Source organism: Apodemus sylvaticus, chromosome X (assembly GCF_947179515.1).
Source record: "Apodemus sylvaticus chromosome X, mApoSyl1.1, whole genome shotgun sequence".
Lineage (NCBI taxonomy): Eukaryota > Metazoa > Chordata > Mammalia > Rodentia > Muridae > Apodemus > Apodemus sylvaticus.
Window position 1 is genome coordinate 35,809,524 of NC_067495.1, and position 72,089 is coordinate 35,881,612.

Genomic DNA, 72,089 nt, shown 5'->3' on the forward strand with positions numbered 1-72,089 from the left:
ATACCATATGTGTTCTTTTGTGATTATGTTACATCACTCAGGATGATATTTTCTAGTTCCACTTCCATAAGAATTTCATGAATTTATTATTTTTAATTGCTGAATAGTACTCCATTGCGTATATGTACCATATTTTCTGTATCCATTCCTCTGTTGAGGGACAACTAGGTTCTTTCCAGCTTCTGGCTCTTATAAATAAGGCTGCTATGAAGATAGTGGATCATGTGTCCTTATTATATGTTGGTGCATCTTCTGGGTATATGCCCAGGAGAGGCATAGCTGGGTCCTCAGGTAGTACTATGTCCAATTTTCTGAGGAACCGCCAAACTGATTTCCGGAGTGGTTTTACCACCATGCAAACCCACCAGCAATGGAGAAGTGTTCCTCTTCTCCACATCCTTTCCAGCATCTGCTGTCCTCTGAGACAGATCTTAGCCATTCTGACTGGTGGGAGGTGGAATCTCAGATTTGTTTTGATTTGCATTTCCCTGATGATTAAGGATATTGAAAATTTCTTTCTTTCTTTTTTAATCTTTGGTCTGTTTTTTCTTTTTCCTTTTACTAGGTATTTGCTTTATTTACATTTCAAATGATATCCCCTTTCCTCTTACCCCTCCTAAAAGCCCCATCCCATCCCCCCTCCATCTGCTCACCCCCCCCCCAACTTTCCTGACTAGCATTCCCCTACTCTTGAGCATCTAGCCTTCATGGGACAAATAAATATTTCTCTAGGTTTTTCTCAGTCACCCAGTATTCCTCAATTGAGAAATCTTTGTTTAGCTCTTTACCCCATTTTTAATAGTTTTTTATGGTTCTCTGAAGTCTAACTTCTTGAGTTCTTTGTATATACTGGATATTAACCCTCTATTGGATGTAGGATTGATAAAGATCTTTTCCCAATCTGGTGGTTGCCATTTTGTCTTATTGACACTGTCCTTTGCCTTACAGAAGCTTTGCAATTTTATGAGGTCCCATTTGTCAAATCTTGATCTTAATGAACAAGTTATTTATGTTCTGTTCAGGAAACTTTCCCCTGTACCCATGTTTTCCAAATTTTTCCCCACTTTGTATTCTATTAAATTCATTGTATCTGGTTTTATGTGGAGGTCCTTGATCGACTTGGATTTGAGCTTTGTACAGGGAGATAAGAATGGATCAATTTGCATCCTTCTACATTTTGACTACTAGTTGACCAAGCACCATTTGCTGAAAATCCTGTCTTTTTTGTTCTAAAGCTCTCTTTCACTGTTGGGTCTTTGTGTGGTTTAGATACCAGAGTATTTGTGGCTTCATAGAACAAAATGGGTAGTGTTCCTTCTGTTTCTATTTTGTGGAATAATTTGAAGAGTATTGGTGTACGATCTTCTTTGAAGGTCTGATAGAACTCTGGATTAAACCCATGTGTTCCTGGGCATTTTATGGTTGGGAGACTATTAATGACTTTTTCTATTTTTTAGGGGATATGGGATTGTTAAGATCATTTATCTGATCCTGATTTAAGTTTGATACTTGGTATCTGTCAAGAAAATTGTCTAATTCATCTAGATTTTCCAGTTTTGTTGAGCTTTTGTAGTACAATCTGATGAATTTTTAATTTCCTCATTATCTGTTATGTCTCCCTTTTCATTTCTGATTTTGCTGATTTGGATACTGTCTCTGTGACCTCTGGTTAGTTTGGTAAGAGTTTAACTATCCTTTTCTTTTCTTGTTTTATTTTTTGGGTTTTTTTTTGGGGGGGGGGATTTAAAAGAACTAGCTCCTGGTTTGGTTGATACTTCTTTTTTAATTTTCTATATTCTTTGTTTACATTCCAAATGATTTCCCCATTCCTGGTTCCCCCAACCCCGTAAGTCCCATAAGCCCTCATCTGTCTGCCCGTTCCCCAATCAACTTTCTCCCACTGTTCTGTCCTGGTAATTCCCTACATTGCTGCATCAACCCTTTCCAGGACAGGAACCTCTTCTTCCTTCCTTCTTGGAAATCATTTGATATATTAATTGTGTCTTGGGTATTCAGAAATTCTGGACTAATATACATTTATCAGTGACTGTATCCCATGTGTGTTCATTTGTGATTGGGTTACCTCACCTTGGATGATATTTTCCAGTTCCAAACATTTGCCTAAAATTTTCATGAATTCATTGTTTTTAATTGCTAAGTAGTATTCCATTGTGTAAATATACCACATTTTCTGTATCCATTCTTCCATTGAGAGACATCTGGGTTCTTTTCAGCTTCTGGCTATTATAAATAAGGCTTCTATGAATATAGTGGAGCATGTGTCCTTATTGCATGCCAGGGAATCCTCTGGGTATATGCCTAGGAGTGGTATAACAGGGTCCTCCAGAACTGTTATGTCCACTTTTCTGAGGAACCACCAAATTGATTTCCAGAATGGTTGTACCAACTTGCTTTCCAACCAGCAGTGGAGGAGTATTCCTCTTTCTCCACATCTTTGCCAATACCTGCTGTCTCCTGAGTTTTTAATTTTAGCCATTCTGTCTGGTGTGAGGTGAAATCTCAGGGCTGTTTTGATTTGCATTTCCCTAATGACTAATGATGTTGAACATATCTTAAGGTGCTTCTCAGCCATTCGAAATTCTTCAGGTGAAAATTCTTTGTTTACCTCTGTACCCCATATTTTAATACTGTTATTTGGCTCTCGGGAGTCTTACTTCTTGAGTTCATTGCATATATTGGATATTAGGCCTCTGTTGGGAATTAGGGAAATGATAACCTTCACAATATCCACAAAAAATATAAAGTATATTTGTGTAACTCTAACCAAACAAGTGAAAGATCTGCATGACAAGAACTTCAGGTCTCTGAAGAAAGAAATCGAAGAAGACCTCAGAAAATGGAAAAATCTTCCATGCTTGTGGATTGGCAGGATTAATATAGTAAGAATTGCCAAAAGCAATTCAATGCAATCCCCATCAAAATCCCAACTCAGTTCTTCAAAGAGTTAGAAAGAGCAATTCTCAAATTCATCTGGAATAACAAAAAAACAAGGATAGCTAAAACTATTCTCAATAGTTAAAGAACTTCTGTGGGAATCACTATCCCAGACCTCAAGCAGTACTACAGAGCAATAGTGTTAAAAACTGTATGGTATTAGTACAGTGACAGGCAGGTAGATCAATGGAATAGAATGGAAGACCCAGAAATGAACCCACACACCTATGGTCACTTGATCTTTGACAACAGAGCTGAAACCATCCAGTGGAAAAAAGATAGCCTTTTCAACAAATGGTGCTGGCTCAACTGGAGATCAGCATGCAGAAGAATGCGAATTGATCCATTCTTATCTCCTTGTACTAAGCTCAACTCCAAGTGAATTAAGGACCTCCACATTAAACCTGACACACTGAAACTAATAGAAAAGAAGCTTGGGAAAAGGACTGAGCACATGGGCATAGGGGAAAATTTCCTGACCAAACACCAATAACTTATGCTCTAAGATCAAGAATTGACAAATGGGACCTCATAAAATTACAAAGTTTCTATAAGGCAAAGGACAATGTCAATAGGATAAAATGGCAACCAACAAATTGGTTGATTCCTTTTATAGTTCTTTTTGTTTCTACTTGGTTGATTTCAGCCCTGAGTTTGATTATTTCCTACCCTGTACTCCTCTTGGGTGTATTTGCTTCTTTTTTGTTCTAGAGACTTCAGATGTACTATCAAGCTGTTTGTGTATGCTCTTTCCAGTTTCTTTTTGGAGGCACTCAGTGCTATGAGTTTTCCTCTTAGCACTGCTTTCATTGTGTCCCATAAGTTTGAGTATGTTGTGCCTTCATTTTCATTAAATTTCAAAAAGTCTTTAATTTCTTTATTTCTTCCTTGACCACGTTACCATTGAGTACAATGTTGTTCAGTTTCCATGTTTATGTGGGCTTTCTGTGGTTTTTGTTTTTATTGAAGACAAGCTATAGTTTGTGGTGATGTGGAATTATTTCAAACTTCTTATATCTGTTGAGACCTGTTTTGTGATCAAGTATATAGTCAATTTTAGAAAAGGTTCCATGAGGTACTGGGAAGTATATTCTTTTGTTTTAGGATAAAAAATTTTGAAGAGATTTTTAATTCCATTTGGTTCACAGCTTCTGTTAGTTTCACTGTGTCTTTGTGTATTTTATGTTTCCCTCATCTGTCCATTGCTGAGAGTGGGGTGTTGAAGTCTTCCACTATTATTTTGTGAGGTGCAATGAGTGCTTTCAGCTTTAGTAAAGTTTCTTTTGTGAATGTGGGTGACCTTGTATTTGGAGCATATTTGTAGAGAATTGACAGTTCATCTTGTTAGATTTTTCCTTTGATGTGTATGAATTGTCCTTCCTTATCTTTGTTGAATGCTTTAAGTTGAAATTCAATTTTATTTGATATTAGAATGGCTATACCAGCTTGTTTCTTGGGACCATTTGCTTGGGACCAAAAATTGTTTTCCAGCCTTTTACTCTGAAGTAGTGTCTGTCTTTGTGCCTGAGCTGAGTTTTCTGTATGCAGCAAAATGTTGGGTCCTGTCTGTTAGTCTAGGTCTTTTTTATTGGAGAATTGAGTCCATTGATATTAAGAGTTATTAAACAGAATTGTTAGTTCCTGTTATTTTTGTTATTAGAGGTGGAGTTATGTTTGTGTTGCTCTCTTCTCTTTTGTTAAAAAGAGGATTATTTTCTTGCTTTTACTAGTGTGTAGTTTCCCTCCTTTTGTTGGTGTTTTCCATTCATTATCCTTTGTAGAGCTAGATTTGTGGAAAGATATTGTATAATTTTTTTTTGTCATGAAATATCTTGGTTTCTATATTCATGGTAATTGAGAGTTTTACTGGGTATAGTAAGCCTGTCTTGGCCTTTGTGTTCCCTTAGGTTCTGTATGACATCTGTCCAGGATCTTCTGGCTTTCATAGTCTCTGGAGAGAAGCCTGGTATAATTCTGATAGGTCTGCCTTTATTTGTTACTTGACCTTTTTCTCTTACTGCTTTTAATATTCTTTCATTGTTTGTACCATTTAGTGTTTTAATTATTATGTTATGGAGGAATTTCTTTTCTAGTCAGATCTATTTGCAGTTCTGTAGGCTTCTTGTATGTTCATGGGCATCTCTTTCTTTAGGTTAGGGAAGTTTTATTCTATAATTTTGTTGAAAACATTATCTGGCCCTTTAAGCTAGAAATCTCCACTCTCTTCTAAACATATAATCCTTAGGTTTGGTCTTCTCATTTTGTCCTGGATTTCTTGGATATTTTTAGTTAGGAGCTTTTTGAATTTTGCATTTTCTTTGGCTATTGTGTATGCTATCTTCTGCACCTGAAATTCTCTCTTCTATCTCTTGTATTCTGTTGTTGATCCTTGCATCTATGACTCCTGACTTTTTTTTTCTTTTTACTTTTTTAAAAATTTATTTTCTAAATTCTTTGTTTACATTCCAAATGCTTTCCCCTTTCCCGGTCCCCCCCTCCAGATATGTCCCATAGGCCCTCTTCTCTCCACACATTCTCCAATCACCCCTTTCCCTTTTCTGTTCGGGTACTCCCCTACAATGCTGGATCAAGTCTATCCAGGATCAGGGCCCTCTCCTTACTTCTTCATGGAAGTCATTTGATATGCTAACTGTGTCTTTGGTATTCAGGGCTGCTGGGCTAATTAATTCACTTATCAGTGAATGCATACCATGTGTATTCTTTTGTGATTGGGTTACCTCACTTAGGATGATATTTTCCAGCTCCAACCATTTGCTTAAAAATTTCATGAATTCATTGTTTTTAATTGCTGAGTAGTATTCCATTGTGTAGATATACCACATTTTCTGTATCCACTCCTCCATTGAGGGACATCTGGGTTCTTTCCAGCTTCTGGCTATTATAAATAAGGCTGCAGTGAACATAGTGGAGCATGTGTCCTTATTGCAAGCAGGGTAATCCTCTGGGTATATGCCCAGGAGTGGTATAGCCGAGTCCTCCGGAAGTGTCACGAACAGTTTTCTGAGGAATCACCAGACTGATTTCCAGAGTGGTTGTACCATCTTACATTCCCACAAGCAGTGGAGCAGTGTTCCTCTTTCCCCACATTCCCAACAACACCTGCTGTCTCCTGAGTTTTTAACCTTGGCCATTTGACTGGTGTGAGGTGAAATCTCAGGGTTGTTTTGATTTGCATTTCCTTAATGACTAATGATGTTGAGCATTTCTTAAAATGCTTCTCGGTCATCTGAATTTCTTCAGGTGAAAATTCTTTGTTTAGCTCTGTACCCCATTTTTAATAGGGTTATATGGTTCCTTGGGGTCTAATTTCTTGAGTTCTTTGTATATATTGGATATTATCCCTCTATATGATGTAGGGTTGGTGAATATCTTTTCCCAATTTGTTGGTTGCCATTTTGTCCTTTTGATAATGTCCTTTGCCTTACATAAACTTTGTAATTTTATGAGGTCCAATTTGTCAGTTCTTGATCTTAGAGCATAAGCTATTGGTGATCTATTCAGGAACTTTTCCCCCGTGCCCATGTTCTCAAGGGTCTACCTCAGTTCCTTTTCTGTAAGTTTCATTCAGTGTGTCTGGTTTTATGTGGAAGTCCTTGATCCACTTGGAGTTGAGCTTAGTACAAGGAGAAAAGAATGGATCAATTCGCAATCTTCTGCATGCTGACTTCCAGTTAGAAGAGCACCATTTGTTTAAAAGGCTATCTTTTTTTCCCACTGGATGTTTTCAGATACTTTGTCGAAGATCAAGTGGCCATAGGTGTGTGGATGCATTTCTTGTTCTTCAATTCTATTCCATTGGTCTACTTGCCTGTCACTGTGTCAATACCATGCAATTTTAAACACTGTTGCTCAGTAGTACTGCTTGAGGTCTGGGATGTTGAATCCTCCAGAAGTTCTTTTACTGTTGAGAATAGTTTTAGCTATCCTGGGTTTTTTGTTATGCCAGAAGAATTTGAGAATTGCTTTTTCTAACTCTATGAAGAACTGAGTTGGGATTTTGATGGGGATTGCATTGAATCTGTAGATTGCTTTTGGGAAGATGGCCATTTTAACTATCTTAATCCTGCCGATCCACGAGCATGGAAGATTTTTACATTTTCTGAGGTCTTCTTTGATGTCTTTCAGAGACCTGAAGTTCTTCTCATACAGATCTTTTATTTGTTTGGTTAGAGTCACACCAAGATACTTTATATTGTTTGTCACTATTGTGAAGGGTATCATTTCCCTAACTTCTTTCTCAGCATGTTATCCTTTGAATATTGGAAGTCAAATGATTTGCTTGAGTTGATTTTATAACCAGCCACTTTGCTGAAGTTGTTTATCAGCTGTAGGAGTTCTCTGGTGGAGTTTTTTGGGTCACTTAAGTAGACTATCATATCATCTGCAAATAGTGATAACTTGACTTCTTCCTTTCCAATTTGTATCCCTTTGACCTCCTTCTTTTTTGTAATTGCTCTAGCTAGAACTTCAAGTACTATATTGAAAAGATGGAGAGAGAGGGCAAACCTGTCCCTGATTTTAGTGGGATTGCTTCAAGTTTCTCTCCATTTAGTTTGACGTTGGCTACCGGTTTGCTGTATATTGCTTTAACTATGTTTAGGTATGGGCCTTGAATTCCTGTTCATTCCAAGTCTCTTATGAAAGGATGTTGAATTTCGTCAAATGCTCTTTCAGCATACATTGAAATGATCATGTGGTTTTTTTTTTCATTGAGTTTATGTAGTAGAGTGCATTGATGGATTTCCTTATATTAAACCATTCCTGCATCCCTGGGATGAAGCCTACTTGATCATGGTGGATAATCATTTTGATGTGTTCTTGGATTCGGTTAGCAAGAATTTTTTTTTTTAATTTTTTTTATTCGATATAATTTATTTACATTTCAAATGATTTCCCCTTTTCTAGCCCCCCCCCACTCCTCGAAAGTCCCGTAAGCCCCCTTCTCTTCCCCTGTCCTCCCTCCCACCCCTTCCCAGTTCCCCGTACTGGTTTTGCCGAATACTGTTTCACTGAGTCTTTCCAGAACCAGGGACCACTCCTCCTTTCTTCTTGTATCTCATTTGATGTGTGGATTATGTTTTGGGCATTCCAGTTTTCTAGGTTAATAACCACTTATTATTGAGTGCATACCATGATTCACCTTTTGAGTCTGGGTTACCTCACTTAGTATGATGTTCTCTAGCTCCATCCATTTGCCTAAGAATTTCATGAATTCATTCTTTCTAATGGCTGAATAGTACTCCATTGTGTAGATATACCACATTTTTTGCATCCACTCTTCTGTTGAGGGATACCTGGGTTCTTTCCAGCATCTGGCAATTATAAATAGGGCTGCTATGAACATAGTAGAGCATGTATCCTTATTACATGGTGGGGAATCCTCTGGGTATATGCCCAGGAGTGGTATAACAGGATCTTCCGGAAGTGAGGTGCCCAGTTTTCGGGGGAACCGCCAGACTGCTTTCCAGAGTGGTTGTACCAATCCAAATGGATCAAGGACCTCCACATAAAGCCAGACACTCTGAAGCTAATAGAAAAGAAACTGGGGAAGACCCTTGAGGACATCGGTACAGGGAGAAAGTTTCTGAACAGAACACCAATAGCGTATGCTCTAAGAGCAAGAATTGACAAATGGGACCTCATAAGGTTACAGAGTTTCTGTAAGGCAAAGGACACCATCAAGAGGACAGATCGGCAACCAACAAATTGGGAAAAGATCTTCACCAATCCTACATCAGATAGAGGGCTAATATCCAATATATATAAAGAACTCAAGAAGTTAGACTCCAGAAAACCGAACAACCCTATTAAAAAATGGGGTACAGAGTTAAACAAAGAATTCTCACCTGAAGAACTTCGGATGGCGGAGAAGCATCTTAAAAAATGCTCAACTTCATTAGTCATTAGGGAAATGCAAATCAAAACAATCCTGAGATTTCATCTTAGCAAGAATTTTATTTAGTATGTTTGCATCGACTATTCATAAGGGAAATTGGCCTGAAATTCTCTTTCTTTGTTGGATCTTTTTGGTATCAGCATAATTGTGGCTTCATAGAACAAGTTGGGTAGTGTTCCTTCTGTTTCTATTTTGTGGAATAGTTTGAAAAATATTGGTGTTAAGTCTTCTTTGAAGATCTGATAGAATTCTGCACTAAAGCCATCTGGTCCCGTGTTTTTTTTGATTGGGAGACTTTCTATGACCCCCTTTTTTTCTATAGGTGTTATGGGATTATTTAGATGATCTATTTGATCCTGATTTAATTTTGGTGTTTGGTATCTGTCTAGGAAACTGTCCATTTCCTCGAGATTCTCTAGTTGTGTTGAGTATAGGCTTTTGTAGTAGGATCTGATGATTTTATGAATTTCCTCAGTTTCTATTGTTATATCTCCCTTTTCCTTTCTAATTTTGTTAATATGGATACTGTCTCTGTGCACTTTGGTTATTCTGGCTAAGGGCTTATCTATCTTGTTGATTTTTTCAAAGAACCAGCTCCTGGTTTTGTTGATTCTTTATATGGTTCTCTTTGTTTCTCCTTGATTGATTTCAGCCCTGAGTTTGATGATTTCCTGTCTTCTACTCCTCCTGGGTGAATTAGTTTCTTTTTGCTCTAGGGCTATCAGGTACATTGTTAAGCTGCTAGTGTATGGTCTCTCCCGTTTCTTTTTGGAGGCACTCAGGGTGATGAGTTTTCCTCCTAGCACTGCTCTCATTGTGTCCCATAGATTTGGGTATGCTGTGACTTCATTTTCATTAAATTCTAAAAAGTCTTTGATTTCTTATTTCTTCCTTGACCAAGGTGTCATTGATTAGAGTATTGTTCAGTTTCCATGTGTATGTGGGCTTTCTCTTGTTTTTTTTTTTGCTATTGAAGACCACTTTTACTCCATAGTGATCTGATAGGAGGCATGGGATTATTTAATCTTCTTATATTTATTGAAGTCTGTCTTGTGACGAATTATATGATCGATTTTGGAGAAGGTACCATGTGGTGCTGAGAAAAAGGTATATTTTTTTTGCTTTAGGATGAAATGTTTTATTTATATATATATATATATATATAGATAGATAGATAGATAGATATAGATATAGATATAGATATAGATATAGATATAGATATAGATATAGATATAGATATAGATATAGATATAGATATAGATATAGATATAGATATAGATATGTGTGTGTGTGTATGCACATACTAAAAGATCCAAAGCTTCAATTAGTTTCACTGTGTCCATGTTTAGTTTCTGTTTTCCTGATTGACCCATTGAGGAGAATGGAGTGTTGATGTCACCCACAATTATTGTGTTAGGTGCAATGTGTGCTTTGAGCTTTAGTAAAGTTTCTTTTATGAATGAGGGTGCCTACATTTGGAGCAAAGATGTTCAGGATTGAGAGTTTTCTTAGTATATTTTTCTTTGACCAGCAAGAAGTGTCCCTCTGTGGCTCTTTTTGATGCCTTTAGGTTGAAAGTCAATTTTATCTGATATTAGCGTGGCTTTTCCAGCTTATTTCCTGAGACCATTTCCTTGTAACATTGTTTTCCAGCCTTTTACTCTAAGGTAGTATTTGTCCTTGACACTGAGGTGTGTTTCCTGTATGCAGCAAAATATAGGGAAACTATTCCACAAAATAGAAACAGAAGGAACACTACCCAATTTCTTCTACGAAGCCACAATTACGTTGATACCAAAACCACACAAAGATCCAACAAAGAGAGAGAACTTCAGACCAATTTTCCTTATGAACATCGATGCAAAAATATTCTATAAAATTCTTGTTAACCGAATCCAAGAACACATCAAAAGGATCATCCACCATGATCAAGTAGGCTTTATCCCGGGAATGCTGGGTTGGTTCAATATGCAGAAATCCATCAATGCAATCCACTACATAAACAAATTCAAAGAACAAAACCACACGGTCATTTCATTGGATGCTGAAAAAGCATTTGACAAAATTCAGCATCCTTTCATACTTAAAGTCTTGGAGAGAACAGGAATTCAAGGCCCATACCTAAACATAGTAAAAGCAATATACAGCAAACCGGTAGCCAGCATCAAACTAAATGGAGAGAAACTTGAAGCAATCCTACTGAAATCAGGGACCAGACAAGGCTTCCCCCTTTCTCCTTATCTTTTCAATATTGTACTTGAGGCACTAGCTCGGGCAATTAGACAACATAAGGAGGTCAAAGGGATACAAATTGGAAAGGAAGAAGTCAAACTATCATTATTTGCAGATGACATGATAGTCTACCTAAGTGACCCAATAAACTCCACTAGAGAACTCCTACAGCTGATAAACAACTTCAGCAATGTGGCAGGTTAGAAAATCAACTCAAGCAAATCAGTGGCCTTCCTATACTCAAAGGATAAGCAGGCTGAGAAAGAAATTAGGGAAATGACCCCCTTCACAATAGCCACAAACAGTATAAAGTATCTCGGGGTGACTCTTACCAAACATGTGAAAGATCTTTACAAGAACTTCAAGACTCTGAAGAAGGAAATGGAAGAAGACCTCAAAAAATGGGAAAACCTCCCATGCTCATGGATCGCCAGAATCAATATAGTTAAAATGGCCATTTTGCCAAAAGCAATATACAGATTCAATGCAATACCCATCAAAGTCCCAACTCAATTCTTCACAGAGTTAGAAAAATCAATTAACAAATTCATCTGGAATAACAAAAAACCCAGGATAGCTAAAACTATTCTCAGCAACAAAAGTTTGGTGTAATTCTAATAGGTCTCCCTTTATATGTTACTTGGCCTTTTTCTCTTACTGCCTCTAATATTGTTTCTTTGTTTAGCACATTTGGAGTTTTGATTATTATGTGACAGGAGATATTTCTGTTCTGGTCCAGTCTGTTTGGAGTTCTATAGGCTTCTTGTATATTCATGGGCATCTCTCTCTTTAGGTGAGAGAAGTTTACTTCCATAATTTTGTTGAAGATATTTGCTGGCCCTTTAAGTTGTAAATCTTCACTCTCATCTATGCCTATAATCCTTAAATTTGGCTTTCTCATTATGTCCTGGATTTCCTGAATGTTTTGGGTTACAAGCTTTTACATTTTGCATTTTCTTTGACTGTTTAATCCATGGTTTCTATGGTATCTTCAGCCGGCATCTGAGATTCTTTCTTTTATCTCTTGTATTCTGTTGTTGATATTTGCATCCATGGCCCCTGATTTCTTCCCAAGATTTTCTATCTCCAAAGTTTTCTCCCTTTGCGATTTCCTAGTTGTTTCTACTTCTGTTTTTACATCCTGGATGGTTTTGCTCAGTTCCTTCACTTGCTTGTTTGTGTTTTCCTGTAATTCTTTAAGAGATTTTTGTGTTTCCTCTTTCATGACTTCTGCCTATTGACCTAAGTTCTCCAGTATTTCTTTAGGTGATTGTTGCATTTCCTCCTTATTGGCTTCTATCTTTTGACCCATATTCTCTTGCATTTCTTTCAATGATTTTTGTGTTTCCCTTGTAAATGCTTCTAACTTTTGATCCATTTTCTTTAAGAGATTTATTTATACCCTTCATGTGTTCCTCTAACAGCATCATGACCAGTGATTTTACATCCAAATCTTGTTTTTCCAGTGTGTTGAGGTATCCCAGACTTGCTGATGCTGGAGAATTGGGTTTGATGTTGCCATATTGCCTTGATTTCTGTTGGTAAGATTCCTACATTTGCCTTTTGCCATTTAGTTATTTCTGGTGTTAGTATGTCTTGTTGTCACTGGCTAGTGCTTGAACCTCCTGTTAAGCCTATTTCTGCACAGCTGGATGACTGGGTTTCCCCTGGCACAGATTGCTGTTTTGCTGCCCTCCTCTTGGGTGCTGTTGGAGCCCTGGTATGTTCTGCCCCAAGCAATGTTATACTTGGGTTGTCTCTGTGGACCGAACCTGGTGCTGCCTCTCTGCTCTGTCAGGGCAAGAAGATTGTGGCGGGGATCCCGAAGGGCAGAGGACCCACACCTGGCTGGCTCACAGATGATTTGCTGCTCAGCACAGGACCTGGGTGCAGGAAGCAGTCTGCAGCTTGGTGGTCTTAGCCCCCAGAGGTCTTATACCCGGGATATCTCTGTACCTAGGGTCACCTGTCCCGTCAGTCTGAGAACAAAGATGGCAGCTGACTCCTGACTTCTTTCCTAGGTTTTCTATGTCCAGAGTTGTTTCCGTTTGTGATTTCTTTATTTTTCCTACCTCCATTTTTAGATGCTGGATGCTTTTGTTCAATTCCTTCATGTGTTTGGTTGTGCTTTCCTATAATTTTTTAATTACAAACAGGCTTCTACCTGTTTGTTTACCTGTGTTCTCCTGTGTTTCTTTAAGGTTGTTATTTATGTCCCTCTTGAAGTCTTCTATCAGCATCATGAGCTGTGATTTTAAATCAAAATCTTGCTTTTCCAGTGTGTTGGGGTAACCAGGACTTGCTGTTTCATGAGAACTGGGTTTGGATGGTGCCATTTAGGCTTGGTTTCTGTTGGTAACGTTCTTGCATTTTCCTTTTGCCAGGTGTTACTTGGTCCTACTGTCTCTGTCTGGAGCTTGTCCCTCCTGTTGGCCTACAAGACCATCTCAGCACCCCAGGGAGATCAGCTCTCCCCTGACACAGAGTGCTGTGAATCAGCGCAACTCCTGAGTGCAGATGGAGCCTGGAATACCCTGTCCCAGCTGCTCTGCCACTCTTGTATTCCCTGTGTTCCTGGTTATACCAGCCTTGCAGAGTCACCAAAGAGAAAATGGTGGTCTCACCTCCAAACACAGGAGTCAAAGCACTTCCTGCAGACTATTTCTCCCCTGGCAGGATCAGTGCACAGACAGCTGTGGAGCATCCCAGCTCCTAGATGCAGGTGGAGCCCAGAAAGTCCCTGTCTCAGCTGCACTGCCATTACTGGGTTCCCTGTCCTCCTGGCAGTACCCGTCTGCACATTCGCAGGAGAGAAATTCTAGAATATATCGTAGTTTCCCAACAGTACCACCACTTCTAATGACTATTATTTGTCACATGAAGGGCAATGTGGTTTTTCAAAAATCTTATCTATGAAAATTATCATACCAGCACATATTTAATTGCTTTCATACTGGGATGAGGCCTGAATTTATTTGATTCATTTTGTCTTAGTTTCCATATTGCTATCTTAGTTATTATAACTGGATATCTGCTCCCCTCCCTGTCTTTACAATCATACTCATAGCCTGGGACCTCCAGGAGTTTCTCCTACTAACATTCACTCTACTTAAAAAGAAAATAAAATTTAACCAAGTGATGGAAGCATGTATTCTATTTGGACTTTATCTGAATGTTTGGATAGTCTATTGTAATATTTTTGTGTACTTGCTTTTCAAAAACTTTGTATTTTCTTGCCACTCTATATCACATTCTTGTTCTTAAAAATGACAGTCCATGCTTGATCACAATCCAATATATAACCACTCAGGAGATATCTGCTAGTAACCTTGATAGCATTTATTCTATACCCTAATCAAAGAAACTGACTAGTCACCCACAAAATCAATTGGCAACTGACACAGGCAAGTATGTGTGACACACCATTTTTAGAGTGTCATTTATAAGTATACTGAAACTAGATCTAAAAAGGAAAAGTGCATTTGCCAGGTGGCCTGCAGAGCAGTCTGCTCAGCAAGAATAGATAAGAAGTGTAGTGACCTTTTAGTTCCAGGAAATGATACTTTGGCCTCCATGGTGGGAGTCTGTCTGACTAGCTTTGGTAGAGGCATTTTTCTATTCCATGTGCAATGATCTCAGTGAAGATCTCTATAGTATATGGCAAATAGTAATGAACAACTACTTTGGTTTCAGTAAAAATGATGACAAAGAGCTTAAAGAAGATGAAAGGAAATCCTAGATAACTTTTACATGTCCTGCAACCTACTAAACCCTGAGCAGCAAGTTAGTTTCACTTGACCTTTCCCTTTTCTGGATGCTCAAAATGCACTGAAGAATAAGATATCTCTGCAGATCTTATTATTCTCTGTATATAGAACAAACAATGATAATTTCTCATTCTAAAACACATAATCTAATGAATAAATGGATTTCCTGTGCCTTAAGAAAAGTACTCAATAGAGCCATTGTAAAAGATAAACATGATAACCAATACCTAAATTTCTAAATCAATTAGACATCTAATAAGTATTATGACTTAAAATTCATGATTCAATTTCTATGCTATTTATTCAGTGAAAATGATAGATGTAAAAATAAGTGAGTTTTATTGCCCATATAATTCACAAGTGGACTTATATTTTTCACAAATTTATAAAACAAAGCTGATATCAGCAATATATTAAGATTCCAGTATAAAATACTGAAGAATAAGGAAAATACACTATTCTTTAGCTGTATTTTTGGCAGTTTAACATAGTCCACAGTATTCTGGTATATGGGTGTGTAAATATATTTCTACTTCATATTTAAAAGAAAAAAGTCAATGTCTACAGTGAGAAGACATTGTGTTAGATAATAGTGATTTGCAAAATTACATGTTTTTATATTGAATCAAATCACTGAAATATTGCTAATGAAAATGGAAAGCATTAAAAATATATTTGTATGTTTGTTAGTAACTTGTCTTGTCCCTCAACATCATTTTTGTAAGTATATGTCAATTCAGAAACATGTTTATTTTTTTTAATATGGTCTCACCATGTATCTCTCACTGGCTTGGAACTGTCTATGTAAGACTAGTCTAACCATGACACTTGATCTTAGCCAAAAGGCCGAGAAGCGATAGTCTAACCATGACATCAGAGAGATCCACCTGCTTTTGCCTTCTTAGTGGTTTGATTAAAATACAACAATATGTCTGACTTCCGAGAACGTATTAATATGTACTTTTTTTTGTGCACCTCACCTGGTCCTACCAGCTAATACTAAAAATGACTTGGTATTTTAAAACTTGTTTGCAAAAATCATTAAATATACTAACCTAGTCTCTCTGTGTATATTTTATAGTTGTGTAGCTTGGTGCTTTTGTAGGACTCCTAACTTGTCTTCATACTGGGTTGCCTCATTCAGCCTTAAAATGAGAGGAGGTGCCTAAACTTACTGTAACTTGATATGTAGTGTTTTGTTGACATTGTCAGCAGGCTTTCCCTTTTCTGAAGATAAAAAGAGGAGGAGTGGATGGGGATGGGGACAGAGGAGGTTGGAGGGACATGGAGGAAGTAGAGTGTGAATGGAGTGGGGGGGGGACTATGGTCAGGATGCAATATATGACAGAATAAATTTTAAAAAGATCAGAGAAAATCATTATTAGTTGAGCATGAACCAGAGGTCAGCCCATGGCTCCTGACTTCAGATTTCTACCTTGATATCTTGTCCTGCCTTCCGTCAGTGATAGACTCTTACCTCCAAATGTAAGCCAAATAAATACTGTTTCCCATGCCCTTAAAAAGAAATCACTACATAGAGTTTTATAAGTTGTACATTACATAAATATAGGGCACAAATTCACATAGTTGAGAACATTAATAACCTTCAGAGTCATGAATTTCTGCATCTTTGGAAGATAACAGAGGTAAATTGAACTCAAACATGAAAATGCTATCTATCAGAATTCCTGATAATTTTCTTCATACACATCTGAGAAACGGATCATCCAACTAGCATAACTTCCTATTTTAATCACAATATCTTCCCTGAAACATCATAGGCTTTTGTTTTCTTTTTGTTTTTGTTTGTTTGTTTACCTTCCAAGAGCTGCCATACCATCATCACACAGGGTAGCAAGGATAGCATCTTAAGACTCCATGTAATGAATGCCTTTTTCATCTCTCTTACTAAAGAGAATGGATCTTTGACAATTTATTGAAACCAGATAAGCAGCTTGTAGCTTCGTTTCATTTCATTCTTGGAAAGGAGCTTCCATGCAGAAACAGCATCTCATATTCCAAGAAACCATAAAAGTATGCTCTAGAATCTTATGAGGAAAGATACAAATTATGTCACATATATGTTAAAGGTGACATAAAAAATTCTGAAAAATTTAAAGGTGACATAAAAGTTCTGAAAAAATTACTTTTATTGATTCATTCTTTCCCTATGTTTTCCAGCTTGCAATCTTGTCTTCTTGTAAGAGTTGAATTCTAATTGCTAATGACAGAAACTTGCACAAAGATGCAAAAACATCTTTTCTCTATGTTCTTCTCATTTTTTGAGTCCCTTTCAATGCCAGTATTCTAAATAAATTTGTTAAGAAAGTCAAAAGATATTTTTGCATGCCTTAAGATTTTAATTTTACTTTTAAGGTTTAGTAGAATACTAATCCAATAGTTTTATAGTTTTATATTCTTCTTGTGAAGCCAAAACATCAATCTACTAGCCTAATACAAGCTGTTAAGACTTGATCCTACTCCATGTCAAAACAAAAAAGGAAAGAAAGAAATTGTGAAAGGGAGAGAGGGGGGAAGAAATAGACAAATAATATCCCTGAGCACATATAACATCAGGCATTTTGCAGAAGTTTTAATTTATAGCCACTGCTTACCCTATGCCCTGCCCTTATTAATTTATGAATATGTATAAATGGTGAATTATTAAAGTTCTCAAAGTAACATTTAGCAACCTGATTTTATGCTCAAAATCCATGTTAAGACATGGATGACCACAGTATTCGGTTGGGTCACAAAAGGAGAGAAAACAATATAGACTCTGAAGAAACAAGAAGAGATGGTAAATACGAAGCTGCTCCTGTTAGTGGCTATAAAAGGACATGAGACATTTGAACTTCCATGTGTATAGTTGCAGTATTCAGAATAGCAAAGAAATTGAATTATTCTAAATGCCTATTACTTATCAGCAGATGTTAAGTTAATGACTTATTGCTATATCCATATATCAGATGACAATCAAATTTCTCTTTTGAGTAGATGACAATTAACACAAAGACAGGTCTGGTCCACATGTAGAGAGGAAGAGAGTGTAGATTGCTCAATTTTAAACAGGATAGACATCACAGTCCTTCCTTCAAGGCTCTGATGTATATCCTCATGGATGGTGGGTGCAGAAACATTGGAAGAGTAAGAGGTGGTGGATGACATCAAGGAAGCACATAATTCTTCCAGACACAACTCACAAAGTTGATACACATGAACTCACCAAATGTGACAGCATATCCAGTACTTGTACAGCACTAGATAAAGCACAGTACTGAAAAAGATGAACACAAAGTTCCACCCTCAACCAAGAAGCTATTTGCAACTGATTCCTGATGAGAAAGTTAAAATCATAATTCTCTAATGAATGTTTATCACCTGCACTCCACAGCTATCCAGTAGTACTTGACCAACACAAACAAGCTCAATTTTTTATTGGGGTGAGGTTTTCAATTTTTTGTGTGTTTGTTTTGAGAAAGAACATACCATTGGGTGGGTACAGAAGTAGGCAGGATCTGAGAGAAACTGGGATAGAGGAGAAAGTATGGTCAAAATGTATTGTATGAAAAATTAAAATATAAAAAAGGGGCAAATGTTGTCAGATTACATCAAGAAAACTGTTTTCTGAATGTAGCAAGGAAGTTGTTCATATGAACTCACAGTGATTATGAGCATATTCACAAGGCCTGCACAAGTTCAAGCTAAAAAGACATCTAAGACTTACAAAGGGGGAGTTGGCATGAAATCTCACTACAAGTCGAGGAACTATTAGTAGCTGATAAGTGCTAGGAGAAAACTTAGTTTTCTTCAATGATGTAACCCCTGGTAGGTCAACCACACACCAATGACTAGCTAGACAATACAAAGTGAATTCAGCGGGGATAGAGAAAAAATGAATAAATCTCAATGTTGGGTGGTAATGAGGAGAGGAAGGGAATGATGGAAGAATATGTTCAAAATACATTGTATGAAATTCTCAAAGAATAAAAATACTGTTCAAAAAGTACACAATGGAATTTTACTCAGCTGTAAAGAAAAATGAAGATATGAGGTATTTGCAAGAAAATGGATGGTACTGTAAACTGTATTATAAGAAATCTAGGAAACTGAGAGTCAGAAAGATGTACACATATTGCCATTCATATACAAATACTATTTTAATGTTTATATGTATAATATGCATAATTATTTTTGAATATTTATGGGATATATGACCTAGAAGTAGAAAGAGGGCATATGAAGACACAAAAGCATTAAGGATACTGAGAAGGGAAGTGTCATTTAATAATTAGAATATGAATATGAGGAGTAGGGCAGAGAAAGACTACTGAAAATAGACACAAAGGGATGGGTAGAGGAACAAAGAAGATAGGAAACATCACCATGAAAGATCAACAAAAAACAAAGTATACTTGAAAATTCCTTTGTGAAACCTAATACTTTTTATAGTAAAAACAAGAGGGCTCCTTAAAAAATCAACTATTTTAAAGAGAATGCGGAACAACAATAGAAAACCACAAGACTATTAGAAGACATAAAGACAGGTAATAGCATACATTAAAAGGCCAAAATAGACTGGAAACTTCTAGAAAAACCAAGTCATGTGGCTTCCCCATGAGGGGAGCAGAAGCAGAAGACTGCCCTAAAAGGTTAGCCTGGTTGCTCTCATGAAGAGAACCTGGGAGTTCTGTATACAGGACAAAGTCATAGATCTTACAAGTTTCAGAAACAGTTAAGAATGCTAGTAACAGAACAATTCTTCTGGCAGATGAACCAGCAATGCTAAGGGACCACATTTTCTAATTTTGTAACATGAATGGCAGAGGCTAGACACCACCTTGAGAGAGACACTATTCCATAAACCTTAGCTACCCTAAACTGAAGAGAAGTGGGAGCAGGGGGGGGGGAGACATCAAAAAATAGGGATTATAAATTTAATATTTTAAAGACCCAGAGCCAGAGATGGCCTTGTGAAGCAGTTGTGGAAGACCAAAATTCATCAAGACAAAATAATGCAGATTATAGAGTTTTGGCTCAGAAAGTGAAGTATATCAGAAGTAACTCCTCTACTGCTGAGAATAAACTTAATCAAAGTGAGAATAAATGTGCAGTTGGTATAACCTTCATCCTGAGCTCAGCAGGTATGTTCACATCTTGAGATCCAGATCTGCCATTCACAGATGTAGAAAATGAAATCACTGAGATCCAGATCTGCCATTCACAGATGTAGAAAATGAAATCCTCAACAATTGATATATTTCAACTTTGTTTTTCTTTTTCCTTTTCATTTTATTATATACTTCTGGGAGTGTTTTTACTCCATGCTATTTTATTATTTCTTTCTAGTGCACACACTCCTTCAATTTTGTTTAAATACATTTTCATAATTTGGCAGTCTTTTATCCCTTCATTTGTGCTGACCCTTTTTCTCTACTATATTTCAGTAGGGTTTTTTATGTTAGTGGCTTTTTACACGTTGTTTATTTGTATATTCTTTCTGACATTTATCTAATTTATTTTAAAGTTATTCCTTCTGTAGTGATGTTTCTTTTATTCTTTCCTAGTTTATTATTCTTTTTTTCTCCCTTATAACACCCTTCTCTACTCCTCTACTTTTCCTTTGTATTTGTTTAGCCTTTATTCTCTTATGATATTAGTCTTTATTATCTTGTTTAAATCTGTAATTATTTCATTGTTTTATCATTACCACATTTATCAAAAATAGTTTTCAACGTCATTGTTTATTATAAACTTATTTCTCCATTTTCTAGATCATGGTCATTGGTAACATTAGTAGGTTTTAATGAATTTTAAAAGTACTTGTATATTTTCTACACTGTGATATTGTTCCTATTACTATATTTGTTATTTCCACAATGGGTGGTACTAGGAATTGAACCCTCAAATGTAGACATCCCTGAGTGTGTGGTCCCCAATGGAGGAGCTGGAGGGTGTTCTGGAGGAGCTGAAGTGGTTTACAGCCCCATGGGAAGAACAATGACTTCGGCCACCCAGATGCCCCAAGACTCCCAGGGACTGAACTATCAACCAGGGGATACAAATGGTTCCAGCCAAAAATGTGGCAGAGGAAGGCCTTGTTGGGTATCAGTGGGAGGAGAGGTCCTTGGTCAGGTAAAGGCTCAATAGAGTCCCCAACAAAGGGAAACCAAGTGGAGGGAGGTAGAAGTGTGTTGGGTGGAGGGGCATAGACATGGAGGCAGGGGGTGGGAGGAGGGGTTCGGGGTCTTTGGAGATGGAGGAAAATGGGAAAGGTTTTACCACTGGCAATGTAAATGAAGACAATATTCAATAAATAAAAAAGAAAAAATCAAAACAAAATGGAAGATGTTTTCAAAGATTGTCATATTACACATACTTTGTGTCAAAGAAACACATAAAGTATGAAAAACAAGGACATGTGCCTATTACAAAAAACATATCTCTTTCACTGAAGTCAAAGATAATGATATATGTAAAATGCTGAATGAAAATTTCAAAGTCCATTAGTAAAAAGGTCAGTGATTTCAGTGGTGATAGACACAAGCCAAATGAGTTGAATCCAGGCTATATAGAGAATCAAAAGGCAAACAGAAAAAATATATCTTTTGTTTTAACTTTTAAACCACTATTTAATAGGAATTAGGGTGCTTTGCTCATGTGCATATGTACATCTGGATAAAAATAGATCTTCAAAATGAATGATAAAATCATCAGCATTGATAAAAGAAAAAACAAACAACAAAAAAGAAAAATTAAGATCGAAACAAAGATTGTAGAAAAACATAAGAACAATATTTGGAAATAAATATTTAAATGAAGAAAGAACGAACAAAAACACAAGACAACCAAGAAGAAAGTATATATGCAATAGGGAATTCAGTGAATAAACTACTATATTCAAACATCAATAAGTAAAACTCAAAGAATGATTATAACCACCATATTTAAAACTCTGTTGTCCAATCAAGAGACAAAATCTAAGAATTCTATGGGATAGAAGGAAGTAAGATAAAACTAAAAGATTATGAATCTATTACATGAGCTTTAACACAAAATTTTCTAAATCTAGAAAAAAAGAGAAATAAATCCAAAGGGGAAAAAGAGAATCTAGAAATCCAAATTAACATGAGTGAGAAGAAACTTTCCAATATATATCATAGTTAAATTTTTTCAAAAATATGAACCAAAAATATAATAAAAGCTATAAGGCAAAATTGTCAACTAACCTACAAAATCAAATATTGGAATAATCTTATTCACCAGGACCCTTAAAATTCAGAAAAGCACAGAACTGTGTTTTCTGCCCTAGAAGGAGATAGCTGTTAATGAAGAATATTATATAAAATAACCCTCATTCTTAGAGTGGGTGCCAAAATAAAATCTTTCAAGAAAAACATAAACTAAACAATTCATGACTATTAAAATAAACAGGCACATCTGTTTCCTAGTATCCAATAAAATAGAATTAAACAAAAAAATAAAAAAATATATTAGTAAATGAAAGTTTATCAGGTGATATACTAATTTGAAAATATTACTACTCTCACTTTCATGAGAAAACCTCTAACGAGCACAAAAGATCTGAAAGATCTTTGATAGCGAAACAACTACACCATAAAATATTCAAGTCAATTGAATACTAGTCATGATAGCATATACCTGTAATACTCAAAGCTAGAAAGAGAGAGAGAGAGAGAGAGAGAGAGAGAGAGAGAGAGAGAGAGAGAGAGAGAGAGACTTCAGGTGGAAATATACTATAGATCAAATGGATTTACAGAATTCCCAACAGGTGGTGAGTGACTTTAATCCTAGCACTCAGAAGTGGATCTCTGTGAGTTCCAGCCCAGCCTATTCTATAAAGTGAGTTCCAGGATAACCAAAGCTGTAACAGAAAAACCGTGTTTCAGAAAATAACACAACAGAAAATTAAATAAAAACAAACAAATGAATACACATTCCTCTCAGTCACTCATGGTATCTTCCATAAAATAAACCAATTTGTAAGTCACAAATCAAGTCGTAACTAATAGAAAATAATGTAAAATGTCTGCAATAAAAATAGAAATCAATAGCAAAGGAACTTATAGAAACTACAAATAATTGGAGATTGGTAAATTTTTGAAGGACTAGGGAAGCATTAAGCAAACTGGGAAATTTGTATAATCCCATGAAATCAAAGCACAAACCTTCTAGAATATAGCTGAGTTCAAATACTAAAAGGAAATTTTATAGCAATGAGAGCTTACATTAAAAAAAAAAAACCTCACAAAGCTCTTACATAACCTAATTATGCAACTCACTGTCCTATAAAAATGAGAACAAGCAAAATCTAACAGAAATAGTTGTCAAAAATGATCGAAATCAGGGCAGAAAAGGAAGATGTCAAATCTTCTCATTTGCAGATGACAACCTTATACTTAAAAGACCCCACTAACTCCACTTAAAAACTTTCTATTTCTAATAAATAGTTTCATCAAAGTAGCAGGAAGCAAAATTAACATACAGAAGCTGGAAAGTTTTCTGTGCACCAATAATAAACAAGACAAGAGAGAAATTCAGGGCAAAACCCAATTTACAATACCTTCAAAATAATAAATTAAATGCCTAGGAATAAACATGACCAAAAATGTGAAAGACCTTTGCAATGAAAACGTTCAGACACCTAAGAAAACACAGGAAGATGGAGATATTCCCAAGGGTAATGAATTGGTAGAATCAATATTGTGTAACTGACTGTATCACCAAATCAACATTCCTCGTAAACATCGCAATGACATTCTTCACAGAACAAGAAAAAAAACCCAACACATTTTTATATAGAAACACAAAATATACCAAGTATCCAAAGCAAGATGAATGTATCATAATACATGACTTCAAAGTATACTATACAACCATAATAACGAAAAATAGCATGATTCTGAGCAAAACCAGGTAAGCTTATGGAACACAATATTTGAAATGTAAATAAAAAATATATCGAATTAAAAAAAAATTCACGGGTGCCACAGAAAACATAAAGAACAAACAAACAAACAAACAAAAAAACAAAAAAAAAAAACAAAACCAAAACCAATGCAATAATTACATGGGTTCATGAGTTCAAAGCCTGTTGTCTGAAGTTGGGTAAGTCCCTGACTGCTTGGTTGACATGGTTTGGCCCTGACCAACAGTAGATGAGGGTCAAGTGGCACCCCAACACAGAGAGAAAGTTGGGGCTGTCAGCAAACATCTAAGTGCTCCATTGTCCTCCACTTCTCTTTAAGTTCTACTCTTTGGCAGTTTCTATTGATGCCATGCCAAAAGGCCAGGTCCTCCAGTTAATCAGAGAAACGCAAGGTTGAAGCTGCTTATCACTGACTTTTCTACACTCTTTGTTTACATTCACAATGCTTTCCCCTTTCCCGGTCCCTCTCTTCCCCCCACCACCAAAAAAAAAAAAAAAAAAAAAAGAAAGAAAGAAAGAAAGAAAGAAAGAAAGAAAGAAAGAAAGTCACATAACTATGACCATTTACTTTTTTACAAAAGTTTTAAAAACATATTTTGGAAAAAGGAGTCTCTTTACCAAATTATGTTGTAAAAACTAAATATCTGCCTTAATGTGGTTTATATACTCTTTTAAAATACTGTCCATAAGCAATGAGGAGAAAAAAAGGCTTTATTAGGCTTTATTACATGGCACAGAGAAGTCATAGAAATCAAACAGATACCGGAGAGGAAAAGATGCTTACCGACTTGCTTCTCTTGACTTGATCAGTTTCTTTATACATTTTAAACCCACTTGCCTAGTAGGCTGAGCCTTCTTACATCCAGTCAGCAACTTTCTCCCACCCCCCAAAATAGCATCTTACAGACCAATATAAGGAGATGATTCCTCAGTGAGGTTCACTCTTGCAAGGCGTGTCATGTTAACAGTTGAAGATAATGATGACAACACCCTGATGTGGAAAAATAAAATTCAATCCTTTATCTCTTGTCCTGCACACACACACACACACACACACATACACACACACCATCAACTAAAAGAAAATAAAGATATGAAACCATGAAACTTCTAAAAGAAAATCAAGGTATAAACACTTAAAGATATATAAGTATAGATTAAAACTTTCTGAAGAAGAGTAGACTCCAATACCATGGGAAATAATCCCATGAATTTAAAAAAAATGAGATTAAATTGTATCATTGCACATGAAATCAAAAAGTATCTAAATAATAGTGTAAATACTACAATGAAGAAACAACTAATATAATGAGAAGTAAATATTTGCATACTCTATAAGGCAGTTAATTAGTATCAAGACTATATGCAGACCTCTAAATTGTAAACACTAAAGAAGAAAAATAAATAAAGACTCCAAATCACCCAGTCACTAAAGAAGATAATAAATTGAGCAGCTATTGAAAAAAGAAATGTAAACTGCTAATAAATGATTCACAAGATTACAAAAAAGCCCTTAGTCACTGAAAAAAATGTTCAACAGCCATAGCCACCAGGGAAATGAAGACTAGTGCTACTATTGAAATTCTTCTCTACCATAATCAAAATAACAACCATCAGGAAAACAAAGAACAACAAATGCTGGCAAGGATGTAAAGAATATTAACTGGTGCAACCACAATGAAAATGAGTCTGGAAGGTCCTCAAAAAATGAAAATGGAACCACTGCATATGTAAAATGGTTCAATGCATAAACCATTAACAGTAGTCAGGAAATGGAACCAGCCTATATACACATCAGCAGATGAATGTAGAACATGCACATAATGTGACCTTATTCAACCATGAAGAAAAGTGAAATCACTACTCTTACAGAAAACAGGATGTAACTAGAGATCATTATATGAAACCAAATAAGTCAGACCCAGAAAAACAAATATATTTTCTCTCATATGAAGACTCTCACATGCATTTGTATGTGTATATGTGTGGTCATGAAAATATAAAAGCAACTGTGAGAGGAGAAGATGTCTTTAAGTAGGGATTGATTATAAAGAGAATAGGTGACATGACTGCATGGGAACTGTTTAGGAACTGAAGATCTTCAAAAAGGGGAAGGGATACCTAGCAGCAGCTTGTCCAGCTGAAGGACCATCAGCAGTGGAACCAAGGCGACAGGTCCCTGGCAGGCCCTGCACCCGCTACCACTGACCATCGCTGACCAGCCGGGCTGCAAGCAGTGGTGAATTTACAGTGCCTTTCATCACTCTGAAGCCACATCAGAACTCTGCCTCCCGCCAGTCAGTTACAAGAGACTCTCCACCATCTTGGCTCTCGGACTACAGAGAGAACCAACAGCCCGAGGTACACAGACTTAGCCCGAGGCCAACATTGCAGGGGGTCTAAGCCCACTAGGCGTTGGAGTGCACCCAGGACCTGGGTTGTCCAGTGGGACATCTGTGTGCCAACCTGGCCAGGAGGTTGTTTGCAGGGCAGACTCTCCCAGCACTTTCAGAGAACACATGCACACTGCCATCTTGGTTACCAGACAGAACCAATTTACAGTCATAGCCCAAGGTGAACATTGCTCAGGCCTAAGCCTGCCTGGCTTTTGCCTAGACTCAGGGCATGAGCAGCTAGGCTAGCCTTGTGTGTACCAATCCTATTGGGGGAGCGGCAGCCCGACAGTGATCAGCACTCTGCTGATTCCCACAGAAAAGGTGCCCGCAGCATACACCACCAGCACTCCCTGAAGGAGCAAACGGGCACAACCTAGTTCACAGACACAATGTGGGGCAAGGCACACAAGGGCTCCAAGGACACCCAAGAGGAGGGCAGCACATCAGCAATCTGTGACAGGGAAAACCCAGCCATCCAGTGTTGCAGAAATAGCCCTAGAGCCTCTCAGGAGGCTGAAACACCAGCCAGAGATAAGACCAACTAACTTCAGAGATAACAAGATGGCAAATGGCAAACGTAGGAATGCTACTAACAGAAATCTTGGCAATATGGCAGCGTCTAAACCAAACTCTCCAACATCAGCAAGTCCTGGATATGCCAACACTCCAGAAAAACAAGATTTGGATTTAAAATCACTGGTCATGATGCTGCTAGAAGAACACAAAAAGGACATAAATTAATCTCTTAAAGAAATACAGGGAAACATGAATAAGCTAGAAACCCGTATAATGCAAACACAAAAATCACTTAAAGAAATTCAGGAGAATAAGGCTCAAGAGATAGAAGCAAATAAAGAAGAAATGCAAAAAAGACTTAAAGAAATGCAGGAGAAAGTGAGTCAAATGGCAGAAGTCATGAAAGAGGAAACACAAAAATTGCTTAAAGAATTAAAGGAAAGCACAAAAAAACAAATGAAGGAACTGAGCAAAACCATCCTGGATCTAAAATCAGAAGTAGAAACAAATAAGAAATCACAAAGGGAGACAACTTTGGAAATAGAAAATCTTGAGAAGAAATCAGGGCCATAGATGCAAATATCAACAACAGAATACAAGAGAGAAATCAAGAATCAGAATACAAGAAAGAATATCAGATGACGAAGATACCATAGAAACCATTGACTCAACAGTCAAAGAAAATGCAAAATGCAAAAAGCTTATATTCCAGAACATCCAGGAAATCCAGGACACAATGAGAAGACCAAACCTAAGGATTATGGGTATAGATGAGAGTGAAGATTTACAACTGAAAGGGCCAGCAAATATCTTCAACAAAATAATGGAAGAAAACTTCCCTAACCTAAAGAGAGAGATACCCATTAATATACAAGAAGCCTACAGAACTCCAAACAGACTGGACCTGACCAGAAATACCTCCAGTCACATAACAATCAAAACCCCAAATGTACTAAAGAAAGAAAGAATTTTAAAGGCAGTAAGAGAAAATGGCCAAGTAACATATAAAGGAAGACCTAGGAGAATCATACCAGATTTCTCACCAGAGACCATGGAAGGTAGAAGATCCTGGGCAGATCTCATGCAGACTCTAAGAGAATACAAATTTCAGCCAAGACTACTATACCCAGCAAAACTTTCAATCACCATAGATGGAGAAAGCAAGATATTCCATGACAAAACCAAATTTACACAATATCTTTCTACAAACCCAGCTCTACAAAGAATAATAGGAGGAAAACTCCAATACAAACAGGGAAACTGCACCCTGGAAAAAGCAAGATAGTAACCTTCTTTCATCAAACCCAAAATAAGATAAACACTCAAATATAAAAATAACATCAAAAGTGACTGTCGCGACCACCCTCGCTGGCAAGGAATGACGCAACACAGGAAGATCTTCTCCAAGCAGTTTACTCAGGATCCCTGTACAAGCTTCTTCTGACCCCGGAGAGAATAAGCCAAGCCCTTAAATACTAATAGCCAGCCAATCAGGCTTAGCCACGTGGGCATTGCTGACAGGCTGTATCCATGCAGAAGGCGCAAGACTCACCAGGCTCCACCCAAATAAGGAGTTGTTTACTACAGGGGTCCTCCTTTTTCTTTTTAAACACACATTCAGGCGAGAGTAGAGGTTTGACCTCTGATATATCGTTTGCCCATCGGGTGGATTCATGGACCTTGTTTCAACGCCCTTCTGAGCCATCAGCCCAGTGGATTTCGTCAAACCCGTCCAGTACCTTTTGCTCAGAGACAGGTTCTGGAGTACCAACCCGTGTGCAGTCAAACATGCTCCCCTCAAGTGCTCTCCAATCATGGGCCCCTGAGTGCAGTGCTTAGCCTCGCATCCTGAGCGTGGAAAGCATCTTATTAGGCCTTCATGGCTGCCAGCCAGGCCTGGGAGGACTGTCCAGCTTCAATGGCTGTGAATGCCTGTACCATCATTGCAGCCTGTCTTTGTTGGATAAACCTCATTCTGCAGATGCACCACAGGCAAACAATTGAAAGTACTATCAAAAGGATGGCAAGGGCATACTTTTCATTTACACTTCCCTCCTCTTTATCTAAAGGTGAATAAGGTATATCAAGAGACTTGTTAGAACTAAAAAGACAAGGAAACAGCTTAGCATCATGGCGTATCGGCATGGGTCTCGGGAACACCGACAAGTTCGCCCATCTTGGCTCCATCTACACCAGCATCAACGTCTCGCTGAGAATCAGTAACAGCAGGAGGATCTTCATTTTTATTGCAGTGTCTGGTCAGCCGCTCAGGCACCCACAGTGGATCTTGTTGAGTCTGAGGAAACACACAAACAGAAATTCTCGCCTACACCAACACTGGATCAAGGCCATGCCATGATCCAGTAAGCACTTCCTTCCATTTAACATAACCCTTCAAGGTATTATTAGGGCATTGGTGCCGATCAGCTGCAGCCAAACCATCATTATCCAGATTCAAAAAATTTAAAGTAAATAATGCCAATGAAAGTCGTTCTTTGGGTGTTCTACCATACCTAATTCCCTCTTTTTGTTTTGTTAAACATTCCTTAAGGGTACGATGAGCACATTCAACAATGCCTTGGACCTGAGGATTATACGGTAGACTATGATTCAAGATTATATTCATTTGCTTGCAAAAGGATTGAAAAGACTGAGCTGTATAGGCAGGGCCATTGTCTGTCTTAAGCTGTTGAGGTTGCCCCCAAGCTGCCCATACTTCAAGGCAATGTGTAATAATGTTACGTGTCTTCTCTCCACTCAAGGCTGTAGCATGAATGATGCCAAAACAAGTATCACAGAAACATGGACATATTTTAAAGTTCCAAATTCAGAAATATGAGTAACATCCATCTGCCAAATTCTTAAGGTAGCAAACCTCATGGATTAATTCCTAAACTAGGGGAATGATTATAAACAGCACATTGTTGACATTCGAGCACAGTTTGTCTGGCATCTGCTTGATATAATCCAAAACTTCGTTGCAAGGTCTTTGAAGGAACATGAAATTGCTTATGAAAAATTCGGGCATTTTCCAAAACAGAACTCAAAAAGGCATATTCCATTCTAGTGGAATGATCAACCAGATCATTTCCTTCACTTAATGGGCCAGGCAAGCCTGTATGAGCTCGAATATGTTGTATAAAAATTTTTGACTCTCTCAGCCAAATGATCTTTTGTAACTCTCTCAGTAATTGACAAACAGTACTGCTTTGTTTTATAAGTCTGGCCACCTCTAGAATTTTTACAGCATTTACCACATATGCCGAATCAGAAAGCAAATTGTAGGGAAAAAGGCACTTTTTAAAGACTTCCAAGACAATTTGCAACTCAACCACCTGTGGACAATTTGGCTGGAATTGATATAGGACTGGTTTCTGATGTTCTACCATATACACCCCACATCCAGTTTTTGATCCATCTGTAAATATATAGGGAGCATCTGGCAAAGGATTTTGTGCAGTTACTTTTGGAAACACAACAGGATGTTCTTTAAAAAAGAAAAGCAAAGGATGCTTGGGATAATGATTATCTATAATACCATGGAAACTACAGTGCAATATGGCCCAGTTATCAATTGCTCCACATAATATTTGCACTTGAAAAGCAGTATATGGAATAATCAGGGAGGTTGGATATCTCCCAAAAAACTGCACAGACTGTTGTAATCCATTAAGGGCCAATTTTGCAACAGCAGTGGGGTAATGCTCTATGGATTTTGCTGGTGAGGCTTTAGGATGAATCCATAATAAGGGTCCTGCCTGCCATAACAGCCCTGTAGGCTGCAAAAAGGTAGGCAGAATGCACATGATGATATCCAAGTCCTCTGTGCAACGATATAGTACTGCATCCTGTAGTCCTTGCTCTACCTTCCTCAAGGCCACTCAAGCCTCCTTAGTTAATTGTCTAGGAGAATCCAGGGCTGAATCACCGCCCAAAAGATTGAATAATGGCCTTAATTCATAATTAGGTATTTTCAAATAACTTCGGATCCAGTTTATATCACCCAACAACTTCTGAAAGTCATTAAGTGTCTTGAGATTATCCTTTCTAATTTCAATCTTTTGTGGAACTACTGTAAGAGGATCCAATCTTGCTCCCAAATAAGAGACTACACTGGTTTTTTGAACCTTATCAGGGGCAACAAACAATTGCTTTCTTCTCAATAATCTTATTAGCTCTTCATAAGCCTGATCCAAAACCTTCTCATCTTTATTACTCAGAAGGATATCATCCATGTAGTGGATGCATCTTACTCTGGAATATTGCTCCCTTAGTGGAGCTATGACAGCACTCACAAATACTTGACACATAGTGGGGCTATTAGCCATGCCCTGAGGTAACACTTTCCATTCATACCTCTTATCAGGTTCCTCGTGATTACAGGAAGGGATGGTAAATGGAAACTGCTCCCTGTCTTTAATGCAGAGGGGGATTGAAAAGAAACAGTCTTTTATATCGATTACTATGACTGGCCAATGACTAGGTAAGGCGGACAACAAGGGAAGGCCTCGCTGCACTGGACCCATTACTTGCATTTGTTGATTAATAGCGCGGAGGTCATGAAGCAGCCTCCATTTTCCTGTTTTCTTTTTTATAACGAAAATGGGTGTGTTCCAAGGAGATACTGAGGTTTGAATGTGCCCAAGGGAGACCTGTTCACTTACTAAGGAATGAGCTGCTGCAAGCTTTTCAGAGGAAAGGGGCCATTGAGGAACCCACACCGGTTCCTCTGTCTTCCATGTGATGGGAATACCCTCCTCAATGGCCCCTAGGAAAAACCCAGACCTTGCCAATCGGGTCTTTGTTGAGCAACAACTGGGCTCGTCCTTCCTTGTAAAAATTTCCCAATGCCTCTTCCGGCGTAATGCCCCATCTGCTTCATGAGTTGTTGCGAGACTTCCAAATATTCATTGGTTAATTTATAGCCCATATTCTTCAGCAAATCTCTCCCCCATAGGGTGATTGGCAAATCTAGGACATAGGGCTGTATTACGCCAGAGTGTCCTTCCTGATCTTGCCACTTGAGCTGTCTTGCACTAATATTCGAGGCCTTTGCATAACCCAAGCCCTTAAACGTTTGAGAAGAGATCTGGATTGGCCAGCTTGCCGGCCAATCCTTTTTAGCTATTATGCTTTTGTCAGCTCCAGTGTCCAGTAGTCCCTGAATTTGTCTATTTTCAATTTGCAATTCTACAATGGGGCGCTGGTCTAAATCCAGTGCCAAAAATGTAAGGTCATTGCCAGTGGATCCGAACCCTTTTTCCCCCTATTTATTTTCTGAGCTGGAAACTTTGCATGCAAACTAGGGAGCACAATGAGCTGAGCTATTCTATCTCCTGGGGAAATAACTGTAATTCCTTTGGGGGACTCTACCAGTATCTTGACTATTCCTTTAAAATCTGGATCAATAATCCCCAGGTGCACCATTAAGCCTCTCAAAGCAGTGGATGATCTACCAATGAGTAGGCCCATGGTATCAGGGTCAAGAGGTCCTTTAAAATCAGTATCAATTATTTGGACTCCCATTTGAGGAGTTAATACGAGCCTGGAGGTGGAGCAGAGGTCCAATCCTGCAGAACCTGCAGTGACTCTACATGGTCCCTTGGATGGCGAAGGGACGGCCATCTCTCCAATGCGGGACTCATGGTTTGTTCGTCTATGGCCCCATATATTTGTGGGCCCTGGGGACGAGGGCCCTACTGGCCATTTTTTGGCCGAGTGCCTCCATAGTCAGACGGAAGGGGCTGTCCATGTATATCCTTAATGGACCTATACTCATTAGCCCAGTGATTTCCCTTTTTGCACTTGGGACACAACCCAGGTTGTCTAGGGCGTGGAATTCCACCTGTGTCTGTGCTTCCTCTTTCCGGACATTTTTTTTTTTTTAAGATGGCCCAGCTTTGCACACCTGAAGCAAGCTCCTGATTGTGACTTCCTGTTCTGTGTTAATTGGACCACAGCCACAGCAAGACCTGCATTAGTCAGCGGCCCTCCTAACTCTCTGCACACTTTCATCCATTCCTCTATCCCCTTGTTTTTGAACGGGGTTATAGCCACACGGCACTCCTTTGTGCATTGTTCAAAAGCAAGCTGCTTTATAAGGGGCCTTGCCAAATCCACATTGCCAAAAATTCTGGTGGCAGTCTCGAGGAGTCGAGCAACAAACTCAGAGAAAGGCTCCATAGGCCCTTGAATAACCTTAGTAAGATTTACTGTTACCTCCCCTTTATTGGGGAGGGACTTCCAAGCTTTTATGGAAATATCATTGACTTGATTGTATACTTGCACCTTGGCATACCTTCCTTGACCCAGGAGCATATCCCTATCCCATCGTGGGTTGCCCACCGCTATGTTAGCGGCTTCCTGCTCAGTTGCAAATTCTATAAGGAATGCTCTCCAATCAAGGTATTGTCCTGGGCTTAGGCAGGCACGAACCAACGAACTCCAATCCCCAGGAGTCATACAGTGCCCAGTGAGAGCCTCAACTTGAGCCACCGTGAAGGCAGCGGATGTTCCATAATTTCAAACTGATTCGGCCAGAGATTTGATAACTTTAAAGTCTAAAGGCTCATGACTCCTTTGCCCTTGTGGATCCTGAAACACTGGATAAGCTATAGAGAGCTTGGTGCGAACCTGCGACCAAACTTGTGGACAAAAGGAACTCCCTGTATACTGGGTAGTCTCTAGATAAGGTAGAGGAGTGGAAGGTGCTGGCAGGGTGGGGACAGCCACACCCATTGATGGCACCACAACCCCTGACTTATCTCTAAGTTTCTTCCTCTGTTTTACGCTCGTTCCTTCCAACTGTCCAACCAGAGCATGTATCCCCTCCTCCTCAAGATCAGAATCTTCTGAACTGAAATCGTCTAGCCCTTCTGAGGCAGGGTAGAGAGACTTTGCCTCTTTTTCTTTAACACTCTCTGCCTTTTCTGATCTTTCCTCTTGTAAGATTTCTAAAGCAGTTTGTCCATCTTCTACGGCCTTACAACATTTTTTGTCTTCTAAACAGCCCCTAACAAGCTTACAAATAGTTCTTACTCCTCCTTTGAGTGTGCCCTGATCCCTTGCAAAGTCCAGATCCTTCCCTAACCTATCCCAGCAGGCGACCGTTAGGCTGCCATAAACAGCGAACCAGGGTGCCACGGTATCACATTCATTAAGAAATCTCTCTAAGGTTGATTTCTTGATCTTTAAATTCTTTGATAAAAGCAGCTCCTGAAGAGCCAGAAAAATTGGATGAGACTGTGAGGTCCCCATTTTAAAAATTAAGGCTCTAAGTCCTTTTACTTGCGATCACCAGGGGTGTACGTTGGTCAGCTAAACCAGAACACAACTCCCCAAAAAAGAACACAGGCAAAAATGTAGGACACTGCTATCAGAGCAGGGTCCATAAATTGTAACCCTTTAATTTTCACTAGGTCACTAATCCACTAACTTAAACCTTGGTCCGCAAGACCGCGGACTTTACTTTTACTTTCGGTTTGCTTTCCACAAACATTTTTCTCCCTCCTTGTCTACAGAGAGGAACAGGCCTTGGTCCGCAAGACTGCGGACTTTACTTTTACTTTCGGATTGCTTTCCGCAAACTTTCGCTCCCTCTTTGTCTACAGAGAGGAGCAGGCTACACGCTTTTCACTGTCCCTTAAGTCCCAACTTACCTTGGGAACTTACCAGTGCACTACCCTGACTGCAAGAAGTTCTGATCTTCGAAACACCCCCCCCCGCCCCCCAACGAGGAGAGTTCCCGGGTTTCGGCACCAGTTGTCGCGACCACCCTCGCTGGCAAGGAATGACACAACACAAGAAGATCTTCTCCAAGCAGTTTACTCAGGATGCCTGTACAAGCTTCTTCTGACCCGGGAGAGAATAAGCCAAGCCCTTAAATACTAATAGCTAGCCAATCAGGTTTAGCCATGTGGGCATTGCTGATAGGCTGTATCCATGCGGAAGGCGCAAGACTCAACAGGCTCCACCCAAATAAGGACTTGTTTACAACAGGGAGCCTGCCAGCAGGAAGGCAGAAAGCAGAAGCCCGCACCATTTTAAGGGCGCTGTAGCAAGCAGCTCCCTACAAGTGACAGGAAGTAATAATCAGTATTCCTTAATATCTCTTAACATCAATGGACTGAATTCTCCAATAAAAAGACATAGACTAACAGACTGGATAAGGAAACAGGACCCAAATTTTGCTGCATACAGGAAACATACCTCAGTTTCAAAGACAAAAACTACCTTAGAGTAAAAGGCTGGAAGACAATTTTACAAGCCAATGGTCTCAGAAAACGAGCCAGAGTAGCTATTCTAATATCAGATAAAAATGACTTTCAACCTAAAGTCATCAAAAGAGACTCTGAAGGACACTTCTTGTTGGTCAAAGGAAAAATCCACCAAGAAGAACTTTTAATTCTAAACATCTATACACCAAATGCAAGGGCAACCTCATTCGTAAAAGAAATTTACTAAAGCTCAAAGCACACAATGCACCTAACACAATAATTGTGGGTGACTTCAACACTCCACTATCCTCAATGGACCAATCTGGAAAACAGACACTAAGCAGGGACACAGTAAATCTAATTGAAGCTTTGGACCAATTGAATTTGACTGATATTTATAGAACATTTCACCCTAAAGCAAAAGAATATACCTTTGTCTCAGCACCTCAAGGTACCTTCTCCAAAATTGACCATATAATTCGTCACAAGACAGACTTCAACAAATATAAGAAGATCGAACTAATCCCATGCCTCCTATCAGATCACTATGGTGTAAGAGTGGTTTTCAATAGCAACAAACACATCAGAAAGCCCACATACACATGGAGGCTGAACAATAATCTACTCAATGACAACTTGGCCAAAGACGAAATAAGAAAGAAATCATAAAAATTTTAGCATTTAATGAAAATGAATACACAACATACCCAAATCTTTGGGACACAATGAAAGCAGTGCTAAGGGGAAAACTAATAGCCCTGAATGCCTCCAAAAAGAAATGGGAGAGAGCATACACTAGCAGCTTAATGGCACATGTGAAAGCTCTAGAACAAAAAGAAGCTAATTCACCCAGGAGAAGAAGAAGACAGGATATCATCAGACTCAGGGCTGAAATCAAACAAGTGGAAACAAAGAGAACCATACAAAGAATCAACGAATCCAGGAGCTGGTTTTTGATAAAATCAACAAGATAGATAAGCCCTTAGCCAGACTGACCAAAGGGCACAGAAAAGGTATTCAAGTTAACAAAATTAGAAATAAAAAGGGAGATATAACAAAAGAAAATGAGGAAATTCAAACAAATCATCATATCTTACTACCAAAGCCTATACTCAACACAACTGGAGAATCTGGATGAAATGTACAATTTCTTAGAGAGATACCAAATACCAAAATTAAATAAGGATCAAATAGATCATCTAAACAGTCCCATAACCCCTAAAGAAATAGAAGAGGTCACAGAAAGTCTTCCAACCAAAAAAGGCACAGGACCAGATGGTTTCAGTGCAGAATTCTATCAGACCTTCAAAGAAGACCTAACACCAATACTATTCAAACTATTACACAAAATAGAAACAGAAAGAATACTACCTAACTCCTTCTACGAAGCCACAATTACTCTGATACCAAAGGCAGAAAAAGATCCAACAAAGAAAGAGAACTTCAGACCAATTTCCCTTATGAACATTGATGCAAAAATACTCAATAAAATTCTTGCCAACTGAATCCAAGAACATATAAAAACGATCATCCACCATGATCAAGTAGGCTTTATTCCAGGGATGCAAGGTTGGTTCAATATACGGAAATCCATCAATGCAATCCACTACATAAACAAACTCAAAGAAAAAAAAACCACATAGTCATTTCATTGGATGCTGAAAAAGCATTTGACAAAATTCAGCATCCTTTCATGCTTAAAGTCTTGGAAAGAACAGGAATTCAAGGCCCATACCTAAACATAGTAAAAGCAATATACAGCAAACCGGTAGCCAGCATCAAACTAAATGGAGAGAAACTTGAAGCAATCCTACTGAAATCAGGGACCAGACAAGGCTTCCCCCTTTGTCCTTATCTTTTCAATATTGTACTTGAGGTACTAGCTTGGGCAATTCGACAACATAAGGAGGTCAAAGGGATACAAATTGGAAAGGAAGAAGTCAAACTATCATTATTTGCAGATGACATGATAGTCTACCTAAGTGACCCAATAAACTCCACTAGAGAACTCCTACAGCTGATAAACAACTTCAGCAAAGTGGAAGGTTATAAAATCAACTCAAGCAAATCAGTGGCCTTCCTATACTCAAAGGATAAGCAGGTTGAGAAAGAAATTAGGGAAATGACACCTTTCACAATAGCCACAAACAGTATAAAGTACCTTGGGGTGACTCTTAACCAAACATGTGATCTGTATGACAAGAAATGTAAGACTCTGAAGAAGTAATTGGAAGAAGACCTCAAAAAAATGGAAAAAGCTCCCATGCTCATGGACTGGCAGGATTAATATAGTTAAAATGGCCATTTTGCCAAAAGCAATATACAGATTCAACGCAATACCCATCAAAATACCAACTCAATTCTTCACAGAGTTAGAAAGAGCAATCCTCAAATTCATCTGGAATAACAAATAACCCAGTATAGCTAAAACTATTCTCAACAATAAAAGAAATTCTGGGGTATTATTATCCCTGACCTCAAGCAATACTACAGAGCAATAGTGTTAAAAACTGCATGGTAGTGGTACAGTGACAGGCAGGCAGATCAATGGAACAGGTTTGAAGATCCAGAAATGAACCCACACACCTATGGCCACTTGATCCTCGACAAAGGGGCAGAAAACATCCAATGGAAAAAAGATAGCCTTTACAACAAATGGTGCTGGTTCAACTGGAGGTCAGCATGCAGAAGAATGGGAATTTATCCATACTTGTCTCCTTGTACTAAGCTCAACTCCAAATGGATCAAGTACATCCACATAAAGCCAGACACTCTGAAGCTAATAGAAAAGAAACTGGGGAAGACCCTTGAGGGCATCGGTACAGGGGGAAAGTTCCTGAACAGAACACCAATAGCATATGCTCTAAAAGTTTCTGTAAGGCAAAGGACACCATCAAAATGGCAAATCGGCAACCAACAAATTGGGAAAAGATCTTCACCAACCCTACAACAGATAGAAGGCTAATATCCAATATATATAAAGAACTCAAGAAGTTAGACTACAGAAAACCAAATAACCCTATTACAAAATGGGGTACAGAGTTAAACAAAGAATTTTCACCTGAAGAACTTCGGATGGTGGAGAAGCATCTTAAAAAATGCTCAACTTCATTAGTCATTAGGGAAATGCAAATCAAAACAACCCTGAGATTTCACCTTACACCAGTCAGCATTATCTAAGATTAAAAATTCAGGAGACAGCAGATGTTGGCGACGATGTGGAGAAAGAGGAACACTCCTCCACTGCTGGTGGGGTTGCAAATTGGTACAACCACTCTGGAAATCAATCTGGCGGTTCCTCTGAAAACTGGGCACCTCACTTCCAGAAGATCCTTCTATACTACTCCTGGGCATATACCCAGAAGATTCCCCAGCATGTAATAAGGATACATGTTCCACTATGTTCATAGCAGCCCCATTTATAATTGCCAGAACCTGGAAAGAACCCAGGTATCCCTCAACAGAAGAGTGCATGCAAAAAATGTGGTATATATACACAATGGAGTACTATTCAGTCATTAGAAACAATGAAATCATGAAATTCTTAGGCAAATGGATGGAGCTGGAGAACATCATACTAAGTGAGGTAACCCAGACTCAAAATATGAATCATGGTATGCACTCACTAATAAGTGGATATTAACCTAGAAAACTGGAATACCAAAACATAATCCACACATCAAATGAGGTACAAGAAGTACAGAGGTGTGGCCCTTTGTTCTGGAAAGACTCAGTGAAGCAGTATAGGGCAAAACCAGAACAGGCAAGTGGGAAGGGTTGGGTGGGAAAACAGGGGGAGGGAAGAGGGCTGATGGGACTTTCGTGGAGTGGGGGTCTAGAAAAGGGGAAATCATTTGAAATGTAAATAAAAAATATATTGAATAAAAAAATGGAAAAATCTCCCATGCTCATGGATCAGCAGGATTAATATCGTTAAAATGGCCATTTTGGCAAAAGCAATATACAGATTCAACACAATACCCATCAAAATCCCAACTCAGTTCTTCAGAGAGATAGAAAGAGTGATTCTCAAATTCATCTAGAATAACAAAAAACCCAGGATAGCTAAAACTATTCTCAACAACAAAAGAAATTCTGGGAGAATCAGTATCTCTGACCTCAGTCAATACTACAGAGCAATAGTGTTAAAAACTGCATGGTATTGGTACAATGACAGGCAGGCGGATCAATGGAACAGGATCGAAGATCCAGAAATAAACCCACATACCTATGACCACTTGATCCTCGACAAAGGAGCTGAAAACATCCAATGGAAAAAAGATAGCCCTTTCAACAAATGGTGCTGGTTCAAGTGGAGGTCAGCATGCAGAAGAATGCAAATTGATCCATCCTTATCTCCTTATACTAAGCTCAAGTCCAAATTGATCAAGGACCTCCACATAAAGCCAGATACTCTGAAGCTGATAGAAAAGAAACTGGGGAAGACCCTTGAGGACATCTGTACAGGGGGAATATTCCTGAACAGAACACCAACAGTGTATGTTCTAAGATCAAGAATTGACAAATGGGACCTCAGAAAATTACAAAGTTTCTGTAAGCCAAAGAACACCATCTAAAGGACAAATCGTCAACCAACAAATTGGGAAAAGATCTTCACCCACCCTACATCAGATAGAGGGCTAATATCCAATATATACAAAGAACTCAAGAAGTTAGACCCTTGAAAACAAAATAACCCTATTAAAAATGGGGTACAGAGTTAAACAAATAATTTTCACCTAAAGAACTTCGGATAGCAGAGAAGCCTCTTAAAAAATGCTCAAATTCATTAATTATTAGGGAAATGCAAATCAAAAGAACCCTGGGATTTCACCTTACAGCAGTCAGAATGGCTAAGATTAAAAATTCAAGTGACACCTCCCCAGAAACCTGTGCAAATCCTGCTCTGAAGAGCCTCTAAGGAAGGATATTTTGATTAATTTCAGATCCCCATGAGCTCAAAGGGATGATGCTGGCCTGTGTGTTGGCCCCAGGAGCACTGGATGCGGAGATCTGCTCAGTGACTCACCTTTCTAGAGAGCCAGTTAGGGTTTGAAGCTGCAACATCCTTTTCATCCTCTGAGTTCTTTTGAATCTCATCAATGGCGTCAAGGGATATTTTTGAAACAATGGCATTTCATTTTCTTTTTCTTTCTTTCTTTCTTTCTTTCTTTCTTTCTTTCTTTCTTTCTTTCTTTCTTTCTTTCTTTCTTTCTTTCTTTCTTTCTTTTTTCTCCAGGCATTCCCTCAACACCATGGCCAAACTATCACAAGCATAAGTTATGTTGTGGGAGAAAAAAAAAGCCATAAAATCATATGTCAAAAAATGAAATCTGATGCTCATGGAACTCAAAGACATTTGTCACTTGTTATCATTCTTATTAGAGCTCAAATCTCTGAAAGAGTAGTAAAAAGACTGCATTTATAGTTAGGTCACAAATTCAGGCACATAGGTGGTGAATGAGAATGTGAAGATAACCTCATGTCTCAGGTCATTCCTTTGGGATGCCTGGCCTTCTTCTGCTATATTATTCTTATCAAACTCAAGCTAGGTATGTCACCCAGTGTCCTCAAATGGTTGTACTTCAAATAAAAATGTGTAACTCTTGAATCCTACGATGTATACTATACTGAAACCAAAACATTCTTCCTTCTCAACTATGCTTTCAGGCCTAATTTAGGAGAAATATAAGTAAATATAAGTAAAATAAAAGGTATCTCAGTACTTAAACACACAAATAAAGAGGCATTATTATATCTTCTTTTGATGAAAGAAAGAATATTCTGGAAGTAGCGGGGATAAATACTGACAAATTTTGACAGTCTATTTTGGAGCACCCAAGCAAACACAACTGCTTCAAGGAATGCTACTTTGAAGTTATGTTAGGTGTTATTCAAAAAGAAATTAGTGGGGAATAGATTATCAGAATTGGTTGGGGGAAATAAAAGAGTTGAAACATTTGAGCAAGAAAAAAAATTCAGGTGACAGCAGGTGTTGGGGAGGATGTGGAGAAAGAGAAACACTCCTCCACTGCTGGTGGGGTTGCAAACTGGTACAACCACTTTGGAAATCAGTCTGGTGGTTCCTCAGAAAACTGGGCATGTCACTTCCGGAGGATCTTGCTATACCACTTCTGGGCATATACCCAGAGGATTATTCAGCATGTAATAAGGATACATGTTCCACTATGTTCATAGCAGCCCTATTTATAATAGCCAGAAGCTGGAAAGAACCCAGGTATCCCTCAATGGAAGAATGGATGCAAAAAAAAAATGTGGTTTATATACACAATGGAGTACTATTCAGCCATTAGAAACAATGACTTCATGAAAGTCTTAGACAAATGGATGGAGCTGGAGACCATCATACTAAGTGAGTTAACCCAGTCTCAAAAGATCAATCATGGTATGTGCTCACTAATAAGTGGATATTAGCCTAGAAAATTGGAATACCAAAAACATAATCCACACATCAAATGAGGTACAAGAAGAACGGAGGAGTGGCCCCTGTTTCTGGAAAGACTCAGTGTAGCAGTATAGGGCAAAATCAGAACAGGGAAGTGGGAAGGGGTGGATGGGAGAACAGGGGGAGCAAAGGGGGCTTATGTGACTTTCAGGGAGTGTGGGGCCTGAAAAGGAGAAATCATTTGAAATGTAAATAAAAAATATATTGAATAAAAAAAAGATTAAAAAAATGAAGTGTAATAGCAGTCAAAAAAGGGGGGGTGGATTAAGAGAATGTTGCATGGGACGTGCATGAGAAAGAACAAAGTCTAAAGACATGTGTGTAAAATGTCCAGAAGAACTACATTATTGTATATGTTAACTTTAATAAAAAAATTTTCAAATGTAAAATCTAAGAAAATCACTTTAAAACTGTCACAGAACTTGGTTAAATGTCTCTAAATGTAATAATGATAACATGTGACCATCTTAATAGGGAAAAAAGTTAATGATAATTTCCTTCCCAAGGCATATGATAAGCACCCAAAGTTAGTCCTAATAGAGTCAATACGAAGTTTTTATACAGATATTTTCTTATTATCAAATATTTTATTCACTAATATTTAGCAGAATGTTTATAATACTTAGAATACCAATTAAATAAATATCTATAGAAGAGATTATTATTTGTTTATACCCATTTTTGCTCACAACAGAAATACTGAATCATATATGTCAATGATTTGTAAAGAGAAAGAGAGAGAGGGAGAGAGAGAGAGAGAGAGGCAGGGGTAGAAATGAGCAAGAATTGAGGAAGGAAGAAAGTAAGAACAACCCTTAGTCAACTGTACACAGTGCTAGCCAAAGGAATGAAAGCAAATCTCTGTGGATGGGGCTTCTAGAAACTCTTTAATGATGTCTGATTCTGATATGTGTGCTAATGAACTTTTCTTAGAATCAGGGCGAAAGATGGTTTTATTTTGTATTTTTCTGTGGTAGATTTTATTTTACTTTACTTTATATATTTAAGCACTATTTTATTAATACCCTATCCATATATTATTATATGCAAGACTGTATTTCAGAGCTGTTCTTCATTGTTGTTGTCATTGTCGTTGTTGTTTTGGATTTGGTTTTGATGTTTTGTTTTGTTTTTTACTGGTTCACTGCAGACCAACATTCCAGACAAAGCCAGAATACATTCTATTGGCTTCTACAGAAATTACTATTGCCAAGACAGCTGGAGACTATGAATGCTCCTTGGACCTTGCAGTGAAGCTTTGTGTGTACTGAGGAAAAACAGATGAGCACTCCCAGGCCTGATTTACATAACAAGGGCAAACTTGCATTTCAAAGCCATTCTTAGTTCAAGCACCCAGTCTTCATACAGTGATAATAATATCTACTAGCAGCAAGTCCAATTTCTTCTCTAAATATTTATGCCAGATTCCAATGGGAAGCCACTTGTCATATTGGACTAGAAGTGGTTTAAATGCACCAGTGAACTAAACCATAATTCCACTCATTTTCAGACAAGAAAAAGCATCATTCTCATTGTGATGATTTGGCACCTGTGCAAATAGAGTAGAAATTATTCCATTTCCTAGCAGCTGTATACATAGCATGTCCAATTTATATTATTTAAAACATGGGTAAACCAAGACACTGCCTTTAACCAATGTTACATGAAAGAAAGTTGCTTTCCATTTTCTGAGGTCTTTTTCCATTTCCTTCTTCAGAGACTTGAAGTAATATAGATCTTTCACTTATTTTGTCTGAGACACACCAATGTACTTCATATGGTTTGTGGCTATTGTGAAGGGTGTCATTTCCTCCATCAAAATCCCAACTCAGTTCTTCATAGAGGTAGAAAGAGCAATTCTCAAATTCATCTGAAATAACAAAAAACCCAGAATAGCTAAAACTATTCTCAACAATAAAAGAAATTCTGGGGGAATCAGTATCCCTTACCTCAAGCAATACTACAGAGCAATAGTGTTAAAAACTGCATGGTATTGGTACAGTGACAGGCAGGAGGATCAATGGAACAGGGTTGAAGATCCAGAAATGAACCCACACACTTATGGCCACTTGATCCTCAACAAAGGGGCTGAAAACCTCCAATGGAAAAAATATAGCCTTTTCAACAAATGGTGCTGGTTCAACTGGAGGTCAGCATGCAGAAGAATGCGAATTGATCCATCCTTGTCTCCTTGTACTAAACTCAATTCCAAATGGATCAAGTACATCCACATAAAGCCAGATACTCTGAAGCTAATAGAAAAGAAACTGGGGAAGACCCTTGAGGGCATCGGTACAGGGGGAAAGTTTCTGAACAGATCACCAATAGCATATGCTCTAAGATCAAGAATTGATAAATGGGACCTCAGAAAATTACAAAGTTTCTGTAAGGCAAAGGACACCATCAAAAGGACAAATCAGTAACCAACAAATTTGGAAAAGATCTTCACCAACCCTACATCAGATAGAGGACTAATATCCAATATATACAAAGAACTCAAGAAGTTAGACCCAAGAAAACCAAATAACCCTATTAAAAATGGGATACAGAGCTAAACAAAGAATTTTCGCCTGAAGAACTTCAGATGTCTGACATGCACCTTAAAAAAATGTTCAACATCGTTAGTCATTAGGGAAATGCAAATCAAAACAACCGTGAGATTTCACCTCACACCAGTCAGAATGGCTAATATTAAAAACTCAGGAGACAGCAGGTGTTGGCTAGGATGGGGAGAAAGAGGAACACTCCTTCACTGCTGGTGGTGATGCAAATTGGTACAACCATTCTGGAAATCAGTCTGGTTGTTCTTCAGAAAACTGGGCACGTCACTTCCAGATGACCCTGCTATACCACTCCTGGGCATATACCCAGAGGTTTCCCCAGCATGTAATAAGGACACATGCTACACTATGTTCATAGCAACCCTATTTATAATAGCCAGAAGCTGGAAAGAACCCAGGTGTCCCTCAGTGGAAAAATGGATACAAAAAAATGTGGTATAGTTACACAATGTAGTACTATTCAGCCATTAGAAACAATGAATTCATGAAATTCTTAGACAAATGGATGGAGCTGGAGAACATCATACTAAGTGAGGTAACCCAATCTGAAAAGATCACTTATGGTATGCACTCACTAATAAACAGATATTAGCCTAGAAACTTGGAATACCGAAGACATAATCTACATATCAAATGATGTCAAGAAGAATAGAGGAGTGGCCCCTGGTTCTGGAAAGACTCAGTGTAGCAGTATAGGGCAAAACCAGAACAGGGAAGCGGGAAGAGGTAGATGGGGGAACAGGGGGAGGGAAGAGGGCTTGTGGGATTGGGGAGCCAGAAAAGGGGAAATCATTTGAAATGTAAATAAAAAAATATATCGGTTAAAAAAGAAAGAAAGAAACTGTTTTTTTTTTCTCTTCAAAGGTAGCAGATAGCGGCAGCATCTCTGTCATTATTCTGCTCCCTCAATGTACATACAACTGTGCTCTAATACAACTTGTTTCAGTTGAATTCTGTTGGCTGTTCAGCCTATTTGTATGGCAATTGATTTTTATTTGGTAGGCATGGTCTAAGGATAAAACATCCTCAATTGTGATGATGACACCTTCTATCACATGAGATGAGGTCAATCAATGTCTGCAAGTATTGAATTTTCAGTTATAAAAATCATAGGAGAACTATTTGTCCAGCCCATATGAGTGTTACCAGACAGGTCAAATAAGGTAAATCTGTAAAATACCTTTGTTTAAGATATTATTCTTTATTACATATATCTCAGCAGAGCAACATATTCAGGATATTTTTATTTTCAGATTCTTGAAAATATTGATTCTTTCCTTTATCCATCCCCAGTGAATCAATGTTTTATTTGTGTAATCATATTCTCCAAGTAAGTAGTACATTGTAGCATTGTCAGTGTGTTTTTTCCATCCATGCAAAAATCTCCACATCCAGCAATCCTTTCTAAACTATAAAAGATTTGCAGACGTCCTCCTTACATAGTTTATTTTTTTCTGATACTGAAACACACAGAGTTAAGCAGAGACCTCTTATATATCTTCTACAGGGGGCCTTGGCATTCAATAGTTAAAGGCTATTGGCAAGGGATGAGAAATGAAGCAGGTGACCTCTGTGGGTTTCCTGCCTCCTCATATGATATTTTTGTAAATGGATGCAAAGACATCAAAAATTACATATCTAGAGCAGCTGGATATTTTTCCCCTGGACTGGGTTTAATCAGTATGTCTTTGTTTGAATACCAGAGAGTTTCAGACCTCTGGCATACCCACATGCAAACATGAATGCAAATTTCAAAACCAAAAAGAGGAACTTGCATTTAGAGTAAAAAACCATTTGGGCGTATTCACAGCCCAGAATACATGAGAACTGTACTTGCATATATCTTAAATCAAGGCCTTGTTTCAAATTTTTGGCTAACATAATAAACAATTATATGACTCAGCAAACTGTAGAAACAGTTCCCTTAATATGCCAACTGTTCTTTTTGCACTATTTTGAAGTGTAGTAACTAGTTGAAGAAGAAACTCAAGCATATCAGCAATGTAATAAAGTTATGTTCCTTAATACTTTAGCTACCCATAAAAGAATAGTATATCCTACCCTCACAATTTGAAATATAAAGCTGGGAAAGCCAGGAAACTTTTAAAATCACTTTTTCTTCTTCTTCATTTTTCCATGGGGGAAATCTAAGGGAATAAAAATGTATATCATCTTAGAAACAGTTTTAATTAGCATCTATTGATTACGACAATACAAAGAATAAGATTGCCAAGTCAAATACACATGATTTATAGATGCTGCTCATTAATAAAATTTCAAAGGCAGTGGCACTCATGAGACAAAGACAAATCCCAGAGGTGTTCAGAATATTATGAAGAGAATTCACAGCTGCTTCTATCCTACCTTAAATGTAAACTAGATTCTCTGGCCTGCAGTTAAAGTTCAGTACTTCAGGTCCAATATGATCTCCCTCTAGAAATCTTGCAAAACATTTTTCAGGGAGTAATGTTCTATATATCTATGTACTCTAGTTGAATTTACCATACCTGATCCTAGAGACATTTTGTCAAAGAAATCTATAAACATGAATCTCTTTTTCTTGTGAACACCATTAATTTATTTGTCAGGATACAAATTTATTAATGTATTAATGGTTTTATAAGATAATTGAGTGAGTTTATTCTTCTTGATTTCACATGAATATTCCTTCAGCAGCAGAAAAGAAATTAATTGTATACCAGTACTGAACTGTTGTTTTATCAGAACATTCACCAAGTTTCAGAAAGGATTCTTCAGTTCTTTTAATGTGTTCTTGCTTACATGCAATAAAAAAAACCTTTCAATCCTATTTAACAGATACTAATATTCCATTTTCAAAATTAAAACAAAACAAAATAACTGACAGGAAAAAATATACAACTTGCTCAAATACCAAGAGCTAGGATGAAAGAGAAGGCTTTAACAGTCTTAGCATAGTGGTAGGCCTTACACTCTGTGTTCTAAGGCATGATGTGTTTCATAGCTATGTTAACTGATCTTTCTGTCAGCTTCCCTTTGATTCCACTCACATTGATTCCTCACATTGTACTCCTAAGCTTAACAGATACAAAGCTTACAAGTTCCTGTCTTTTCAACTGCAATGAATTAAACATAGGTCAAAATTAGTTTATGATCCCTCTACTGAAACATGGTGACTGGTTTCTCATTGCCTGTCTCTGAGCAAGCCTGCCTGTTTCCACAAATAACTAAAATGACTGAAGTAACATCCTACTAGTATTGGTCCTACCATTTTTGAATACTTAGGAGCTTCTGGGTTCATCTCTAGAAGCACTTAACTATCCATAGAATATATTTGATGACCATGGTGAAGAAATCAGAAACATAAATTGAGAATAAGAAGGGAAAATGACCCAACCTATGTGGTGTTTATACTCAGACCTGCTGAGGCTCTAAGCCTAAAAGTACTTTCAATAAAATTTTCAAACCAGATTAACTACTAGTTGATTATTACTGAGGGATTTCACTCAATAACTCATGGATACAAATACTCAACCAGCTAACTCCTCAGGGGAAAACAAACATTGGAAAGGAGATTGTCCCCCGACCCCAAATGACTCTACTGCCCTTAAAAATCCTAAGTCCCTCTGCCCCCTATGCAGGAAGGGCTTCCACTGGAAAAAGAACTGCAAATCCAAATATGATAATGAGAGCAAACACCTCGTACCTTTAAACTACACGTGGGGCAACCCTGAGCAGCACTGATAAAAGGGAAAGAACAACAAGTCCACTGGGTCACAAACCTATTAGAGAAATCTCACCTTAAACTTTCAATAAAATAGACAATAGAAGTTTTAAATGTCTAATAGACACAGAAGCAGATAAGACCATCCTAACACAAGTTGTCCCTTCATATTGGACCTCAACTGATGAGAGTAGGTGGTCTCTCCCTAGCATTCATTACCCAAGACTTTTATAAATGGAAAGACTCAGATGGGACAAGTGGGACCATTAGGCCCCCAGTGACTGACAAGACTGGAAAGGGACATCCTAGAAAATTTAAATGTATTCCTTGCTAGTGGAGAAGAGGAAAAAGACCTCAAAATTGAAGATAAAATATCGAGATCATAAAAACCACCAATTCTAAGGGTCATTGTTGAATCCCTGCCTAGAAAATATTACAGAAGATCATGTCTGGGTGAAACAATAGCTATAAAACAGGGAAATATTAATAGTATTACAACAATTAATCAAGTGTCAGTTATATATTGGGTACATTTGACCCTTTAAAACCCCTGGGATACTCGGGTTTTTGTAATTAAATAGAAAACTGAACTGGAGGCTCCTCCAGGATTTTAAAGAATTAATAAAACCATGAAAATTTTGGGTTTGCCTCAATGAGGCCTCCCACTGGCCTCTGACATATATGTAAATACCACACTACTACCCTTAGATATTAAAGATTGCTTCTTTCCAATACCACTCCATGAACAAGATTACAAACTATTGCCTTCTCAGTACCTTAAGTCAGTAATTCAGGACCAGCTAATAGATTTGAATGGGCCCTGCTCCCTCAAGGCATTTTGCCAGGAAGCTGTAGCTGACACATTAAAATCCCTTATTAAATCAGGCCTCCATATAAACCATTACAAGGACGACCTCTTAATATGGCAAGATAAAAGGCAAGATCAAACACTAACTTTAGACAACAAACCATAAAAGCCCTAACAGAAAACTCTACCATAGCAGAAGATAAGATCCAACTCATCCTCCCATCTCCCATCACATTTCTAGGGACAGAAATCACCCTAACCTCACTCAAGCCAGCTAACTCTGTTATTGACTTAACCAGCCTGCTAACTCTAAATACCATCCAAAGTTTCTTAGGCAACATGAATTGGCTATGACCTTGGCTCACCATACTCACCAGCCAAGCCAATTACAGCCTTTATTTGACTTACTTAAAAATGACAAGGAGCCCTTTTCTCCTTGCTCTATGACACCATCAGCCAAGGAAGCCCTCTGCTCTATTAATAACCACATTAAAAAGACCTTCCTGTGGCCTTGTTGGTCATCAGTGCAAGGAGAGGCCCTTGGTCCTGGGAAGGCTAGATGCCCTAGTGTAGGGGAATGCTGGGTGGGAAGGTGGGAGTAGGTGGGTAGGTGGGAGCACCCTCATAGAGTCAGGGGGAGTAGGATAGGGTAGGTGGTTTCCAGAGGGGAGACCTGGAAAGGGGATAACATTTGAAACGTTAATAAAGAAAATATCCAATAAAAGAAAAAAGTGCCTTCCTTCTTCACTATAACTCAAAATAGTCAGTCCAAGTCCTTATGTTCAATTCCTCCCATCATGGTAGTTGAAGTCTTATATCAACCTCAGAGTATCCTAGAATGACTCCATACACCAAAAGGGGGTGTGACTTTGTCTTAGTTATGGTTTCTATTCCTGCACAAAACATCATCGCAAAGGAGCAACTCAGGAAGGAAAAGATTTATTGGGCCTACATGTCCATGCTGCTATTCATCACTAAAGGAAGTCAGGACTGGAACTCAAGCAGGTCAGGAAGCAGGAGCTGATGCAGAGACCATGGAAGGTGTTGCTTACTGGCTTGCTTCTCCTAGCTTGCTCAGCTTGCTTTCTTATAGAACCCAAGAATACCAGCCCAGGGATGGCACCACCCACAAGGGGGGCATCCCCCCTTTATCACTAATTGAGAAGATGCCCCACAGATGGATCTCATGGAAGCACTTCTCCAACTGAAACTCCTTTCTCTGTGATAACTCCAGCCTATATCAAGTTGATTCAGCCAGTACACATGAGGTCCTCAATAGAGGAATTAGAGAAAGGACTGAAAGAGATGAAAGGGTTTGCAACCCCATAGGAAGAACAACAATATCAAATAACCAGACACCCCCAGAGCTCCCAGTGACTAAATCACCAACCAAGGAGTACACATGGAGGGACTCATGGCTCCAGCCACATATGTAGCAGAGGATGGCCTCGTTGGAGGCATTTCCTCAAGGGAGGCTCCATTCTGTGATATCTACAGCCTGTGTCAGGATGACACACAAAGCCAGCCAGTACAAACCTGATTACTAAACAAGGTCAATGTTTTTTCAAACCATGGTAAGGACAGAAAGAGAACACACTTTACAAATCATTAGTAAAGAGCTTGATGTGATTGTTTTACTTTTTCCCCTCCCAGATATCCAATGGTTCCTATAAAACCACACACTTCCTTTGCTAATAGCTTCATTGCCTTCCCAGGACAAATAGATAACCACTACCCCAAGGATGTTTCTAGCAATCATACCTCTTTCAGTTGGATCCCCCTTCATTTATCCTCCTGATCCTGTATCATGGGTTCCCATGGCTTTCACAGACAAGGTGGGGAGGGTGACAAGGAACTGCCTACTCAATATATTGAGGAAATGGAACACTGAGTCCCATCACTTTCCCAGATAAATCTCCCCAATTCAAGGAACTGTATGCCATCTTTCTGATTCTCACATACCTCAAAGAACCATTTAACCTGTATCCAGACATTTATGCAGTTAATCTACGGCCTTGTCTAGTCTGCTCCTGTGCCAAGCTTGATGGTAAACCTCTCTCCCCTTAACTAACAAAAATTTCAAATATATTCCAAATAGGAACATGCCCCGTCTTTGTCAGTCACATATGATCTCACTAACTCTTCCTTGGGTCCCTCTCTAATGGGAACACCTGAATTGGTAAGATTGTCACAGCTGGGCCTTCACTCCATCAACTGACACACATCAACCTGAAAGGGCTACAACTTAAATTCCCCAACACTCCCATAAAACACCTCCAATGTATTCTTAAAACTTGCTCCTCTTGTGCCTCCCTAATTCACACTCCAACTGTACCTCATAGAGCATTAACCCCAGAAGCCTTAAGGTCAACACCGTTTGGCAAATAGATGTTACCATTTCCAATCATTTGGTTAAAAAGAAAATGGTCCAGCATTCAGGAACCTCCAGTTTAAATTTTTGTGTGAGGCTTGGAAAATCGCCTACCACACTGGCATCCCCCATATTCCCCAAAGCAAAAAGAACATATCAAACACTTAAAAAATAACTAGTCAAATAAGGACAAGGTTCCTTGCCATGGAACATTCAGTTAAACCTAGCACTATTCACAATGTGCTGAATGTCTCTACCAGGCAGAACAAACACCCTATTGTCTGTCACTGGAATGAAGCCATACCTCCCATTCTGCTCTGATGGAAGGATTCACTTACTTAGCAAGTGTTGGAGGGGACGTGACACCTGCTAATGACTGGAAGGACATTCACTTGTGTGTTCCCACAAGATCAGCCCCACCCTAGCTGGATATCAGCCAGCAATGTCTGACACAATCCCTCTAGTCAGAAACATGATATACCTGGTAATCATGGAGAAGACAAAGAGGAGATGGCACAGGCACCCAAGGTAAGCAACTGGATCATCTGGAAGGACATAGCCCAGTGTAGCTGTACCCCAAGCCTCCTTCTCTGTTATACTAATGGCTGTTTTACCCTGCTTAACACCAATGCCTTGGCTAGCCCTAGTCCTCCTAACACAAAGTTTTGGCGGTTTTATGACAGGGTTTTATGTCAGGGGAGGAATCAGATAATTGGTACCATAAACTGCCCACTAGCAGAATGCCAACAAGCCCTAGAAGTTTTAATGTACACAAATGCCAATGGGGTGAAAGGTGCACTACAACTGAATATGCTTGCTTTCGTTTCCCACATACAGACTCATTGTGCCAGTGGGATGTGGAGGCCATGACTGTTATTCTTGCAGAACGGAGTGTGTGCTCACTCCAAGACCAGCAAGTTCAATGACAAGACATAAAAGACCTCTCTATTTAGTAGATAATGACATGCCCTATTAAATGGTGTGCTGGAATAATGGGCAAGTTTTACACTCGTGAATTTACTAGATACCCTGCTGCTGACTTCCATATCTCTAAACAGGTTGTTCCTGAAGCTAAGCCTGTACTGATTCATCACAACACTGCTCTACAGAAAAGACAAATGGAGGGACAAACAAAATCAACAACATCCTAGAGGGGATACATACACTAGGTTGTGACCCCACCACACACCTTAATGCCTCCTACTGTTGCTTTTGTACCTCTAGCACCCACCCCTTGCTTGCTGAGGTGCCTATGAATACCTCAATAACTCCAGCTGAGAGAAATGGCATCCAACTGGGCCTTCATGACATTCCCATTTTTGATCAGATTTCTACCATACATTTTTTGCATTTCTCCTAGGTGTATGCCAACAGACCACCATTATGCTATCAATCAAACTGTTACTGGAATAATCTGTGCATAACTCCCTTTCATCCTTTGGTCTGAAGGAAAAATAACTCCCTGTATAGATATTCTCAGACTAGGATTTTCACCCCAGTTATGATCATTTCTTGGGTCTATCTCTATGAGGAGAAGGAGCAGGAAGAGAAAAAGGAGGAGGCTAAAGGGGAGGAGGAATAGGAGGAGGTGGGGTGGGGTCTGAAGAGGAAGAGGACGATGCACTTCTCCTTTTATTAGTGGGACTGGGACTCACCATTTCTCTTGGATCTGCTGGGCCTGCAACAGCTATGTTTGTCAAGACACACCACCTGGTGGGTGACTTTCTAGATAAGCTCAAACAGGTGACAGGGTCTACAACTGAAAGCCTGAGTTGCTCCAATAACAGAACTCTCTTGTCTAAGTTGTGCTCCAAAACTGGATAACACTGGACTTGATTTCTGCTGAGCATGGGGGAATACGAGTAGTTTGGGGAAAAGAATATTGTTTCTTTGTTAATGAATCTAATCTGATAGAGCAGAATTTCAAATTCCTTAGGAGCCTATGCAATATCCTGCCCCCAATCCACACCAAGAACTTTGGCACTGGTTCCAAAATCCTTTGTTTTCTTGACTTATTTCTTTTGTACGTCCTCTGATTATGTTATGTCACATTTTTATACTTGTCCTCTATCTTACACAATTTCTCAGATGACAGACTCTGCCATTGTCAGGTTGTCCACAAGGCAAGTTATGGTCTACTACCAAACCCTGGGTTCCCCTGATATAGATGATGGTTGCCTTAAGGCTTGCAATGACATGTCTACATTATAAAAACAGGGGGAGATATGGGTAAACCCTGATAATTATAGTCACAGCCTACTATATCCCTAGAGCTTCTTTGAGCTTGGGACAAAAATGGAAGACTCATTTTACCAGTAGGGGTTCCCCTTCTCTGACCTTATCTGGGAAACTCAGACCCTTCACCCTACCCTCTAACTTCAGATTAATGCAAAACCTTGGTGAAATTACAAGTTCAGTTTCCTTTCTCCTGATAAGAACTTGTCCAGCAGGCACCTGAAATTCCTGGAATGCCTCTACATGCAAATGAGACGTTCTTTGGTACTCTAACTAAGGATACTTATGCAGGATGGAAATACTTGCCTCCTTCCCAAAAATATGTATGAAGCCCATGATTTACCCCAAATAAAGTTGAGCTGCCTCTCTGAAGCTGATCTCAGAAGTCAGTCATTCTGTAGTATTCACGGACTGTCCAAAACCAGTCCTTCACCAGTCCTTCAGTTTTTCTTACTTTTTTCTCCTGGACCTGTGGCCAACAGACCCCCTCGTGCCCCCCAGTGATAAGGACAGACTATAAAGACTTGCCAGAATTCCTGAATCACAATAAATAAAATCAGGAAAAGAGAGAGAGAGAGAGAGAGAGAGAGAGAGAGAGAGCATTCTTCACAAGTTGTTAAGTTAATTGAAAAGAAATTCCTAGATTATGAGACATGGTATGTCTCAATGAAAAAAATATATGTATGATATGATATATATGATATATTATATGATAACATATATGGAGAGAGGGGGGAGGGAGGTAAGAGGACATTTCTTTTAAAAAAATCATCCAAAGTAACTGTCTTTTTTTTTATTTAAAACTAGAAGTGATTTTGTCATTTAGTGAATTGTGTGCTCTTGTCTTGGCAATTAAAGGCATTCAGAAGCCTAAATATCTTGGAAATCTACTTCATAATTGAATTTGTACAAGTCTAAAGCACAAACAATAACCATGGGTGAAACTTTTAAAGAGGGCCTCATGTTAATATTTTCAAAGTAAAACTCTGTGGGCGTTTTAAATTACACCAAAGCACATGTAAACTGATATAGCTATGTTGAAATTAGTCATATAAGTGCTGAATTTCTCCAAATAAAAACAAGCCATTATTTCTCTGAGTAAATATATGAGTGTTAGAGTGCAGCACACATATCTGGTTTTTTGTTTTGTTTTGGTTTGGTTTGGTTTGTTTTGGTTTGGTTTGGTTTGGTTTGGTTTGGTTTTTGTCAAAAGGCAGCTTCAACAACATCAGGTAAAACAAAGATGGCCAAGTGTGGAATTGGCTATTGGGGCTGTGCTAATAGCAGCTGATAAGAGGCTAGCACTATAGTGCTGACCAGGGTTATTCTTGTTGCAACTGGCAGAGGCAATTCCAGATGGCAAACAGTGACTAGAGAAAAGAAAGGGGGGAATCACACACACACACACACACACACACACACACACACACACAATCTCTCTCTCTCTCTCTCTCTCTCTCTCTCTCTCTCTCTCTCTCTCACACACACACACACACACACACACATACACACACACACACAGAGAGAGAGAGAGAGAGAAAGAGAGAGAGAGACAGACAGACAGACAGAGAGGCAGGCAGGCAGGCAGACATATTAGATGAGGCAAAGCTTCAACGAACTGATTCCAATAACTTAATTTTCTCTTAGCCTTTTTATATCATCTAAGACTAAGTTCTTTTCATAGGAAAAAGATTACTTCATAGCCGCAAGTTACATATTCTCTAAAAACGATCACCACAAAAATTCTTTAAAAGCAGATTAAAATCATTACACAAATGAAATTACAATAAAATTACTGATTATGGATTCCTTTTTTGAAACTCATACCTTACTAAACATTTCCCATTTATCTTTCTCTCCATAAGTTCATTGTAAACCCAAAGTAATAGTTTTTAGTCATTGATTCACAAATTTTAAGCAAGCCAGTCTATAATAGCAAGCTTTTTCCTAGGCTTAGCTGATAACAATTATATTTACCAAGAAATAGATCATCATCTATCTTATGCCTTACTTTTGAAGTCTTGTTCAGCTAAACTGGCTAATAATCTATTCTTTATTCTTATACTCATAATAGACGTATTTAATCTTTATTCACAGCCCTGACTTTTTATAGTGCACACTGAAACCTATGGCCACATCCCCAGATCAGAAGATCCAAGAACTCAGACCCATTCCAGAATGAATGTTTTCTTTGATCATTAACATGTCCAAAGCCACAATTTTGCTGATACCAAAACTACACAAAGATCCAGCAAAAAAAGAGAATCTTAGACCAATTTCCCTTAGGAATATTGATGCAAAAATACACAATAAAATACTTGCCAACCAAATCCAAGAACACGTCAAAATAATCATTCACCATGATGAAGTAGGTTTCATCCCAGGGATGCAGGGATGGAAATCCATCAATGTAATCCACTACATAAACAAATTCAAAGAAAAAGAAAAACACATGGTCATTTCATTAGATGCTGTAAAAGCATTTGATAAAATTCAGCATCCTTTCAGATTAAAGGTCTTGGAAGGAACAAGAATCCAAGGCCCATACCTAAACATAATAAAAGCAATATACAGCAAACCAGTGGTCAACATCAAACTAAATGGAGAGAAACTTGAAGCAATCCCACTAAAATCAGGGACTAGACAAGGGTGCCTTCTCTCTCCATATTTATTCAATATAGTACTTGAAGTTCTAGCTAGAGCAATTAGACAACATAGGGAGGTCAACAGATACAAATTGGAAAGGAAGAAGTCAAACTATCACTATTTGCAGATGATATGATAGTATACTTAAGCAACCCAAAAAACTCCTACAGCTGATAAATAATTTCAGCAAAGTGGCTGGATATAAAATTAACTCAAGCAAATCAGTAGCCTTCCTATACTCAAAGGATAAACAGGCTAAGAAAGAAATTAGGGAAATGACACCCTTCACAATAGTCACAAACAATATAAAGTATCTTGGTGTGATTCTAACCAAACAAGTGAAAAATCTGTATGACAGGACCTTCAAGTCTTTGAAGAAAGAAATCGAAGAAGACCCCAAAAGATGGAAAAATCTTTCATGCTTTTGGATTGGCAGGATTAATATAGTAAAAATGGCCATCTTGCCAAAAGCAATCTACAGATTCAATGCAATCTTCATCAATATCCCAACTCACTTCTTCATAGACATAGAAAGAGCAATTCTCAAATTCATCTGGAATAACAAAGAACCCAGGATAGCTAAAACTATCCTCAACAGTAATAGAACTTCTGGAGGAATCAGTATCCCCAACTTCAAGCAGTACTATTGAGCAATTGTGTTAAAAACTGCATGGTATTGGTACAGTGACAGGCAAGTAGATCAATGGAATAGAATTGAAGACCCGGAAATGAACCCACAGAATTATGGTCACTTGATCTTTGACAAAGGAGCTACAACCATCCAGTGGAAAAAAGATAGCCTTTACAACAAATGGAGCTGGTTCAACTGGAGGTCAACATGCAAAAGAATGCAAATTGATCCATTCTTATCACCTTGTACTAAGCTCAACTCCAAATGGATCAAGGACATCCACATAAAACCAGACACACTGAAACTAATAGAAAAGAAACTGGGGAAGACCCTTGAGGACATGGGCTCAGGGGAAATTTTCCTCAACAGAACAAAAATAGCTTATGCTCTAAGATCAAAAATTGACAAATGGGACCTCATAAAACTACATAGTTTCTATAAGGCAAAGGACATTGTCAAAAGGACAACCAACAAATTGGGAAAAAAAATCTTTACCAACACTACATCCGACAGAGGGCTTATATCCAAGATATACAAAGAACTCAAGAAGGTATACTCCAGAGAGCCAAATATCCCCCTTAAAAATGGGGTACAAAACTAAACAAAGAATTTTCACCTGAGGAATATCGAATGGCTGAGAAGCACCTAAAGAAATGTTCAACATCCTTAGTCATCAAGGAAATGCAGATCAAAACAACCCTGAGATTTCACCTCACACCAGTCAGAATGGCCAAGATCAAAAACTCAGGAAAAAAAACAGGTGCTGGCGAGGATGTGGAGAAAGAGGAACACTCCTCCACTGATGGTGGGGTTACAAGCTGGTACTACCACTCTGGAAATCAGTCTGGTGGTTCTTCAGAAAACTGGGAATGATACTTCGAGAGGACACCACTATACCACTCCTGGGCATATACCCAGAGGATTCCCCAACATGTAATAAGGACACATGCTCACCTATGTTCATAGCAGCCATGTTTATATTAGCCAGAAACTGGAAAGAACCCAGATGTCCCTCAATGGAGGAATGGATACAGAAAATGTGGTATGTATACACAAAGGAGTACTTTTCAGTCCTTAGAAACAATGAATTCATGAAATTCTTTGACAAATGGATGGAACTGGAGAACATCATCCTAAGTGAGGTAACCCAGTCTCAAAAGAACACTCATGGTACTCACTGATAAATGGATATTAGCCTAGAAGCTTGGAATACCCAAGACACAATTCACATATCAAATGATGCCCAAGAAAAAAGGAGTGGCCCCTGGTCATGGAAAGGGTCAGTGCAGCAGTGTAGGGAAATACCAGGACAGGGAAGTGGGAAGGGCTGAATTGGGGAACAGAGGGAGCAAAAAGGGCTTATGAGACTTTCGGGGATGGGGTATCCAGGAAAGGGAAAATCACTTGAAATATAAATAAAGAGTCTATCGAATAAAACAAAAAAAACTTGTCTCAAGCCTATTTTTTCTCTTCCAAGTACAATTACATGCTTATAATGCATGAAAGCATGTTATACTCTATATAACCTGTACTATTCTACAATGCTCATTCTGTTCTTAATTCTAACTTTATCATATGTTTCTGGTGAACCAAGTTAAACCATCTTCTCGATCATTCTGTCAATTATTCTAACTTCCTAAAACTAAGTAAAATCAGGAATTCTATAAAATTATTAGTACATCTAAACAATATTATTTTATAAAAGTTCATCTTCATGTTGATCTGCAGGAAAATTGGCCAATAGAGTTTTCTGTCACCCAGGGAGTTGGGCTAACTCTCAGGAAGTAACCATCCTAGGCTGTAGGCAATCTGCCTATTCCCAATCATATCATGCCAAATATATGAGGAACACGGCAATGACAAGCATGATAAGTCACATCAGTAGCAAGAAGTAATCCTGAGACAAAGCCCCTGGGGCTGTGTTTCTCCAGGACACACCAATTGCAGCTATATAAAATGGTGGGGCATATCCAGGAACCTCCACTGCAGCTTCCTCTGTATGGTTTCCACCATGTTTGGGTTAGTTTGGTTCAGTTTGATTTTTCCAGTCATAAACACTCAGTCATACCAGTGACTATCACATGAGTATAAAAGTTATAAGCTACTGAACTGTATTCATAAGCTGAGAAGTTGAACATAGAAATGTACATCACTATAACTGGCAATTGTAGATACCTTATTTTAAAACTGCAGTAATATCAAATTCTGCAAAGATTAAATTGTTACAACAGATGAAAAGATTTCAAAAGCCAAGAGCCAGATGATCAGGCATTTTGCTATGAGATTGTGTTTACTCACAATGTCAGAAGCTACGCCCACAAAGCTTCACCAACATGACTGAACATGAACAATACCAATAAATAGGCTTTGACTTTATAAATAATAACAACAACAATAATAAAATCACAACTACAGGTACCTATGGAATGCTAAGAGCATGAAAAATAGACCACTCTAAAGAGGAGCACACCAATTGTTCATCTAATACCAAATGGTCAGCCCTAAAAAATACCTATGTTGAGGGACTGCATTATAGGTAACTACAGGAAATTAATCTGTAAGTGATGACTATTTAGTTCTTTTCATGTTTTCTTTAACCTAAAATGTACTAAGTCTTATTATGGCACTAAGATCTTAAATAGCAATGATTAACACTCTTTACTTTTGTAGGTTCACGCCCTAAAATTATGACTACATTCCCTATATGGTAAATATAGTGGTCACATTATTTCATTCCACAGACGTCAATGATTACTCTTATAGTATACTCCTCTCACTTTAAAGTAGAATTATTTTTTGTGGGATTACAAATGTCAGGATTTTAATATTCAAACCCTTAATTATTCAGGATTACTAATTTTAGGATTTTAGAAAATAGGGATTTAGACATCCTTGATAGTATAATTAGGGATTTAGGGAGCATACCTTTTTGGTCTATAGAACCAAACTTGGTTCTTTAGCATAAAATCTTCAGCTCTAGTTATATATATCAAAGATAAATATTATCAATAGCAGTGTAAAAATTAAGCACATTGGTCCTCCAATGGAAGAAGACCAAATCCCATAAATATTTAATAAATGCTACTTATTATAGAAATTATAAGTCATTTTTATCCATCTGATATATTTTGAGTACATACTTTTGTATTGCCTTTATAGTAACGCTGCTATACAGTGTCACTCTGATATATGTCTCCGTTTCCCTCTAAGTTACACATTAAATTTACCCATTAACCAGAGGAGCAAACAGAAACGTCAAGGGAATAAATGACTTAAATATCATTCAGCAGCAAACAATAGTTTTCTGATTGCTTTAGTTCATTTATGCTGCTATGACAAAATGTGTAAAAGAAAATATGTAATTTATAAGGAAAAGAAATTATATCACACTATTTTGGAAACTAGAATTCCAATATTAAAGATTTGGAACCTGATGAGAAAGTGTTACTGCATTGTGTTTGAGGGATGTATGCTTTGTTCTCACATGGAGAAAGGTAAATAAGGGGAAAAAAAGAGATGGTGCAACTCCATTACATTTCTTATGTAAGGACACTACACTCATTCTTTTTTAACATTTTTCTCTATATTTATATATTTTTTATTTACATTTCAAATGATTTCCCCACTCCCCGCAAGTCCCATAAGCCCTCTTCCCTCCCCCTGTTCCTCCATCTACCCCTTCCCACTTCCCTGTTCTGGAATTCCCCTATACTGCTGCACTGAGTCTTTCCAGAACCAGGGGCCACTCCTCCATTCTTTTTGGACATCATTTAATTTGTGGATTATGTCTAGGCTAATATCCACTTATCAGTGAGTGCATACCATGATTGATCTTTTGAGACTGGGTTACCTCACTTAGTATGATGTTCTCCAGTTCCATCCATTTGTCTAAGAATTTCATAAATTCATTGTTTCTAATGGCAGAATAGTACCCCATTGTGTAAATATACCACATTTTTTGTATCCATTCCTCCGTTGAAGGACACCTGGGTTCTTTCCAGCTTCTGGCTACCACAAATAGGGCTGCTATGAACATAGTGGAGCATGTGTCCTTATTGCATGCTGAAGAATCCTCTGGGTATATGCCCAGGAGTGGTATAGCAGGGTCCACAGGAAGTGTCATGTCCAGTTTTCTGAGGAACCGCCAGACTGATTTCCAAAGTGGTTGCACCATCTTGCAATCCCACCAGCAGTGGAGGAGTGTTCCTCTTCTCCACATCCTCGCCAACACCTGCTGTCTCCTGAGTTTTTGACCTTAGACATTCTGACTGGTTTGAGGTGAAATCTCAGGGTTGTTTTGATTTGCATTTCCGTAATGATTAAAGAAACTTTACTAAAGCTCAAAGTACACATTGCACCTAACACAATAATTGTGGGTGACTTCAACACTCCACTCTCACCAATGGACCGATCAGGAAAACAGAAACTAAACAGGGAGACAGTGAAATTAATTGAAGCTTTGGACCAATTGGATTTAACAGATATATATATATAGAGAGAACTTTTCATCCCAAAGCAAAAGAATATACCTTTTTCTCAGCATCTCATGGGACCTTCTCCAAAATCGGTCATATAGTAGGTCACAAGACAGACTTCAACAAATATAAGAAGATTGAAATAATCCCATGCCTCCTATCAGATCACTATGGAGTAAAAGTGGTCTTTAATAACAATAAAAACAACAGAAAGCCCACATACATATGGAAACTGAACAATACTCTACTCAATGATACCTTGGTCAAGGAAGAAATAAAGAAATCAAAGATTTCTTAGAATTTAACAAAAATGAAGGCACAACATACACAAATCTATGGGACACAATGAAAACAGTGCTAAGAGGAAAACTCATAGCTTTGAGTACCACCAAAAAGAAATTCGAGAGAGCATACTCTAGAAGATTAATGGAATAACTGAAAGCCCTGGAACAAGAAGAAGCTAATTCACCCAGGAGGAGAAGAAGACAGGAAATCATCAAACTCAGGGCTGAAATCAATCAAGTAGAAACCAAGAGAACCATACAAAGAATCAACAAAACCAAAAGCTGGTTCTTTGAAAAAATCAACAAGATAGATAAACCCTTAGCCAGACTAACCAAAGGGCACAGAGAAAGTATCCAAATTAACAAAATTAGAAATGAAGAGGAAGATATTACAACAGAAACCGAGGAAATTCAAAAAAATCATCAGATCCTACCACTACACTCATTCTTGAGAGATCTGCCATGATTACTTATCTAAATGACCAATTTCTTAAATATCAGTTACCTGAATGCATAAATTGAGTGTATTTCAGACCATAGCATTGAACATTCATTTGTTTTTATGATAGCCTAGATTTCAGCACAGCTCTACATTGATCGGTTTCTCATTACTACAAGATATTCACATTATTCACAAGAAAGAGATGAGCAGTCTTTAATGACTTTATATAAATTTGTAAAGAATGCCTTTAATGGCTGGACTAGATGGTTCAGCAAGCGAAGTTGCTTGCCCCACACCTGAAACCCGAGTTCTATGTCTGAGTTCTTCATGCTACAATCAAAGAGCTGAAACCCACAAGTTGTCCACTGATTTTCATGCATGTGACATAGTACATGTGCACCCACCTACACATATGCATACAATAAAAATTAACATAGTCAATTTATTGATGAAAGCAGTCCATAGAGAAGAATTAGATCATTTGATAACTATAGTTTTAAAACTCAAAAATATAAAACATTCATAGAAAAGGCAACGATTGATTATAAAATTTATAAAATATATTACAAGATAAACCTAGTAACAAAAACAAGTCTTAGGGAATGTATCTATGACAGAAGCTGTCATTGCCTTTACCCATCATCACCTAGATTCCACGTAGGAGTTGTATACCACTTCATGGATTGTTCCTGTATATGTCAAATATCTTCAACAGCAAGAAGTTGTGGTACATAGGAATATGTTCAACTTCATGACAGGCAAATCAGAAGGGTGAAAGAGTCATCACATGAAGTGCAAACTTCTAGTTTCTTTGGAAAGTTAGTTATATCAAATGATGTTTTGCAGAGGCACAGGGGTAAAAGAATAACTTGCTTAAGCAGCCACATGAAGAATGCTTTCCTGAAGCAGACACAAGTAAAAGGATGGTTTGTATAGCAAACACGTGGAAGGACCTGTGATGAAGAAGTATAAATATGACCCCACAGAGAGTGGGAAATGAGCACTGAGCATTGGTTTTGCTAACAACACACATGTATTGGTTCACCTTTCATAGAATTATTGAATTCAACTTCTAGTAACGCTGCTATTGAAGGAAGCTTACCCAAAACTGCTCATGAGGTTCCTGAGGCAGTGCTTCTGCAGCCTTGCCTCAGGCTGGTTGGCAAGTCTTGCAGTTTCTTCAGGATTGAGCTGTAATTGTTGGTTTGTGTCTGGTGTCTGTTTATCGAAAGGACTGGACTGTAGCTGTCAATTTGTGTGTGTGAATCTGCCTGCCTATAGGACTGGACTGAAACTGCTGAATCATATTTGGTGTTTGCTATGGAACTGAAATGCTGAAAAAGAAGACTGAGGTTGCCCCCAAGGAACTATTTCTGAACATGTCCATTTCCCCCATATCCTAATAACACTTCTCTTCTACTACATCTGCTGGGTGGTGGTCTAGAAGAAAGGTTGGACCCTTATTAAATGTAATATGCAAAACAGTCATACCTACAATCACACACACACACACACACACACACACACACACATATATATATATATATATATATATATATATATATATATATATATATATATATATATAATACAATATAAAAATAAGAAATGGTGGATAAATACCCCATCTTCCTACATGCCAATGACATAATTTTAGTGAGTGTTCTACATAATCTTTTAAGGGTTGCTTGCTAGAGATAGTGGGTAGGCTTGGCCAAACAAATTCTATGCATGAATGATTTTTCTCTTTTAGAAATGAAGATACATAAACAAAATAAAACAAAATTAGTTCCTTATTAAATTGAGCATAAACCATTCATAATAGTTGCCTTCTCATGAATTTCCCCTTGAGTGGCTGTTTCTCATCTCTTATTTTACTATCCTCCATACAAACTTTCCTACAATCAGCTCCTAAATCCACTACTTATACCATGAATCAGAGAAATGGTGAAAGCCACCTTATCTGCTTCTCTGACAAGGTGACATGAGCACTCTTCCATGAGCTCAAGGAATAAACATCCATTCACTCTTAATCTGTGCTAGCTTGTGATCAACATAGAAGAGATAGTCACAACAAGAAATAGTCCTCCCTTCCCTGGCCCTTTTGAGATACTTCTCAGATGAATTCAGCTAAACTACAAAGAAGTGCTAGATTTAGGTGTACTAATCAGTATTCCCAGATAAGCTTCCATTCATCACCCAGCATCAGAATCAGACATATGACTGAGTCTTCAAATAATTCTAGTTCCCAGATCAGAAGCCAAGTACAGCAGATCCATTCTCATTGAGCCATGACTAAATTTTAAATATGGAAGAAAATGAATATTAGCACTATCTTCAGAAACAAATCTTTATAGTGGTGTATTAGTCAACAATGAGTAATTGAGACATACCTAAATTTTCCCGTCAAGGTCTGCTTTGTGAAAAAATTCAAATCAAGAGTGCCCAAGGTCAGTTATTCACCTAGAATATTTCAGTAAGTAAAATGTAAAACTAATCATTGACTTAAAGTCTGTATTGTATCCATGATACTTGATTAACTGAGCAGTCATAGAGTAAGTAGTTCACCCTCTTAATAAAAGCCCCTAAAGTTGGTGAGAGAAGAAGGCAAGTGGGGACTGTGTACCTCATAATTGCTGCTATACAAATGATAAACATCTGAATCCAAAATCCAGAAAGATTATGCTTGTTCTCAATTGTTATATTCTAAGTTCAACCCATGATTTTGTGATTTTATCAGTTTCAAATGAGAAGAAAACTTGACCATTACTGTAAAGAAGAGAAATACAAGTTGTTAATTATAGGTTTTAAATTTTGCTATCCATCAGAGTATTCTCAACTTAGCAATAAAATATAGTCACATTTTCAATTAACAGGTTTTTCAAAATGTGAATGATTCATCTAGATTTTGATTCAATGTAGAGTTAGAAACTAACAAAAGATAGAGAGATAGAAACATATATTTTATGTAGAAATTTGACCTAATTGAGTTGCCATCTTAAGAAAAATAGATTGCTAATGAAAAAAATAACCCATAAACAGAAAAAATTTCAAAAAGTATAGTCATAGTCACACTACTAAAATCATATTAACAGGCAATTCCTGTTATAATCCTAAAAATACTACCTACCACTTTAAATTCACTGCAGCACACTCAAATAAAGATCAGATCAAGGAATTAGCACATGAAAAGACTAAATCCTTAGTTCCTTGAACTCCTCTGTTCATTATGAACAGAGTACTATTGTGACTTCCAGGAGGTTAACTACAATGCCATCAGATTCAAAGGTACAAAACAAGAACTCCATCAAACCCTTCAATCTGTCACTGTTACTTACTTTATAAAATATGCTGCTGTAGCTATTTTAGTAAGTGTATCTCACCCACCCAGATTTCTTTTGACAAGTTTATTTTTTGAAACTAAAATCTGTTTTAATTTTATTATGTAAAATTTAGTATTTATCCACTTTATCTGTGACCAATTTAGATGCAAGCAGGCATTTTCCTTAACTCATACATACCCTTGCTTAATAAAACATACCTTAAAATTTGTTTCTAGCTTATTTTTCCAGTTAGAAATAGAACTATGCATTAGCAATGTAAATGAAGATGATATAAAATAAAAATAAATTAAAAAACAAATAGAACTATGATCTATAAGAGAAGCTTTAAAATGTTAATGGATCAAAAATGGGAAAGAGGAAATGTTTGAGAGATTTCACTAAGTGACATTAGGTCCATTTATCTTGGTTTAGTTTTGTTTTCAATAATTTACTAAACATATGCTCATAAATATGTTAAAAGTACCACAAACTATTTGCCCCTAGCAATTCTTCCACAGGAGAGTAAATAGCATTTTCCTAATAAAAAGGTTGATTTTTTTTCAGAAACCCAGCATACCAACCTGTTTATCACTAGTGATTAAAGTATTAGTTCTATGCATACATAGCTATTTACAAGAGTCATTTATTGACCACTGAATCTCCTAGAAAGTTTAAGATACACAAAATGACTCCCTTGTCACATAGCAACTTTCATCCTGTTAGGTAATAGATATTCAGTATTTTAGTAGACACAACAAAAAGTGATAAATCACTTTTAGCTACAGGGACTTACGCTGCTGTTACTAAGCCTTCTGAAACTCAAAAAGCTTTCCCCTACAAGTCTTTTTTTTAGAAGAAATAAAAAAATCTTGCATTGTTACTAGTGTTTTTATGGATTCCTGTAGAATTCTTTCTGCCTTTGTGTTACTGGTAATTGAACCCAGGGTCTTATCATGTTAGTAAGAGCACCTCCACAGAGCTTTGTCTCCACCCAAACAATTCCTCGAGAAGTTGTGACACATAATACTGTTATTAGACATGGTACTTCTGAATGTCTTGTCTGAGCTACTGCAGTACAATAAGAGGAAATATTTTCTAGTCAGAAATTTGCTAGTGATGATTATGGCCTATGGGTAATGAGCTCATGGTATGTTTGCATTCTCTCCATAAGGGAGCAAAAAGTAGGGAGTCTTTGTATCTGCTTCTTTCATGGTTGCTATGAGACTCAAATGCTGGCAGCAGTTATTTCAAAGTGATAAAATGATGCACAACTATACTAGTATATTAAAAATTAGTTGTCTGACCCCGGGGAAACTAACACTCAATGTATAACTACATCCTCACTTAGGAAAGACCTTTGAATATAGCACTTCAATTTTCTACTTGATACCAGAACCTGTTCCTTACATCCATCTGAAGTTCCTTCTGCAAATACATGGTAAATTATAGAATTACCTGGAGTTGCCAGGGCATTGGTAACCAGTTATTAAAGATGAAGAAGAGAGTCACCCAAACAAATTATATTTGGTTGGAACAAGAAGTAATAAACAGATAAAAGAGAACCAAATAACAAAACTTTTGACCTACTTACCCTTTAAAATTTACCTTCAAAGTTATTTTTAAATTTATATTTGAGGAAGGATTTATTCTTCACCACATAGGACACAGCGTGCACTCTAATGTGTAATAGATGCACAAGATATCATAAATGTTGCATAACTAAATTAGAGTAACTTTTGCCCTTTCACATATCTACTCATCGTGTCTTTTAAGATATAGAACTTGCTTAATAGGAAACAAAGGCTAAGTCACACATGGCAGAATGACAATTATGAATTCACATGAACATAAGAGTCCCACCAAGAGTTAACATTTTGAGCTAACTTATTTCTATAATAATGTAAATAAATGGATGTAAGGCACTTTGCTTCCATTGCATAATGAAGATGGGTAGGAAGACAAAGACTGGTGATTCAGATATGTCTGATTTTTTTGTTTAATTTTAATGCAGCTTAAAATAATCGGAGGTGAGATTCTTTCAGAATGCAATTGTATTTTTGTGCATCCTAAGAGGAAGTAGATGAAGCACAATAGACAAATGAAATTATGAGGTTAAAAAATGAGGGCATTGTAGGAATTAGTCTGCTTGAAAGTAATAGCAACTTCCTTCATTACTAATAATGTGCCACATTCCTAGAAACCTACCTCTAGGGGAAATAAGATAAAGGCTCAAGTATAGATCATGTTTGGAACTGACAAAAGAATGTTCAGTAATATTTCTGGAAGCAGAGATAAGCTCAATGTGTAAAAGCTTGAAATAACTCTAAGCTCAGATCTGAGGAAGAAACTCATGGAAAAAAGATCGCTCTCCATCCTTCTTCAGTTTTTCTTCTGGGACTCATATTTACCTTCTTTTTTTCTACATCAATTAACGTGGAATATATGTATATTTTCCTTTACCAATGTCCATGGTTCTAATGAATGATGCATGTAAGACAGTCTTTCATGAGAAACAATCTCACATAGTCAAAAATAGCAGAGATTATGAAATAACACTTCTTTCCCTATCAACTCAGTTCTACTTATAAAATATCCTATCTAAAATGAAATCTATCCTGGCTTTTCTCCTTTCTTAGTCTGTCATCAAATGTATAAAGTTTTCATAAAATATTGGGGTACTTTTGGGATTTTTTGTTTTGTTAGGTTTTGTTTTGTCTTGGTCTTGCTTTTGAGACAATCATGTTTGGTAGTCTATAATCTCAGTTCCTGGAGGTGAGACAGGATGATCATAAGTTTGAGGGCACTTTGATCTATATCGAAGACCTCATTTGAAAACAAGTAAACGAAAAGGCAGTAAGAGAATGTATGTTAGTTTTAGAGTTTTGCTTATCTCATACTAGTTTCTAAGTACCATCTTCGGTACCAGAAAAATGACAAAATTGCCATGTTTTAATCTTGTTTTCCAATTATGCATAAAGTTTCATTAAATTATTGGTTTTTATATCAACATCTTGCTCAGTGTAAATTAGTTGTTACTGCCAACTAATTGGAAGATAAACACCTGAAGGTAAACAAACATACTCTGTGCTTGAATAAATGACTAAAAATCCATTGCAACCATTTAAAAGAATTTTAAAATATCTCCAAATGGATAAAGTATGCTGATCACATATACATATATTCATATATATGACATAGTTAAATGGTTTTAACTCATACAATATCATCACTAAAATTTGAGATTCAGGGATGTACTAATTACGAATATGTCAAAGAGGGCAAAGTTCAGGGAACACTGTCACAGTCTCTGGAATACACAAACTTTCCCAAAAGAAAGGAAACTTAAGTAATGCAATAAGTAGCCATGCAACCATTATGAAAGATATAGGCTTCAAAGTCAGCACATATGCTTAGAATCACTAAAATTTTTTCCTTACACCTCTCAGAGACATGTTGAATGGAGCCAATAGATAATCTGGTATACACTTTGGATTTGGTTCACTTTTTAGATAACAATTTTGAGTATCTACTTAAGCTTTCTGTTTTACATTCACATGTATCATTTCTAACATTATTGTAAGTTCTTATATAATTTAAATCTATCAAAATAAGTTAGAAGGAATTGAGATATTAAGAAAATCAGCTTTACTTTCTCTGTGTAAATGTTCTGAAAAGCACACACATTATAAAGGTACGGGCAAAAATTTTTCTCACTTCATAATTTTTCTTGAAATCTAACTCACCCACACACACATGCATAGTGATTTTTGGTTCTTATCATCTATGCCTGCTCAATTCTGGAAATTCAAAATCATCAAACTATCTGAATGTTTTATAGTAACTTTAAACATTCATATAAAATTCAGACAAATTTTTGTGTTCCTATTAAACAATAGTATATTGTATTCATGAAAAGTTGCTCAGAATTTTAACAGATACCACCTAGAAAATGAACTGAAAGTAATTATGGAGATTTATTACCCGATTCTCTGTGACCATTATGGTCAAATCAAAGGAAAGTAACCATGTCCTCAGACTTATCACTTATCTTCAAATAGACACAAAGTTTGGAACTTATTCTTCCTAATACTCTACAACATTTATTATGTTAGATAATTGTCTATTTACCCAAAGTGTCAGCTCACTCTTGAAATTTCTCACAGTGAATTTTATCTTATAAAACTTTTGTGTTCCCTGAAGCACTCTAGTGCTCAATTAGCAATTGCTGAAATTTTGTAATTCTTTTCTATAAATTTGAACTCCTAGTAGCTGTGTCAGCATTCATAAGACCTATCCAAGCTCAAGGCAGACAAAATCTAGGACAGAGTGGGGACGTGAGAAAGAAGCCTTATCCCCAGGGAAGAAGCAAAGTTTTATTTAAGGATATGGTCCCTTGTAGGATTAACATACTTTAATGGATGGTCACATGCTCAAGAATACATAGGCAACACAGGATGCACTCCATGAGCTAAATTAAAAAGCATAAAAAAGACATATGGGTTAGGTAGTCATGGAATGGAGGGGTGTACATGATAGAAGATGGTGGAAGTAGTGGATATGCTCAAAATGCAATGAATGAACTTTTAAGGAGTAGAATACTTTTAAAATTTGTCTGTGTTCTCAGGGCTATATTAAACTTTCATGGACCACAACTAAAGAAAACATCAGTATATTGAACTTAGTATTATGTTCTGCAAAAATATGTGGATTATACTTCCTTCTGCACATAATAGTTTTATTTCAAGAAAATGCTTGTCTATGTGCTATTAAGCTCTGAAGCCTCAAGTTAACTTCTGGGAATGTATTTCAAATGCATGAGCTCTAAAGCAGGAAATTAATTCTACCTCACCTTCTTATGAGCAGAAAAGATAAATCTATCATTTACAAATGATAATGATCAATTTCATAAAATCTAGCCAAATCTCAGACAAACTCAATATTTAATAAGAGGATCGTGCAATGTTATTGGGTACATCAACTTTAGAAAACAATAACACTATCCTGTATTAAGGTCAATTAGAAAAATATATTAAGATGTAGTAATTAGAAAACCAAATTTAATATAAATGTCTAGTAATAATTACATTCATTACAACTATGCGAGACCACTACAGAAAAACTATTAATGAGACAACATAAAAGAAAACTTGAATATGTGAAAAGCATTCCCCATTCTTAATAGGCTGACTTATTATTAAAAACATCTTTTACACAAATTATCCTATATATTTAAAGTAATTTTAATAAAGATTTTGGCTGGAAACATATCCAGAAATTTACACTTGTACAAGTAACTTAGTCGCCTTTAAAAAGAAGAATTTATAATATTTTTTCTGCTAGATATTAAAGACTTTTAAACATCAAATAAAAAGCACAAAATAGTTTTTATGCACAGATGAACAAATAGACCATTAAAGCAGAAAAGTGAGTCATAATAGGTACAGTGCAATGGCATCACATAAAAATCAAGAACAAAGGATATATATTTGGAAAAATGGAGAAAAAAACCTGGTTTTCTCTACATCAACTGACAAAAATTGTGCTTCAAATAAATCAAAGATTTAAAATGCAACAAGTAAAATTTGAAAATGGGTTAGGGAGATAGCTAAATAGGTAAATTGTTTTAAATAGTGTTACCAACTCAGTTCAATATCTACAACCATATAAAAAGGCCAGGTATGATGATATGTACTTGTAATCCCATCAATGTCACGTTAATGGCAAATACATCTCCAATCTTGGGTGGACAACCATCTTCTCTGTGACTATTCTTAGTTGCCAAATTGACTGCATCTGGAATTAAGTAGAACTCAAAAAATGGAAGACACGCCTGTGAAGAATTTTTTGCTTATCTAAAGTGGGAAGATTTACCTCTAATCTGGATCTTTGAGGTAAGAATGCACACCTTTAATACAAACCTTTCATACAAATCTAGTCTGGTGTGCCCTCCCTTGGAGCAAATGAGAAGGAAATTCAGACCCTGGTGTTTTGCTACAGTAACCCATCTTATGTGGAGCTTTTGGACCTAGGTGACATCTATTGTTCTCCAAGGATCTGCAGTTTCCAGAGAGGAGCCAGCCACCTGCTAAGCAGCCAAACCGGTTTGGTGACAATTTCTCAGCCTTTTGGAGGAAGGGTTTTCTCCCACCTTTAAATTTGAAGCTACCCATTAAACATAGATCCTTGATCAGAAAGATGTTGCCTTGGCCTGTTATTTCTCTAGCTCGCTTGTTCTATTTCAGGCCCAGCTCTCTTTCTAGGTGACCTTGGTTCCTGTAGCCTGAGGTGCTTATAGTCTGGGTCACAACTACTACTAGAAGCTTATATATGAAGATGCCAGAAACAAGCCTTTACTCTTTGTATGTTTTTGCCTCACTAGTAAGTCCATTCCTTTAATGTCATTAGAGCCTATTTCTTTGGGATTCCATTGTCTAGTGATCAGCTGAAACATCCAGCTTTATGGAATAAGCAACTAAATGGAGAGGACCTAAGGAAAAGAAGGTCCAATGACAGGCTCTAAGTGGGATCCAGAGCAAGGGGAAGCTCTCACAAAAAGGGATCTAGCATGACAGCATTCTGGATGACACAATAAGCAGTGGAAAGAGTCAGATGAAGATATTTGCACCCAACCAATGGACAGAAGCAGCTGACCCCTGCTGTTGAATGAGGAAAGGCTGAATGAATCTGAGTGGGACCCTATAGCAGTACCAGAAGTATCAACTAATGGGACCCCCAGGATCTCTCAAACACTGGACTACCCAACAGGCAGCATACACCAGCTGATATGAGGCCCCCTATGCACATACAGTAGAGGACTACTGGATCTGTGCTCATTCAGAGATGATGCACCTAACCCTCAAGAGAGTGGAGGCCCCAGGGAGTTTAGAGTTCAGGTGGGGAGGGGATAGGGACATCCATGTGGAGACAGAGGGAGGGGAGGAGGTATGGGATATGGAACACTTTGAGCATGGACAGGGGTTTGCCAAGTGGGGAATAAAATATGGAATGTATAAAATAATTAATAAAAATATTCATTAAAAAACCCTTAAGAGACTGGAGGCCCCTGGGAGTTTAGAGGTCTGGTGGGGTAGGGGCTGGGGCTGGGGGCTGGGGACATCCTTGTGGAGACAGGAGGGCAGGGAGGATGTATGGATGGTGAAACAGTCAGAGGGTGGACTGAGAGGGGAATAAAATT